At 51.0% G+C, this 70,899-nt stretch overlaps 1 protein-coding gene across 1 annotated transcript; it reads left to right on the top strand.

The window, feature by feature from the left end:
- Positions 1-12,685: 12,685 nt before the first annotated feature.
- On the top strand, positions 12,686-13,740 carry C16H11orf96 (chromosome 16 C11orf96 homolog). Its single transcript, XM_002929228.3, has one exon. The coding sequence runs from the start codon at positions 12,788-12,790 to the stop codon at positions 13,157-13,159; it is 372 nt and encodes a 123-aa protein (XP_002929274.2). The 5' UTR covers positions 12,686-12,787; the 3' UTR covers positions 13,160-13,740.
- Positions 13,741-70,899: the final 57,159 nt, after the last annotated feature.

Here is a 70,899-nt window from a genome sequence, read left to right on the forward strand (position 1 = left end):
TCAAATAAAAAGAACAGGGAATGTTTTTTATAGAGCCTGGATACGGTGCCAGGCATTGTGTTAAGTGCTTTACATATATTAACTCATGATTTATTAACCCTCACAGCAGCCCAGAGACCAGGAACTTTTTTTTTTTTTTTTTNGATTTTATTTATTTATTTGACAGAGATAGAGACAGCCAGCGAGAGAGGGAACACAAGCAGGGGGAGTGGGAGAGGAAGAAGCAGGCTCATAGCAGAGGAGCCTGATGCGGGGCTCGATCCCATAACGCCGGGATCACGCCCTGAGCCGAAGGCAGACACCTAACCTCTGTGCCACCCAGGCGCCCCAGGAACTATTTTTATCCCCATTTTACAGTTCAAGAATAAGAAGCACCACCCCTCCACTTACACGGCTAAAGTCCTGTGGCTAAACCTTTGTGCACGTAGAATTCACTCCTAAAAGTGGGGTCCTTGCCTGGGCCTGGATTTGGAAGGCTGTGCCTATTTCTAAGGCCTTGAATCAGTCGTGTAAATGGCTTCCCAAAAAGGTGGCTCCAACTTCTCCTCTGACCAGTGGTGTCTGAGTGTATCCGAGAAACTCATGCTGTGCATTGAGCACCAGTAACGTGCCAGGCCCTGCACTCAGTACTCTCCAGAGCTTCTCTCCGTGAAGGAGAAGCTGTCCGTGCCCTGCACAGAGCAGGCGGACACTCGTGACGTCTTGGGCAGCATTAGCATTGAGGTCAGATGTTGTGTCATTTGTTGAGAAAACAAGACACACACTTGAAACGTCTCCGTGACAAGGTGACTGTGAAGCAAGGGGCCCTGACAGTGAGGGCTGCAGGGCTGGGAGGAACAGGAGATGTAATTTGGGGTGGTGGTCAGGAAAGGCTGCCTGGTGGAGGAGGCCCTGGGAAAATGGGGAGGATTGGGAAATGACCGTGGGGGTCCTAGGTGGCTTGTGTCCAGGGCTTGGTGGGGGAGGGGAGCTAGAGGAGGGACAGTGAGGGAGGGAGAGGAGCCTGAATCGGGTCTGGGAGCCACACAGGGCTGGGAAACAGTTTTCAGGAGGGAGTGAGGCATGGGGCTGCACGTGGGAGGACCCACGGGGCAGAAGCCCAAGCAGAGAGATTTGTGGGGACCCCCAGGAGAGCAGAGGAGAAAAGATGTTGGGCTCTTTGGTGCTGATAACACCCTTTCTCGCCGTGAGTGCTGAAGCAAAAGAAAAACAGACACAGGACTCAGCGATGAGGTCAAAACACCAGTGTTCTTACTGATAAAGCCGGATGGGAGACCTTGGCTTATAGCCATGATCACATTCAGACTTCTCGTTACTCCTTCACCAAGTCTAGGGGCACCCTGGGGCACATGGGGCACCCTGTTCAGGAAGCAGCACAGCAAGCCCTGTCCCTACCAGCTGCCAACCCCCCTGAGCCTGCGAGGAAAGAGGTTCCTTCTTCCAAGCTTCCCTCTCGGAGAAGTCAGTGCCACTCTTCTGGGGGAAGAAAGGGGCTCAGGAGGTGGGTGCTGCCTTTCCAGTGTTCTGCCTTCCTGAGAGTGGAGCAGTCATTTCCTCCTTGCAGTGTGAAGTGGGAGATACATGCTCCCATCCCCTTGCTGTCATCTTCCCGCCCAACCCAGGATGCTTTGGGGGAAAGTCTGCCAGCAATCAGCCAGGCAGGGTAGCGCCGAGCCATACATGTTGGGGCTGTGTAGACCTGCTTCTAGAGCGCGCTGCTCTGCTGGCAGCTGCGTGGTCTTTGGAAAATTCCTCAGCCTGAGTGTTTCCGCCTATAAAACAGGGTTGTTGTAAGAAGTGAGTGTGGTGTGAGGTGTGTATGTAGGGCAGCTCTTATCAGATAGTGTGTAGATGGGAAGGAAAGTCCTGGGACCTGGGGGCAGGCTAGGGTGAGGCTCGCCCTGGGCCATGGGCAGATCTCCTGGCCAGTGGAGCTGGAGTGACCTGTGTGTAGACGGGTCTAGGACAGGGTCTTCTGGGAAGAGAGGGCCCAGCACGGCCAGGAGAGACCGGGGAGGTGGCTGCACAGGGGCGTTTGTGGAGGCAGGTGGGAGGGAGTGCGAAGGGCCCTGGTTCAGGGTGTTTCCATCTAGAGGGAGGCGGGGTAGGAAAGGAAGCAGAGAAACAGCCAGAGTAGGACCAGCCTAGAGGAAGAAGGGCCTGAGGGTGTTCTGTCACTGCACTGCCACGTGAAGCCCTGAATTCTTCCTGCTCTAGCCTGGGAACAACATAGGGTAAGAGTGGCCAAGGCTGAGAGTGTCTAAGGTTGAAAGATAGTGAGAAGTCAGGCCTCTGAAAGGCAGCCTGTGACTGCAGGGAAGTAGTGTCCAAGCATCAGGAGCTGGTTCTTGTTCTGTGTCTGGACTCTGGGCCAAGCCTTTTCCTGCCCTTGGCCCCAGTTCTCCATCTACAGAATACAGGGGTTGAACCAACTTAATGTTTTTTGGAGCTTTTTGACCAGAACCCATGGTAAAAAAAAAAAAAAAAAAAAAAAAAAAAAAAAAAAAAGTTTACACACACACACACACACCACACACACACCCTGTTTAAAACTAAAGCTTCATGAAACAATTTTATTACATGTGTTTACTGTTTACTCTCCCATTTTCTGTACTATTGTGTATCATTACAAAATGCTGGCCATGGCCCCCTAACTGTTGGTATGGCCCACTAATGAGTCACACCTCTTGGTTTAAAAAACACTGCCCCAGCTCATCTGGAAGATTCCTTTCTCTTCTGGCAGCCTGCAGTTCTGTTCCATTTACCCTGGCCTCATGACCCCCATCAGCCAAGCCTTTGTGGTTTCCTTCTCTGTATCTGTGAGCAGTGGTTTCCAGTCTTAGGTGCCGGACACTCTTGACGGAGGTGTTGGAGTGCGCTGCTCTGAGGTCACGGTGCGAGGCTCTGGCTCATCCGCCGTCTGGCCGCATGCCGCCTGCTCTGTCTTGCATCCTGGGGCATCATTGTGCGTGTGGAGGGGCACTCAGGCCTTCTCCTGCATCTTCACATGACACGAGTGGGTTTAGATGTCATCCATACTCCCCTCCCTGCCCCACCCAGCTCTACTGCTTGGCCCACAGGACGCTTTCTGGAAGAGCTGTGGGGAGTGGAGCCTGGCTCCCAGTGAGAGTTCCAGACTCTTCCCCAGGCCCAGCCCTTTTCATCCTGTCCTTCCTCCCACTGAACCCCTCCCTGGTCAGGTTCAAGGGCCACTGTCATGGGAATGACTGATGGATGAGAAGAGCTTTGGCGCCTGGTGAACCTGGGAGCAAATCCCAGCCCTATCTCTGTCTCTGCTGGGCTGTGTGGCCTTGGGAAAGTTCTGGAACATCTCTGAGCCTGTTGCCTAACTGAAGCTTGGAGATAATAACACCTATCTCAGAGGGTAAGCTGAAGGGTGCAATGTTAGGTTCAGGGTGCTTCTTGTTTGTGACTGGCATGAGGTAGGTACTCAGGAAAAACTCATTCCTTTACATCCCAGCCCTTGTGTGTCCTGTGAGAGAACAGCTGTAGAAATGGCAGCTGGTGCCTTGAAGAAAGACAGAGGAGATGCCTTCCATGGCCGGTGACAGGTGGGGCAACATCAGAGAGAGGCTGCCTGAAGTTGGGTACCCTGGAGTAACTGCCGCCCCCACACCCTACCATGTCCACAACATGCAGATAGACTGGGGCACAGCAAGCATCTCTTGTCCACTAGGCAGCCCAAGGCGGTGTCTGAGGAGGAAGATAGGCAGGGCTTGAGGAGAATAGAATCTCTGGGCCCCCAAAGTAGGCCAGTAGCTTTTTGCAAGGGTGGCAGTGTGCCCTGTCTCAAGGCCAGGCTCAGAACACATTACGTGAAAGGGCATCTTTTTGACACTAATTTCTTGGAATCTATTTAAAAATTCACCCTCCTACAGGGCTGGATTTACCTCGGTATGTTTTAATAAATCATCTAGTTTGGTCCAGGAGAAGGATGGGGCAGGCATGAGGCTTCCACAATCACAGAGTGGTGAGAAGAACTTTCTAGCAAACACCAGAACCAGGATATCTAAGCAGGCAGTCTTGAGATGCTGTTTGCTTATTCTCGTGCTGTTGCCTATTACTGAGGCTGCAGGAAAGTCGTCTGTGCAGGTTGTCTTCAGAGCCCACAGCACTTTCCTGTTGGTGCCCCCCCCCCGCCGCCATGCTGGTAAATAATTGAAAGGTAGATGTAAGCCAAGCTGGAGACAGGCGTGAGGATATCTCTGATCTCCGAGACTGCAGTTCCAGGCAGCTGCTTCCCAGAGCTTAGAAAGCAGTTTCTCTGAGGGCTCCTGGGCTCTCGACAGCTGCAGAAACTGGGGCTCCCACAGCTCCCATAGCAGAGGCCAGGAGGCCCTTTGCGAGAGACTTCCTTATGCAGCTGGAACTCAGCAGTGCCCGGGCAAACCACTGACCTCCTTGCCTCTGTGTTCCAGCTCCAGCTGCCCTCTGCTCTGTTTTGGCAATAATCCGAAGACTCTTCTTCCAAGGCAGAGGCTGGCACTTTAACCCAGGAACATAAATAAGTCCCCGAGGCTTGCTTTAGGGAGCCCATGGGGCTGGCTGGTGGTTCTGTAAAGGCAGTGAAAATTTCTCCGGATCTGAGGCTGCAAGCTCTGGCTTTATGCTGATTAGCTGGGGGATGTCTGTGGGCCTCAGTTTCCCTGTCCATATGTGAAGGGGGTAATGCCAGATGGGCCCATTCCAGAGAACCTGTCTTCCCTGAGGACAGTGAGGCTAGGGTATGGTCCAGTGCTGGGTTCCATCCTGACTCTGCCTCCGCATTGCTTCTTGGTGTGGGATCTTGTTCTAGCTCCCGCCCCTTTCTGGGCCTCTATGACCTCATCTCAAAAGATAGTGGAGATATCTCTGCTTTAGCCAGAGGGGGAAAGACCTGCTCTGCAAAGCTTAAGAGCCACAGATGATGTGGGATTTCATCCTTATCCATGTAGTTTCTCAGGCCAGTGGTCCCTGGAGAGGGACACTCAGACCTGCAAGAAAGTGTATAAGAAAAACAGAAGCACGGCCTCTGGACAGCCCAAGCTGTGCCAGGAAGCAGGCTCCTGGCAGGGAAATGTGCTGCCATTAGCCACATCAGCAGAGCCAGACCTATAGGCTGGGCATGATTCTTGGGAGGCTTCCCTGGGCTCTGGCTCCCTCTGAGTCCCTAAACATCTCCCTGCCTCCACTCCAGCCTGGTATTCCCTGGGGCTCATCCTGAGAGTGGAGGGTGCCCGCGTGCCTCCCCTGGTGGGATGAGCTCTGCCCTGCCAGCTCTGGCAGCCTGCCTGCGAGCAGCTGGTATCCCACTGCACCGTCTACAGTGAGGCCCAGATTAGATAGTGAGCTCATTGCGGCATGAATGGGGCCACTGGGATGCAGGCGCTGAATTCGGCCTGAAGCTCTGACTTGGGGATATCACTGGGGGTCTCCCTGGCTCCTCTCCCTGCCTCTCTCTGTCTCTCAGGCTCTCTTCCTCTCTTCCTGTCTCTCTCTCCCTCCCGTGCGCACCAGACACCCCCTCTTGGAGCTTGCGGGGGATTGTCATGGCAACTCTCCAGCAAAATTATCAAAACACTTTTATGCTCACACTCGTACCAGACGAAGTGCTAATTCTGAGTGAGGCAGAAGCAGTTGGTAAGATCCTGAAGTCACAGGTTTTGTATGGAAGGCTCGCTGGGGGGCAGAGTGGTATCAGCAGGAGGTGAGGGTGGGCTCAGGAGGCAAGTAAGGCCCCTGCCACAGAGGCTGTGTTTGTTGCTGACCCCTCCCCACCCCTTATGTCACATTCACATTTGCGTCCCACCTACACACACCCAGATGCATGCACACACGTGTGCGTACACACACACACACACACACACACACACACAGTGGCTGGGCCAAATACACCCATAGTGCAGACTGACCCAAACAGCAACATCTGGAATAACCATCACCTCATTCAGCCCTTGGAGGCATGAGATCGACTCTGGGGAGACTTCTGGGTGAGTGTAGGGGGAAAGCCAGCTGACCAAGACTTCTAGCTGGCAATCAGTCCATGCCAGGGTGGCAAAGCAGTCACAGGAAGGGGCCTGACCCTCTGGCCCCCACCCCCACCCCCAGGAAGCAGAGGAGCATCTGGGAGCAGAACTGCCCCAACCCGGTTCTTTCTGCTTCGCTCTGTGGCCTCCCTGGCTCATGGCCTGTCTGCACCCCAGGACAGACTCGGCATCCCTGCTCCCATCCGACCTGGGCTAGGGTCCTGCAGGCTCCCTTGGAAACAAAGCCCTGTTACTAGCTGAAGAACTCGCAGTTGCTGTTTTTAAACCCGGGCTCTGCCCAAAAGCCAAAGTGTGGGTGGGGACGGTGGAGGAGGTGGTGGCACAAGCCCGCCCCACCCCGGTCTGCTGCCATCTTCCTGCCCCATCTGCTCCCCCAGCAACCTCCTCCGTGGAAGCGAGCCTTCCTCCGCAGTCTTGGCCTGGGCTGTTTGCCACTCTCTGGCTCAAGAGGAAGCGTCTCCTTCTTGAGAACGGGTCACCTCATCCCTGATCCTCCTGAGGATTCTAAAATGTCTGAGCCTGGTGGGCCCCCAGTAATGGAGTCTGGCCTTCTCACATCACAGATAGGGAAATCAAGGCTCAGAGGTAGGAAGCAGCTGGTTCGAGGCGACAGAGTACCGGGGTGATGGAGTGGCTACGCATCCTGTGCGTCTGACTTGGCCGGTGCCGTTCCCATCCCATCAGAGGGACAGGGAGATGGGGTGGTACAGGCGAGGAGTGCTGCTTTCTGGGTCAGGCACACCTACCTGGTTTCCAGTGCTGCACGTAGTGCTGAGAGTGACCCTGGTAAGCTACAAAGCACCTGAGACCTCATCTGCAAAATGGGGTGATAGGCTCCCCCTCAAAGGACGCCGTGAGGATGATTTTAGGTGAGGTACATGCACGGCACCATTGGCAGAACGCCAGGCATGTAGTAAATATTCAACAGATGACATTTGTATGTCCTTCCTCTGTAATCCCAGGGCTACAAGCCTACTAAGAAAAGGGACCATCCTTCTTCCCCTTTAATGGCTATCCTCTGCCCCATTGGGCCCGGGGGGGGCAACTTAGCCTGGCAAAGCCCACCCTGACCTAGCAAACTCAGCAAGGTTCAGAGGGCAACAGAGCCCAGGCCCTGATGCCTAGGCAGACCCCACAGGGCCCCCAGGTCTGCCCACCGCTCCTCAACACATGCAGCTCTCATTGGCTGTCACCCCATACCCCCCATGCACCTTGGAAGAAGGTAGTAGATATGTGCTGGGGGTTCTATTGAAAGAGGCTGATATCCCCTGCTGCCCCCCAGGACCACCTGTGGTCACTGGCAGTAACACTGTACGATGGAGATGTTACTTAGTTGTGTAGAGCTTGACACTGCTGTGTCTGGCTTCCTCCTTTACCTTGTGAGTCAGGCAAAGAGGATAAGTCACTCAAACCCTCAAACACCCTATGGAGCAGGAGCTTCTTGGTCCCTGTCCATCTTCTCAGCCATCTTGGGGGGCTGGGTAGGTTTGAGCATGAGATAATGAACAGGAAAAGAACTTGATTCTCATGCTTCATACATGCTGGGCACTCTGCTGGGTGCTTTCCATACACTCATCTTGGTCTCCCAGCAGCATTACTTATGCGTTGAGGTGCGAAAAGGGAGTCTCAGAGAGTAGGAGCTGCTCAAGGTCACAGAATGAGCTCAGGGCAGAGGGGTTGGGATCTAGCTCTGTGTTTACCTGACCCCACAGTGGCCCTTGGCTGACTCCTGCGGATCTGGAGGGCACAGCATGTTTGAAAAGGCCATCTAGGGCTGGGGTTGGTCCTGGAGGCAGCCTAAGAGGCAGAGAGCCGTAGGTGGGGATGGGGGAGGTCAGTGGTCCACAGAGGACGCTAGGTGATATGGAGCTCAGATGCCGTCCTTGAGGGGAGGACCATCTCTCTGCCCTCCCCTCTCCTCTTCCTAGAAGCCCCCTGTGAGCAGGGCCAGACTTGCAGTGGAGGGGAAGTGAAGAGGGCCAAGCTGGTTGCTAAACTAGGACCGTTGCTGTGAGCCAAGGGCCTCTTTCCTACTTTCAACCCTCTGGGGTTGGAATTGGGGATGGGGAGTCTTCTATCCAGGGAAGCTAAGAGGGGTGACCTAGGGTGCCCCAGTCCCTGGCTTGGGGATTTGGGGTCTGGAGAAGCTGTGCATATTGGGAAGGAAGCCCTGGTGGAGATGGTGTTGCCAGGAGCCGTGGGAGCAGAGGTCACGGGGAGATGAGGCACAGGGTGGCGTCCACTCGCAGGACCTGCTGTGTGCCAGCGCTGGCCTGGCTGCTGGGGAGAGGCGGAGGCTGGCAGGCTGGTGGGGAAGGCAGACAACACTGTTGAGGGGAACAAACAGGTGAGAAGGCCTTTTAGTTAGTGCTATATGACCGAGGGACAAACTGGAATAGAGTGGCCAGGGAAGGCAGCTCTGATGGGGCAGCATTTGAGCTGAGACCTCTACAGTACAGAGAGATTAGTGGCTTGTCCCAGGCCACACAGGAAGTTCAGGTAGAGCTGGCAAGGACCTGTGTCTGGACTGCCGTTCTAATCATCTTCCTCCTTCTAGAAGCATCCTTCTCATACATTCTGACATGTTCTCCTGGTTTCTCTCTTAACCCTGTTGGACATTGCTTCTCTGAGTCCTTGATTGGCTCATCTGCCCCCCAGTGTTGGCTGGTCCCAGCCTTCTTTCTCTGGAAGGTGGGCTTTCACCCACTCTCCCATCTGTACCCTGAAGACTCCCAAACTGCTACTCCATCCCTCACCTCTCCCCTGAGTTCTTCCAGTGTCACACGTGACCTTGGATGTCTAATGGCTCTCTTGGTTAGGACAATGCTGAGTCGATATAATAGAGACCTGAAATTCGAGCAGTTTAAAAATATTCAGTTGATTGCTTTCTCAAGTAATAGCTCCAAGGGAAGTATTTCAGGTTGGTAGATAGCTCTGCCCCACAGGGTCATGTAGGGATCCAGACTAACACGAAGGATCCAGGGTCTCTCTGGTAATCACTCTTCCAGTCGGTAAGAGGAAAAACATGGAAGCTCAGGGTGGGAATTGCCTCTTACACAAGTGGGGCAGAAGTCAAACCACTGACTTCTGCTGACATTGCAGAGATGATTCTTTTAACATATGGCCCCGCCTTAGCTGCAAGGGAAGCTGGGAAATGTGACCCAGCTGATGGACAGCTAGCAGTCTCTGCCACAGTTCCCTTTCTAGAACCCTGAGGCCTTCCCTGCCCTGGTGGTGGAGGAGGTCCTGGCCCTGTGTTTCCCTGGCCCTTGACGGACTTTGCCCTTGGCAAATTCCTCCTTGTTTATTACTCTCCACGACCACCCTGCAGGGGTACTGAAAGTCTGTCTTCTTTGAGCACATATTTGGGCTGGAAGAATCATGGGCTTTTGAAGTCCAGCCTTGCAATTTTGTTGATAATAATAATTCCTTCAAAAACTTGGTCTGCCTTTAGTCAGTTCCACGTGCCAGCAACCACACCCAGAGCTCCTTTCTTGTTGGAGTTATTAAGTTTTTCTGCCTTGCCCAACTACTCTATCTCTCTCATTTTAAATGAAAGTTATCCTAAAGGCATCTAAAATAATAGACTTGAATGACAAGGCAACAGTGCTAGTATAATATTTTGCTACAGGGGTGATCCCGCTGCATGGCCTCATGGACAAGCTTGGAGAGAGGCTGCAAGCCACGACAGCCTAATATTCTGCTCTTTGGACAAAACCAGCTGGGTGTTCCAGCCCTGACAATAGCACTTCTCTGTATTATCTCCCCTTCTGCTCATCTCTTCTTGTAAACTATCCAGTCTCGTTCCTGGGGTAGCTGGTTAAAAACATCACTGAGCAGCTAACATGTGCAAATATTTTTAGCTCTTTCCAGCCATTTTTCTAGAATTACAGGTTCAGTAGGCATGTGGTCCGTCTTCCGAATTAACACAGGTAATGTTTTTCATAAATGTTTTGTCACAGCGTAACAAAGGTCACCAGCTTTCCATCCTCCATTCCTGGTTTCCGTACTGCTCACCACCTGTTGGCCAAGCCAGTGCCACAGATGTTAGGATTTTTACAAATGGCAGCTTTGCATTCCTGGTACCAATTTTTATATTAGAGTATTGCTAAGCCACTGTTAAAAGAAAATCCCAAATACGATTGCCTTAAGGTTATATAGATTACCTTTTCTCTCGCGTGATATACTTCTGCTAGGAGCATTCCAGGCCTTGCCCCCATAGGTGGAGGATTTTGATGGCTAGCCAGCAGACTCAAAGTGGCCCTACCCCTTTCCAACCTTCTCGTCCCCATCTAACACTTGCTCAGCCCAAATCCATAAAAGTCAAACTCGATGCCTCCCACTGCCCCATCTAATCCATCAACAAGTCCTCTCATTCTATCTTCAGACACATCCCAAATCTGACCTTTTCTTTCCTTCTCCACTGTCTTCACCCAGTCTGTGCCTTCAGTGTCTTGTATCTGGGGGTGATGTCACGATCTTGTAAGTGGGTTCCCTGCTTCTTCCCCACCCATCTCCAGTCCACACTTCACATGGTAGCTGGAGCGAGCTCTTAAAATCATGAATTGGAGCATGTCGCTCCCCTGTTCCAAACTCTCCAGTGCGCTACTGTTGCCCTTAGAATAAAATGCTGTCTCCTTAACGTGGCTGTCAAGGCCTTCCGTGACTCTCCCTACTTCTCATCCCCCCTTCTCACTCTGCTTTAGCCACATGGCTTTTCTCACTAGCTCTTCCCCGCCTTGGTGCCTTTGCCCTAGGGTTCCCTTCGCCTGGAACACACTTCTCTCACTTGGTCACACTCTGGTTCCTTCTTTGTACTCCAAGGGCAAAGGGCTTCAGGGTAAGTTAAGAGTGAGGGCTTAGGAGCTAAGTCACCTAGGTTTGAATCTCAGCTCTGCTGCTTACTAGCTGTGTGACCTTGAGTAAGTTGCTTAGCTTTTCTGTGCATAAAGGACAGTAATGAAAGTATTTGTTTCTGAGGGCTGTGGAGAGGAGTAAGGCATAAAATGTACTCAGAGCACGGCCCATATTAAGCCCATATTAAGCACGGCCCACATTAACCATGCACATTCCTTGGTGCGGTTGACCTCTCAGTGATCTTATTGTCCCTCAGGGTCACCTTAAGTATCACCTACACTGAGAAGCCGTTCCTGGCCACCCCTTCTGCACCTTTCTCCATCTACATCCCTCTCACACCACCCAAGAACACGGTCTTGTTTGGGTATTTATTGTCTGCCCCACCCACTGGAATGTGACTCCTGAGCTGGGACACAGGAGGTCCTTAATGAATGTGTTGAATGGCTGTGGAAGGAATGGAGGGCAAATCCCATTGATTCCCTCCTTTCCCCATGGCCCTGTGAGCCTAGCTGGGTGCCTGTGGGGAAGATGGAGGCAGGGTGAGCTGGGCCCTCTGCCTGCCACTCTTGAGGCCCATGTGGTCTGGGGCAGGGCTCACAGTTCCTTCTTGGGAGTCAGGGAAACCAGGGGACCTGCTCTTAGAAGCCCCAGGGGCACTGGCGGGTACCAGCCCTCAGCTTGGGACCAGAATAGTGCCCGCTGTGCACTCTACTCCACCTGCTTCCATCCGTCACTGGAGGACTAGCTACTTAACCTCTGTGTCTCCACTATCTCATATGTAAATTTGGGAGAATACCAATTACCTCACAGGGCTGTTACGAAGATTAAGTAGGGTAATATATGTAAAACGAAGCTCACTGGCTGGCTTGGAGTAAAGCTCTCCAGATTGTAGTTATTATCATTGTTATTAGTGCCTATCCAAGTGTCATTCTTCTGAGCAGGACTAGGGGGGCCTAGTGCCCGAGGAACTTGGGGGTGGGGTTGTGAGGAGACAGAAGACAGCTAGGGAAGGGAAGAACCGGGATGGAATAATAGGGGTGTGTTTTTATTCGTGCGCGGCTTTGTGCGTGTTTGTGTGTGTATATGGATTTCCGTTTGTCAGGGGAGGGGTGACAAAGATCCAGAGAAGAAACGCAACCCTTTCTCTGAACTCAGTTCTGGGGAGACAGGTGCCCCGGGTCTCCCCACGCCCGGCTCTCCCCGATGCGAGGAGGGCTGCGAGCTGTGTCCAGCACGGGCCCGACGCAGAACCCGCGGCGGAATCACCAGCGAGCGACTTGAGGGTGTGCGTTTGGGATTGGGGAGGGGGAAGGGGACCTGCGCCGCCGCGGCCACCACGGTCGGTACGAACTTGGGGATCCCCAGACGGGCAGTGGCAGCACAGTGCGGCCGATCCGAGCCCCCCACTCCCCTCTACCCCCGCCGGCTCTCTGGCCACCGCGCCCCGTGGCGTGCTCCTGGGGCCTCGGATGCTCCCGGAACCCCGCGGGCGGGGCCTGCCTTCCGGAGCCGGGTTGGCTGGGGGCGGGCGGGCGGCGCTGGGGAAAGGGCCGTTACTTTCCCAGAGCGGCGGGGCGACGTCAGGCGGAAGGGCGCGGGGCGCGCACGCTTTAAATGGCATTCGCTGTCATCCGAGCTCGCGGCCGTGTGGGCAGGAGCGGGCTATATAAGCGGCGGGCCGGGCCGCCGCGGGGCAGACGGTGACAGCCACGGCGGCGAGCGCCCGGGAGCGCAGCCCAGCAGCGCGCGCCGAGCCCCGCGCCCCCCGACGGGCNCCGCCCGGCGAGCCCCAGGCTGCTGCCTCCCGGGGGGCCCCGGCGCAGCGGCCGCCCCTCGAGAGCCCCGGCGCCCAGCCGCCCGGCCCCGAAGACGCCGGCAGCGCCATGGCGGCCGCCAAGCCCGGCGAGCTGATGGGCATCTGCTCCAGCTACCAGGCGGTGATGCCGCACTTCGTGTGCCTGGCCGACGAGTTCCCGCAGCCCGTGCGGCCCGCCAAGCTGTCCAAGGGCAAGGGCCGGCTGCGGCGGCCGCGCCAGTCCCGCTTCAAGACGCAGCCGGTGACCTTCGACGAGATCCAAGAAGTGGAGGAGGAAGGGGTGTCCCCCATGGAGGAGGAAAAGGCCAAGAAGTCGTTCCTGCAGAGCCTGGAGTGCCTTCGCCGCAGCACACAGAGCCTGTCGCTGCAGAGGGAGCAGCTCAGCAGCTGCAAACTGAGGAACAGCCTGGACTCCAGCGACTCCGACTCGGCCCTGTGAGGGGCGCCGCCCGTTCGGGGACCCGCGAACCAAGCCCCAGAGGGCCCGCGCCCCGGGGACCCGCGAGGACCGGGACCTCTCGCAGGGCTACGGACTGCACGGCGCGCCCGGCGCCGCGCGGGTCCCGGGCTGGAGCGCGCGGGGGTGCCGGGGAGGGGGGCCGCTTTCGTTGCCCTTGTAAATGTTTATTTTTTAACTCTTTCCCAGTACGGACTCTGCCGTGAGTGTGTGCGGGAGGCTCCCCGCGCTGAGTCGGCCCTGGGTCGCCGGGGCTTCCCCGCGAGCCGCTCCACGCCCTTGTCTGATGGTTTGCAACTCCGATTTTGCACACCGCTCCACCGTGCCCCCCAGCGCACACCCGTTCACACTCACTCCAACACACTCTCGCTGAACACTTTTATAATTGTTAGGCGCGGCTGATGGGACTTGGGGCGCAGCGCAGCTGCTGCTGCGGCCGGAGGATTGATATTTATTTTTGCATTGCGATGGCTGACGGCGTTTATTTAACGATCTTTTTACTTGGATATGTCTGTGAGGCTCCCGAACGGAGACAAATAAAGTCGATATATTTGCACAGTGCATTTCTCCAGGCTGTTGACTTCTTGAACCTTCGGGGCCCAGACTCCCGAGACTGGGGGAGGTGGGAGAAGAATGTGGCTGGAGTGGGGGCCAGGGATCCCCGGGTGGAGATAACTCCACAAGCTTCAGTCACCGGAACGAGGTCGCGCCCGCGGTGCCCGGGGCCATTACCCGCCTCCCCCAGTGAATCCACACCCTGCGCAGAGCGCTCCTGCCTCCTTGCTCTGTGTCCCGTCGCCGGCGTCCGGGATGGAGCGAGGCCGCCCGCGAGGCGAAGGTCAGCGCCGGGAGGACGGAGAGAACATTCCTTGGTGCGGTTGACCTCTCAGGGAGGCCGGGTCAGGGTCATCGTCCCTCATTAACCGCAGAAGACCCCACTCCCTCGGCGCCCCTTCAAGGCGGCGGGTGGGCAGCGGGCGACCTAGGCGGGGATATTTGGGTGGTGGGACCCGACAGAGTGCCGCGTGTCCCCCGCGCTGATTCAGCGCGGTGCCGGGTGCCCCTGCACTGCCCCAAGCAGAAGTCGGCCATTTCGGTTCTTCCGTGCCTTTCTCCAGCCTCCTTGGCCCTCTTCAGGGCTCTTCAAGGAGGGTGGGGCATGTCTTTGGTCGGAGCCTGAAGGGCGCTTGGGTACCACGGAGTCTTCCCACCCCCTCTGTTTACAGATGAGAAAACAAACTTAGGGGAGAGGGAGAGGTCACACGGAAAGTAGTGGCGGCCCAGTTAGCTGTCTGACTCGGCGTCCAGTGCTCTTTCCATCACACGAGTCCCTTTCCAGTGCTCTCCAGCAGCTGCCCCGCTACTCCTGCCTACACCCTAAACTCTCTGCATTGGCAGTGTAACACTATCACCTGGCAGTAGGTGGCGATCTATGTAATAAGCAACATTCGGTCGAGGAGGGCAGGTCCCCACACTTGGGGCCCCCACCCAGCCAAGCCCCGCCAGGATTACTCCGGACTTGACCCACCGTGGCCAGGCCCTAAGCTGAGTAGTTCAGAGATCCGCGGAGAGCTTGGGTGTTTTCCCTACCCCCCGCCCCAAGAGCGCCAGTTCCTGTAGTCGGGTGCCCTCTGGTGGTGGGGGCTGGTGCTGGTGCTCAGCTCGGCCCCGCAGGGCATCGGAATCTTCCTCTGCGCACCGCACCTCGCCTAGCGCTGGATTCTGCAGAAAAGGAGAGAGCCCAGGAAGTGAAACAAAGAAACAAAAATAGAACCCACAGGGCCTGAAAGAATGTCCTCGCATTAGGCTCCCACCGAGGAGGCCGGGTCCAGGGCCTTGGGGGCTGGGGTCTTCGGGGCTGCCTAGCCCGTGGGAACACCCTGGCCACTGCAGCCCCCTGCCGCAGTTTCATTGTGGTGAGGGTTCCTGACAGAAGGCCCTTAACTTCAAAGGCCACAGCCTGGCCAGGCAGCCATGAGTCCAGGCTTTGATTCCAGTCTTTGCAGCTGCCTTGGCTAGGCTGGTTTGAGCTCCTTGGGGTGAGAGGAGGGTGGCTGAAGCTCAGACCCCTCCCCCAACCCTGTTCTGTCCCGCATCCTCCTCCCCTGTCTTATCTTACAATCCTTTAGCAGTAGGCCCTGCTTCTGCCGTTTGAGTGGTGGGTGCCCCAAGCCTTCCGGGGTGGGGGGGGGTGTCACACTATACCGTTTGAGATCCTAGCTAGAGGACTCCCCTCTGGGCACCACTCCCCTGCCAGTACCCTTTGCCCTGGAGAGCCTCTTCTATTCACCTTCAGCACCAACCCCAGCTGAAGACCCACCTCAAGGGTCTCCTTGGGTCACCATGGCCAATCTCCAGGGGTTGTGGTAGGATCTGTTCCCTATCTGATCACTTCAGTTCCTGCTTAGCTGCTGGGAGGACGCAGCACCCAGTGGGTGCTTCAGAAATGTTTGTTGGGTTAAAATCAATCAAGGGGCAGTGAGGAAGATTGATGCCTATCTTGCCTATGTCCTGGTTGGCTTTATTTGTTCATCACAATAAAAAACAAGTTACTCATACTCCCACCAACCTGAAATAAATATATTATTTTGAACGTTACGCATATTTCTTTTCTTTTACAAAACGGGTTTAGGCTCTAAATACTATTTTTAATCTGCTTTTGGCTTACCTGGATTTGTATTAACACCCATATGTATGGGTCTACATCATGGCTTTTATAAAATTGTGTTGAATAGACACTGCACATTTAATTAAGCTAATTTTCCTCTCTTTGGCATAAAAATGATGTCCTATTTGTCCCAGTTTCTTAGTATTGCCCGTAACTAGCAGTGAGCTCTAAGGGTTGGATACAGAAAGAAGTTTAGAAGAGGCAGTCTACCCTGAGAGGAGTTGGGAGAGGGGAGAGGAAGTTGGGATGCTACATTATTAGAGGGAGCAGGCTGGGTCTGGGGTGCTGTGGCCCTGTGTTTCTGAACACGATGGGGGATCAGTGTGCTCCTCCAAGGTCCCTGTGGAACTTTCGGGGCTCGGCTGTTCCTTGTGGCTTGAAGGAGGTCCAAGGCAGCACGCAGCTCCGAGGAGGCAGCTGGGCAGAAAGGTCAAATGGTGGAAGAGGAGGAACCAGAGGGAGAGAGATGGGTCGAGGGAGCAAGAGAGCATGAGAACCAGCAAGGCAGGGAGGAATGAGGCCCCTCGGGGAGACAGGGAGACTCGGAGACCTTCAGAGATGGGGAAGTATGGAGAGCTACACACTCAGACTCAGGAGCTGTGGAAGGTGTCAAGAGGTGGGGAAGAATCAGGGGCCCCATTGGAGAGAGAGAAGAAAGGCAGGTGGCGGGAGGGGCCCACAGAGAGTAGGAGGGAGGGAAGGCAGCAGAGAAAGCGCTCCGGAGCTGGGGGAGAGAGAAACGAGAGACAGCGCCTCTCAGGAGCTGTAGAGCCAGCGTGTGCCTGGGGTGGGTGGAAGCCTGCCCAGCCGTCTGCCGTCTGCCGCTGGGATTTACAGGCTTGTCCAAGGAGACGCCTCCTTCCTTCCCTTCCCCACCTGGGCCTCAGCCCACAGTCCTAGCCTGGGTGATGAGTTTTCAAACAAGCTGGAGCCCAGAGGAGGTAACAAGTGGTCGTCCCAGGCCTGGCCGTCAGTCTCTTCTAAATATTTCTCTTTGGTGCTGGGGGAGATATTTATCAGGGTGCTTCTCAGACTGGTTTACAAGCCAGCTTGGCCTCTGCAGCCTGCTCGGTACTGATTCTGGGCCCACTCGCTGTGGGGTGGAGAGGGAAGGGCTATCTGCTGTCCCAGGGAATTGGGGTCAGCTGTGGACTTGGGATTCCTTCCTCAGGGAGCGTGTGTGGAGTAGCCCCTAGACCCACTAAGCTCTGGCAAATGGGGAGAGGATAAAGGGCACCGTTTATTGAGCACCTCCTCTGGAAACTCGACTTTCATCCTGATAACATTTCCCAGGCATTTTGCAGATGAGGAAACTAGTAAGGATCAGAGGGGTTAAGTTTCTTGCCCAATGCCACACAGCTTGTCGGTGGTGAGCAGCGTTGCAACCCAGTGTAACTTTTTTTTTTAACTTCAGAATTTTTAATTCCTGTGGTCTGTCTAGAGTTTGAACCCCATAACCTCCCATGGCAGCCGTGAGAATGGGCCCTGCAGGCCTCTTTTGACAGGGGAGAGATTTATCAGAGCAGCCCTGGCTTTGACATCCATCCCATGTCCCCACGACCTGCTCCCCACCAATGACCATGTACATAGCTGGGGACACTAGGGCAGAACTGGTCCCCGGAGACGCCAGTTTCTTTCTTAGTCGACTTTGGCTCGAGGATTTCCCAGTCTCTGCTGAAGCTTTCTTAGACTGCCGCAGTCACCTCTCTCTATCTCTGTCCCTCGGGGCCACTCCTGCATTGAGGCCTGCCCTGCTGACTCCCCAGGCCTTCACTGGCTCCTTCTAGTTCATTTCCCACATGCATGTCTCCTAATGGCATCCTTGTACACTTAGTCCTATCTTGGCGTCTGCTTCTTGGAGACTCCACGCCAGCACACTCTTCCATCCCCCAGCAGGTTCCTGGGGCTGCCATGCATCTCTCTCAGGCACCCACTGGCACAGGGGAGGAAGCTGGGCATCATTTTAGAGAGTACTGTAGAGTACATTCTAGATACGGCTAAGTTGGCCAAGCAAACGTGTGTCATCGTGGTTTGCTGGCCCAGTGTTCTGGATGGGCAATTAGCACGTGTGTGGGGTGAGAGGGCCAGGGCCTCCCACAGAGACAAACGTCCTCTCGGCTTATGCTCAAGGCCATACGACTCATGAGGACCACCTGCCCATCCAGCTCCCAGGCGCAGGGCAGAGACTGCTAATTGTCCACCAACACTGATTTTCCCCTTCCTCCAGGGCACACAGCCAGACTCTAGGTCCCAAATGTTCCTGCACGAAGGTCTCTCAGTGTGATTACGTTCCTGCCAATGGCATATATTGGCAAGGAAGGCATGTTTCTCCCAGGCCTCAGCCTTAAGGTGTACCCTCCCACCACCCCCATGCTGTCCTTCCCCTTCCCACAAGTGGGAACAAGGATGCACCGGCAACCCAGCGGTGATCAAGCCCCCCAGGCCAATGCCTAGAGGATGGCAGGGCAACAGGACGGAAGGCCCCAGGCTCCTGGATGACCTTGTGGAACCCAGCAGACTGCCAATCTGGAATGGTCATCATAGACTATTACTTGTAAAAGAAACATATTTCCATCCTCGTTGAGCCACTAAATCATTATTGGCTTTCATTCGTATAGCAGCCTTCCCTGACCCTAAATAAACAAAGAACAATACTGGCAGTTTATTGTTGCTGTTTTAGCAAAACCCCTATAATATGAGGCACTGACTTAGTGGTTTTGCTGCAGGTGGGAAGTGTGCAGACATTGCAGGCTGGAAAGTTGGAGATTTGTTGTACCTTGGAAAAGCAGCTGATAAAACCATTTTTATGATGCTTTGGAAGGACGGTCATGTACTGGCTGAGCTCACAGCTTTAGGAGAAGTGGTTGAAAAGAGCTGGAATGTGAGTGTATACTGGTTGCTGTTCTTTGTGGCTTTTAGCAGATTATTAAAGAAAGACCCAAAAGATGGAAAGGAATAGAGAATATCTAGCAACATGGCGCCTGAGAGGTGAAGCCTCCCACACCCCTTTGTCATCCACATGGAAGGAAATCAGCTGTTGTGGCTCAGAGCCTTTCTGGAAAGACCACCCAGGAGGCCCAGCACAGGCTCCAGCCCTGGAGTGAGGTTAGGTTAAGGGTATTGTCTTCCCACTCAGACTTATTGTTTTAGAATTCCCCCGAGTAGCCAGAATGAAAGTTAGCTGGGCCGGAGCAGGAAGCAAAGTAATAAAACAGGCTTCAGAACTCTGCTGAGAAAACATCTTTGGGAGTGGTTATTGGCACCTGGAACTAGCTAGAAGCACCTAGACCAGAAGCCTTTTGAGGGAATTGCCAAGAAAAGTAGGAATTGACCGGTGATTATAATTGTTTGAGCCCCAAGGAGGTCAGACCTTTTAACACCTACTTCAGAAGTGGCCTCAGAGGATGATGGGGAAGGGAGAATTTTCCAGAACTGTGTTGGCCAGATTAGCCTCATCTGCCAGAGCAGGTCCTCACCAGTTGCCAGCACAATTCATTATGCGTCAATGACTTATTTTTTTAAGTTTAATTCCACTATACTTCATGTGCAGCGTTATATTGGCTTTAGGCATACAGTGTTGTCATTTAGCAATTCTGTACATTACCCAGTGCTCATCACAGTGAGAGCACTCCTTAACCCCATCACCTATCTCCCCCGTCCCCCCACACCCCTCCACTCTGGTAACCATCAGTTTGTTCTCTATAGTTCAGAGTCTGTTTCTTGTATTTTTTTTCTCCCTGTCTCTTTTTTTCCCCTTTGCTCATTTGTTTTGTTTCTTAAATTCCACATATGAATGAAATCAAATCGTATTTGTCTTTCTCTGACTAACTTCACTTAGCATGATATCCTGTAGCTCCATTCACGTCATTGCAAATGGCAAGATTTCTTTTTGATGGCTGAGTAATATTCCACTGTATGTATCTACCACTTCTTTATCCACTCAGCAGTCGATGGACACTTGGGCTGCTTCTGTATCTTGACTATTGTAAATAATGCTGCTATAAACACAGGGGTGTGTGTATCCCTCTGAATTAGTGTTTTTGTGGTTTTTGAGTAAATACCTGGTAGCACAGTTACTGGATCATAGGCTAGTTCTATTTTTTAACTTTTTGAGGAAGCTCCATACTGGTTTCCACAGTGGCTGCACCAGTTTGTATTCCCACCAACAGTGCACGATGGTTCCTTTTTCTCTGCATCCTCATCAACACTTGTTTCTTGTGGTTTTTTCTTTTCTTTCTTTCTTTTTTTTTAATTTAGCCATTCTGACAGGTGTGAGGTGGGCTCTCGGGGTTTTGACTTGCATCTCCCTGGTGATGAGTGATGTCGAGCATCTCTGCATGTGTGCGCCAGTGACTTGTGAGTGTTCCTCTTCTTCCCTTTTCCGCATGGGAGTTTGACTGTGGTTTCCCCATTCCTGTCCACCACTGTATTTGGGTGTGTGGGGAGTGGGCCACTGTGGGGGGTGGTGGTGGTGGGGACAGAGGAGCTGTCTTGAAGTTTACATGTCGCTGGGCCATGAGGAACCGTAAGTGGCTCTAGAGAGGACTTCCTTTCTCCCAGATAAACTGTACTTTGGCCTTGAGTGTAGCCAGATGGAATTTGGGATTGATGTGCTTGGAGAGGGGGTGAGTGTATTCTGTTGTGAGAAGGGAGATCTCACTGATATCCAGTAGCCAGTCGGACAGACCAGAGTTGAGACTGCTCATGGTTCACTGAAATCCATTTTCTGCATCTTTCTCCGCACGGGGCTAGACCAAATCTCTCGGGACTCCTTTGCAGTGAGCATGGCCATGTGCCAGAGTTTCCTGGAAAAAGCAAGCGAGCAGTGCATGCCATGCTGGGCCTAGGCTTTAAGACGGTGAGCACGGCCCTCTTGTCCTTCCCAGAAGAATGTAGGCCTGCCTGCAGTCTGCCTTTGACCCAGCATGATGGCAAGGCCTGGGGACCTCATGACATTGAGCTGCCTATGGAGGTGGAATGTGGACTCAAGTTGGGCCATTATCTGAGAGAGAAATGAGCTCCTATCTTCCTCATACCATTGTCTTCCTGCTGGGTCTCTTTGTTTGAGCTAGGCCTTTCCCTCCATTAGCAGCAGAGCGAGAGGTGTTTACAACCAGTCTGACCCAGTGCAGATTTTCCCACATCAGGAAGATGTCCCATTCTCTTGACTGGGGTAGCGACATCAGTTTCCCACCCCAAATGTGCTCCAGCAGTGGGGGTGGGAGAGGATGGCAGTGGCTCAGGACCAGGACAGGAAGCAAACAAACTTTGATCCCTAATAAATCATCCAGGCGATTGTTTTTCCAAAGAAACCACAAAAGCCCATAAGTGTTTAGGCCCCAAAACAGCCCTAAAGGAAGACATATTTTCTGACATCCACTTCAGATGAGGACAGAAGACAAGGGGGAATCTTCCAGAGGACTGAACATTCACTCCCAGGGCGGGGGTCCTCCCAGTTCCTGCCCAGGACTGGTGTGCATTGCCCATGCTCTGTCTTCTATGGTTGGGTAACTAATACAGTCTTGTTCTCTGTGCCTACCCATTGCCTGTTGGTCAGGTGGGTGGGACAAATGAATTGTCATGTAGCCTACAGGTCATCAGACCACAGGGAAGCACATCTGAACCTGGTAGAGAGGTCTGTGCATCACTCAGAGATCTGGAGTACAATAACTTTGGTGTCTCCCTCAGGGAGGAGTGTTGAATGTGTCCTACTCAGGGGGGAAGGAGCACACTCGGGTGTTTAGTGGCTATGGGTTGATAGTGATCCCCTAAAATCTGTTCTGTCCTTTGTCCTGGGCATGAGGCTTGGCCACTCCCAGCCCACCTCACTCCTTGGATTTAGTTTTTATCCAGTGACAAGTGACAAGTTGTCTCTAATGGAATGTGAGTGTGAGTTATATTGCCACTTGTGAACCTGGGCCTGAGATGGGCATGTTAGCTCTATAATGGCGCCTCTCTCCTGCGAGGATCAAAGTGGGCTTCCACCAAGCAAAGGATGGCATGTTCTTAGCAGATGACAGAGCCCCAACTGGGAAGGAACTTAGGCTTTGGAACCCCTGAACGATCAGAGCCATCTGCCATCCTGGATTGTTACAGGAGAAAAAAATAAAGTTCGTTCTTCTCTCCGGTACGGTGCTGTAAGCCTCTCATATTACAGCAGAGCTGTCTTACTGACCACACTACCTTTGCTTTTCTGTCCGTGTATCCTCCGTGAGAGATGAACTCAAGTCTCCTACTACCCACATGCTCTGAGTTTCCTTGTGCTGCTGTGATTAATTCTGGCAAGGAAGCTACTGGGGCTATTTGCTGCATAGATGTTCATAGTTGTGTCTGCATTTGAGTGGCACCTGATACGTGATCCTTTTCATTGTGCTTAATTCTCTTTAGACTGAATTGCACCTTGTTACTTAAATCATAACTTCTGCTAATCATTATTATTATTTTTTATTTGCCTGGTATGCCTTTGCTTGTCTTTTAGTTTCAACCTCTTAAGTTTGTATTGGGTATGTCTCTTGCATACAGTGGAGAGTTGGATTTTATTTTGATATTTAATCTGAAAATATATATATATATTTAAAAAATTAGTTAAGCACAGACCCATAACAAGTAAAGGGGTTGAATAACTAATCAAAAACCTTCCCACAAAGAAAAGTCTCGGGCCAGATGGCTTCAGTGATGAATCCTACCAAACATTTAAGGAGTTAACACCAGCTCAAAATCTTCCAAAAATCAGAAGACAAGGGAACACTTCCTAACTCATTTGATGAGGCCAGTATTACTTTGCTATCAAAGCCAGACAAAGAAACCACAAGAAGGGGCGCCTGGGTGGCACAGTCAGTTAAGCATCTGACTCTTGGTTTCGGCTCAGGTCATGATCTCATAGCTGTGAGATTGAGTCCTATGGGCTTCTCACTCAACTTGGAGTCTGCTTAAGATTCTCTCTCCCTCTCCATCTGCCCCTCCGACTGGTGCGCTCTCTTTTCCTCTCTCTCTAAAATAAAGAAATCTTAAAAGAAAAGAAAAGAAACTACAAGAAAACTACATGCCAATATCCCTTATGAATATAGATGCAAAAACCCTCAACAAAATGCTAACAGACAGAATCCAGCAGTGTATTAAAAACAATTGCACACCAGGACCAAATGAGATTTACCTCAGGAACACAAGGGTGGTTCAACAAATCCAACACCTTTCCATGATAAAAACATTTAGCAACTAGGAAGAAAAGGGAACTTCCTCAACACGATATGAGACATTTATGAAAAACCGACAGCTGACATTGTGCCCAAAGGTGAAGGACCGAAAGCTTTCCCTGAGATCAGAAACAAGACAAGTGTGCCTGCTTCTGTCACCGCCATTCAACATTGCACTGAAAGTCCTAGCCAGAGCAATGAAAATTCTTGTTGAGGAAGGCTTCTTTGTATTTTTCCTACTGTTGACCTTCATAATTATAACATTGTATAGCAACCTTGGTTCCCTGATATATCAGGCAGTATCTATTAATGTTCTAGAATGAGCAATGAAAAATTGGCACATTTCCCCATCCCCCCATCACTTTCCTCAATGCAATGCAAAATGATCTCTATATATGTTTAACTTTGTATTATTAAATATGCTGTATTAAATATACTTCTGTTATTTGATTTGTCAACTCTTGGTGGTGCTGTCCTTTAACTCCTAGCTATTACAGACCGGGCCATGAGGAAACGTTCTCTATTCTCATCTTCTTTCCACTTTCCCCTCTCACTCCCTGTTAGATATGTCATTCCTACATCATTGCAGCCTATACACATTTACACTCAGATGTCCACGTTTCCTTTTATCTTCGCTTTACTTTGAAATATATTCAGTGCTTGCTCCTGGTCCTTCTTTTGCTATGGGTTCCCTGGTCACCTCCTGGTGGTCTGAATTTGTTCTCTGGTAGTTCCCTCAAGAAGGGTCCATGCACACAATACTCCCTGAGTTCTTGTATGTCTAAGAATGTTTGTTTGTAGCTTTTATGCTGGAGGAACAACTTGATGGCACATAAAATCCTTGGCTTACACTTTTTTCCTTACATACCCTATGAGTATTGTACACTGTTTGGCATTGAATAGTGCTGGGCCTGGCTCGATTTTAACCCTGTACGAGTGACCAGATTTGCTTTTTGGTTTTTGTTTGTTTGTTTGGCCTGGCTGCTCAAACGATATTTTCTGTATCTCTAAGGTCTGATAATTTTATTAGGAGAGTCTTGGAAATGACTGTTCTAGGCCCCCTTTCTCTGGCGTACACGGTATCCTTCATATAGATTCACATATTTTATTTCAAGAACGTTTCCCTCAATTCTCTTCTCAAGTATTCATCATATTTCATCGTTTTGTGTTTCACGGCTAGAGACTCCAATTATGTATATATTGGCTCTCTTTTGTCTTTTTAAAATACCTATCATTTAAAATATCTATCTAATTTAAAATTAAAATATCTATTTAATTTAATTTTATTTTTTTAATTTTATTTTTTTTTAAGATTTTATTTATTTATTCGACAGAGATAGAGACAGCCAGTGAGAGAGGGAACACAAACGGGGAGTGGGAGAGGAAGAAGCAGGCTCATAGCGGAGGAGCCTGATGTGGGGCTCGATCCCATAATGGCGGGATCACGCCCTGAGCCCAAGGCAGACGCTTAGCCGCTGTGCCACCCAGGCGCCCCCTATTTAATTTTTAAAAAACCTATTGTTTTTCATTTTGTCTCATTTTGTCACTTTCCTATGTCTGTCTTCCATTTTTTTTTTAAAGATTTTATTTATTTATTTGACAGAGAGCTAGAGAGAGAGCACAAGTAGGCAGAGCAGGCGAAGTAGGCTCTCCGCCGAGCAGGGAGCCCGACATGGGCTCAATCCCAGGACGCTGGGATCATGACCTGAGCTGAAAGCAGCCGCTTAACTGACTGAGCCACCCAGGCGCCCCTGTCCTTCATCTTTATTGTGTTGTTGCGTAAGCCCTCCTTCCAAGCGCATCCTCATTTCTGAAATTTTGTTTTTTCTTATCCCTCTGTTCTTCCAGTTTTCCTTTCATCTCCTCCCATTGCCTTGCTCTCTCTCCCCAGAGTCGGTATATTTCTTCTTTGTGGTCTTTCCTCACAGAGGCAATTGTTTTAGTAAGATTTGTTCATTCGTAGAACGATGTTTAGTCAGATTTTTCCATTCTGTGAGAATTTTTTTTTTCCTGGCCATTGCTTTTTATCTGGCAGACTTTGCAGATCTTTCCCAGCTGCGCCCCCCCTTTTTAGCATCTTTGTATTGATTCTGTGCTAACTCAATTAAAAAAATTATGTGCCATGAAGGGAGTTGGATTTTCATGACCCAGATATTTGTAGAAGGTTCTTTCAGGGAGTGTAATTTTGCTGGCTCTTTCTGAGATTTGCTGCCACTGGGTTATTGTACTATTTTCTCTGCACATGAGCTGCTTCACCCCCCCTCCCGCCACCTACAATGAGGCTTTTCCAGCTCTACTCTTGCTTCTCAGATCAGTAGCCTGTGTTCATTATTATCATGATCTAGGTTCATTAGTTTAGGTTGGTGCTTCTCAACCGGGGGCAGTTTACCCCTTAGGGGATATTTAGCAATGTCTGGAGACATTTTTGGTTGCCACAGTCTAGACCGGGGATTGATGCTACTGGCGTCTGCTGGATAGGACCCGGGGACGCTGCTAAACATCCCCCAGTCTATCCGCCCCTCCGACAAAGAACTGTGTGCCTGGGCTTGAGAAACTCATCTCTAGCCGGGGCCTTTGGTTAAGGGTGAAGTATTTTGGCCCGAGTTTTTGAAGTTGGCCACTCCTGGGCTGGTTTGCTCTTCACCTCTCCACCTTCACGGCTTTTGTGTGCAATCTTTGTTTTCGCCAGTCTTTATGTATTTTTGAATCTGTGGTTTATGTAATGGAGTCTGCATTGTTTTTTCCATTTACCTTTTCATTTTCCAAACGTCCAGGAAAGAAGAGGGAATTTGCTTCTTCCTGCTTTGACGTTCGTACCAAAATCTCTGGGGGGTTACTTCAATCTCAAACTTCAGCTTAGATGTTTTAGTTTAACCAAGGAATGTGAATTCAGGCTTCAAAACCACTGACAGCACATTTGAGGTTATGAATTCTCAGGGAAAATGCTCGCCTCCTCAACTCAGTGTTAAGATCTCTTTGTAGTGGGGATGATGAGTGGGGTGGGCGGTGGGGGGGTTATGTTCCTAGTTTCCCCCTAATTTGACGGAGATCAGCTTTGTGTGGGGCTGGTGTCTTCCATTAGTTTCCCACCATGGGCTGACCCTTGTTTCTCCTCTTTATTGGCTAATGAGAACCAAAGCCAAGGTCGCTTGATCTGACAGATGCCCTCAAGGTGAAAGGCAACCTTCTGCCCTGCACACCTCTCTGAGTTCCTAATTTCACCTAGATTTTGACTTCTGAATGTTTTATACTTTCTTGCCAGATCCTTGATTAGTATTTTTAAGTTCTTATTTTAACCAGCTTTTTGGTGGTTGTGGCTTTCAGCATAAAAATCAGTGAACATCTCTATTCCACCGTCCTGCCCCTACACAGAATCTCTGTCCTTACCTCTCTGAGCCTGTACTTCCTCATCTCTAAAATGGGAATAATAGCATTGGTTATCTCAAAACTTTCCCTGAGGCTTAGTGAGGTAATAAATGTAAACCACCCAGAATAGTGCTTGGCAGACAGTGGGTGCCTCCTGAACGTTTATAGTTACCTTTCTCTTTTTTCCAGTCCCTCCTTGCCCTTCCCCTGTGGTGGCAGAGAGCCCCAGGGCAGCAAATCCCGGGTCCCCAGCGAGCCCTGCTGGCTACGGGTCCTGCCAGGACACCACCTCCTGCCCACACCTCTGCTTCTGGCCCTGGCTCCTCAGCCCTACAGAACTTTCACTGTTTCCTCTCACTGTTTCCTCCCGCACTGGAAAAGGGCCAGGAATGATGTGTCTCGCTGTCAGCACCCTTCCCCAGCCAGCCGGCTAAAGCTCTTGTCTACAGAGAGGCCCAGCCACCTGGGCAGGTTTGCCTGTTGTGCAGACCTGGGGTCACGTCTCCCTCCCCTCCCCTCTGCCCTGCACCCTTCCCCAAACAGGCTAGGGGGCAGGGGTGAAGTTTCTTTGATTTTTTGACAGCTTTTCATTTTTAAATAATCTCATATTTAGGGAAAAAAGGTGCAAAAATAGTAGAGAGAACTTGTGTATATCCTTAACGCAGATCCCCAAGCATTCACATTTTATATCATTTTTTTAAATTTTATGTATTGGTTTATCTATATCTATATATACACATACATTTATTATTATTATTATTATTATTATTATTATTATTTTGGACCATGAGTGAGATGCAAATATGAAGTTCCTTTACCCTTTAGTACCTCTTAGTGTGTGTTCCTAAATGTAAGGATGTTGTCTTTTATACCTATAGTGCTGTCCTCAAATTTAGGAAATTAATGTAAATGTAGTACTATGATATAATCTATAGACATTCATGTTTTTCCAATTGTCCCAATAGTGTCCTTTATAGCAACCCCCCCACCCCAAAAAACCTGTTTTCCTTGTCCTGGATCCAGGATCACACATGACACTTAGTTGCCAAGTTTCTTATCTGGAATAGTCCCCCAGTATGCCTTTATCTTTCATGATCTTAACATCTTTGAAGAGTATAAACAAATTCTTTTGTAGAACGTCCCGAAATCTGAGTTTGTCTGCAGTTTCTTCATGATTAAATTCACGGTTACACGTGAATTCCACAGAGCGATGTCACGGCCTTCTCAGCCCATCATATCAGGAGGCACATGGTGTCAGTTTGTCCCTCACTGGTGATGTTCACTTTCGTCACTTGGTTAAGGTTGTATCTGCCAGGATTTTCTACTATAGAGACAGGATTTTTTTTTTAAAACCAGAGAAGCTAAATTTTATTTTATTTTTTGATGTAAAGGTTGATAATTCATTAGTTGCATATAACACCCAGTGCACCATGCAATACGTGCCCTCCTTACTACCCATCACCGGTCTATCCCAATCCCCCACCCCCCCTCCCCTCTGAAGCCCTCAGTTTGTTTCTCAGAGTCCATAGAGAGACAGGATTTTAAAATAACCAAGGATAAGTAGGAAAAAAGAGAGAGAGAGGCAAACCAAGAAACAGACTCTTAACTACAGAGAACACACTGATGGTTACCAGAGAGGAGGTGGGGGGGTGAGGGAAGGGACGGGTGAAATAGGTGATGGGGGTTAAGGAGTGCACCTGTCGTAATGAGCACTGGGTGATGTATGGAAGTGTTGAATCACCTGCATTGTACACCTGAAACTAACATTACACTGCAGGTACTAACTGGAACTTAAATTAAAACTCTAAAAAAAAAAATAGAGTTTTGGTTAACTTAGAAAAAAAAAAGATAGGATTTTCTATGTTGTAATTAAGAAGTTTTTTTTTTAAAGATTTTATTTATTTATTTGACAAAGAGAGACAGCCAGCGAGAGAGGGAACACAAGCAGGGGGAGAGGGAGAGGAAGAAACAGGCTCCCAGCTGAGGAGCCTGATGTGGGGCTCGATCCCATAACGCCGGGATCACGCCCTGAGCCAAAGGCAGATGCTTAACGACTGAGCCACCCAGGCGCCCCAAGAAGTATTTTGAGAGTGGGTAAATATCCCATTCCTCATCAAACTTCACCCTGTGGTTTTAGCATCCATTAATAATTCCTTTTTTTTTTATTTTAAAGATGTACTTACTTATTTAGAAGAGAGAGCACGGTAGGGAGGAACAGAGGGAGAGAGAGAGAGACACTCAAGCAGATTCCACTCTTGAGAGAGGAGCCTGATGCGAGGCTTGATCTCAGCACCCAGGAGATCACAACCTGAGCGGAAATCATGAGTTGGCCGCTTAACCGACTGCACCACCCAGGTGTCCCTGTTAACAACTCTTGCCTGAATCAGTTTCTACGATGATGTTTGTTAATTGGCAATTTTTCAAAAACTCCACCATTTCCTCTGCATTCATTAGTTGCCATTCTAACATAACAAAGAATCCTCCCCCACACCTTTATCTGTGAGTTCAGTTATTTATATCAGGATGTACTCACAAATTTCTGTTTTATTCAACACCTTATCATTTTTACTATCGTTGTTTATGTGGAGGCTCAACTTGTCCCAGGCTTGGTCAGTAGGGGCCCAGGAGCATTTTAACTGTTCTTCCCACATCTAAGAGCAGGGCCTGTGTTTCTTCTGCTCATTGCCAATCCTAGCTCGTAGCACAGCACCTAACATATTTTTGCTTTTGCTTGTCTCTTAATTCCAGTACGGTTAACATACAGTGTTATCTTCGTTTCAGGTGTACAATATAGTGATCCCACACTTTCGCAGATCACTCAGCGCTCATTGTGATAAGTGAACTCTCCATCCCCTTCACCTATTTCACCCATCCCCCCTCCCTGTAACCATCTATTTGTTCTCAAACCTAACATAATTTTTTAATGAATGATAGAACCCTTATCTATAAAGTGTCAATAATAATAGTAAGTATCACAGGGTTTCCGCAAGAAGTAAGTTGAGCTATTACTACAGAGTGCTTAGAGCACCATTCACCCAGATAGCTCGTATTTGTTCCCCACTTACTATGTGTCAGGTCCTGTTCGACAAGCTTCGACCCGTAGTAATTCATTATACTGATCTTGTGAGGTAAGCGATACTGTTTCCTTGTTCCACAGCAGAGGAAACCAAAGCTGGGTGAGATGAAGCGTCTTGCCCAGGGTCACACAGGCAGTATGCAGCCGCTCCGAGGGTAATTAACACCAAGTCTGTTTGCTGCAGAGCCTGTGTTCCGACCACCGTGCCGAATTGCCCCCTTACACCTGTCCGGAGAGTGAGGCAGACACACTGATGAGTACACAACGGGAGGGGTTCAGGGACGACAAGACATGCAGAGGGCACAGCATGAGGGCTGTCACACCCATGGCAGAGTGCAAGGTGTGAAGGTCCTGACCTCGAGGAGTCCTTCCCACCTGGCTCCCTGGGCGTCGTCTTGTTGACCCGAGCTGTCCTCCTCTGGCCTCGTCCTTCTGGCCTCTGTGCTGCCTCCCACCAGTGCTGCTGCTGCCGCCTTCCCTCAACCAGGCAGTGCTTCAGCGGGAGCAGCTCTGGGTCACAGCCCTCGCCAGTGCTCCTGGACAGGGACGGGTCCGTGGCGTTGACCACTGACCCTCTGCTTCTTAGCGCCGACCCCTGTCACAGCTTCACAGCTTTATGTGATTAGTCAGCTCCTGTCTGCCTACCCTGATGAACTCTAAGCTGAAAACGGACATCACGTCTGCTTTGGCTGTCACTGTATCTCCTGTGCCAACATGACAGAGAGTAGGCACCCAGTAAATACTTGTTGAAGGTGTCAATGACCACAGCCCTTTACTCTCGCATCTACTCTTTCCCTGACTTTTCCCCAGAGTCCTGCAAGAGAGTATTCTCAGCTATAAAAAATGAAGGTACTCTTGATGGTTCAGAGAAAGAAAGGCCCTATTTCCCAAAGCCCACACAAAGCAAGGAGCAGAGCTAGAACCCAGCCCATTCCACCTTTGTGAACTGTGTCTCCCAATCCCCTTTACCTCAGTGTCCAGATTCCCAGCCCCATGGAAGTAGCTCTGCCCTTCTGGAAACTCAGGCAGAGGAACTCTGGGTAGTAATTAGTTCTCAGGAAAATGGGGTTATTTATGTTCCTAATACTTAGTTTTGAAATTTATATAATTGGGTTGTTTCTGGTGAGTCATGCCGATACCAGGAGTGGCCTTAGATCCTATCTAAAATTGACAGCTGTGCTTGGCGGTGCAGGTGGCCCAACGAGACCTCTCTGGGAAGATGGTCTTATGCCTCCCGTGAAGGACCCACCCAGTAGTCATAGGTGTCAGGACTAAACCAAGCAGATTAGGAGACACGTGCTAAGGCACAGCTGATTTGCTGTCACTGACAGGCACAAGAAAGGAGTTTCTGTCTCTGGTTTACCAACAGGGCCAAGTAAAGGGTGAATATCAATTCAAAGAAAAAGGTCACTTAAAGCCCAAGCCATGAGCCAGGACCAGGAGGAGAATACCCATGAGTGGGGTTTCTCTGTAGCAGAATCACTGAGCGAGCTGGTTCATGCAGACACTTGGGCTCTACCCCAACAATGCTAAATGATGATCTCTAAGAAGAATTTTTCTCTTTCCTAAGCATCCAGTGTCATCGAGAAAAGACTACATGATGTGACCTGGCATGAGAACCCTCCGATACCAAACATGTGGGTGGGGATGCAAACTTTGTCAGATAATCTGACACTGTTTATCCCAGACAGCTAAGTAATTCTTGCATAATACGTTCTGCACACTAAATGATTCTATGCGGTAGTTCTAATGTGTGACTGTTTCATTTTATACATTCTATATGCATCTGCATCATGGAGTGTTTTGGGTTTTAAATGTAGATGCCCTGTTCTTTGCTTGGTTTCGATATCTATGGGGGAAAAGAAACCTCAGTGTATGTAATAATAGTTTGCAAGGTCATAATGCTTAATCAAATACCATCCCCATGTTCTTAATCATCTGAAAAAATTGCTTTGGTCTGCCTTCAGCCCCTGTAGTGGGCAAGGGTAGGGCAATTTGATTGCAATTGATAGACAAGGGAGCTCCTAGATCAGGAAAGAAAAGAGAAACGTCTAAGGAAGGAGGAAAGTGGAGGAGCACTGCAGTGGCGCAGTAAGTGTGGAGGGAGTTGCTCTTGAATCCTCAGGTAAAAAAGAAGGGCTTGAGGACAGTTTGTTCCCCATATGTCCCTTGAGTTAGGCAATGTCACAGCATTCTGTATTTCTTCATTTATTAAATGCAACCTCCCAACCCAGAATTTTGTATCTCAGTTTTCCTCCAGTGGGTCTGTGGGATCCAGCATGGGTGAGGGGGCACTCATGCACCTGCCCCAGCTGCGAGTGTGGCCTCCTGAGCTTTCGCGCAATACGGGCCTCACTTGCCTCGCCCTGGCCCTGCAGGATAAAGCAAATGAATAATTATGCCGGGGTCATTGAGAACCATGATTCTTGGTGTGCGAGTGATGAATGAGAGTAAGTAAAAATCCTGTACTCCTAAATCTGAATGGGAAGTATCAGTATCAATTCATAATGTTTTTCTTCTTGCAATATATTTTATTTTAAAAATAAGAATACATTTCCTAGTTCTGTCCATTGAAAAGTCCAGGAACAATGACTAACCCAGTGGTAAAAAACACCCCTGGTGCCCAGATTATGGTCTTTAAATACCACTTGCCACCAAAAGTTACCGTGGATCTTTGGGAAAATATACAGGGTGAGCCTGGAATATTTTATCTTGCCAAAAAGCAAAGAATCTGTTAAAGGCTACTAGAGTCAGTCAAAAGGACTCAGGAGGCAACTTGAATAAGCTCCCACTGACCATTGATGAAACAATTGGTGCATCAATAAGGATAATAACTGTAATGGATTGAAACACATCAAATATGTTTAATTGCATCATTTCTATAGTGATAAAGATCTCATTAACCACCTTTGGGAGATACCGATGAACAACTCATTTTGGAAATGCTAACGATAGGGAAAGACTCAGTTATTCTGCCTTTCCTATGTAAACTGTACTTCAGAATTACCATGTGATTGATGAAGAGTTTCTCTTCACCTGAGTGTTTCAGCTGATGAATGGAGCAGGGCTGCTAGAATTAGAGTATCACCATATCCCCACCTCTGATGAATTCATGGAACTAGGCAGTCATCGTCCCTCCTATTTATATTCCCCAAAGGGGAACAACCAGACACTATGTACTTCTTGGTGGAAGAGCACAACCCCACCTACGAAGTAATCTTGCCAAATAATGGAGCCTGAATTTGATTGCATCTCCAGATCCAATTCTGAATGCACAGGAAAAACAGGGAACGGAGGGATGTGTTAAATGACAGTAAAGGGATACAGTTTGCAAAATCCAGACTCTTTCTGCAAAAACAACAGCAACAAAAAATGCAAGAAAAAGAAGAGATGGAGGGGAACATCTATAGAGCCGAAGACACGGAAGTGGCAAGTTAACCAATAACAATATAAGTAACTCATTTGCATTCCAGCTTAAACAATAAGCAGTAGGAACAGAAACTAGTGGGACAATTGAGGAAATGTGAACATCAAGATCCATGATGATATAAAGGAATTATTGCTGATAGTTTCTCCCCCAACTGGTATTTTTTTGGTCTTATCGTGATATAATTGACATATAACATCATATTAGTTTAAGGTATACCACATAATGATTTGATATATGTACATACTACAAAATGATTGCCTCCATAAGTTTAGTTAAAACATCCATCACTGATATTTTTTTTTTGGTGGACAGTATGGGTTTTTTTAAGGGAGTCCCCCTTCTGAAGCTATACATATTTATAGGTAAACCAGTATGATGTTTGCCACTAAGTAATTCAGGGTAGATGGACATGGGTGAGAGGCCAAGGAAACAGGATTGTCCATGAATTGGGAGTTGCTGAAACTTCCAATGGGCCAGTGGGGTTCATTGTACCAGTTTTCTTTTCTTTTGCTTTTGCTAGTTTATGCCTAAAGTTTTCACAATAAAGAGTTTATAAAGAATAAAGTCAAAATAAAAATTTCGAACAAGAACCCCTGCAGTGGAGGAAATTCTGAAGGAGTTTCAGGAGAAGGGGGATCATCATAGCTGCAAGGTTAGAAATGCAGGCATCCTGGGTGGTTCCGTCGGTTAAGCATCTGCCTTTGGCTCAGGTCATGGTCTCCGGGTCCTGGGATTGAGCCCCTCACCCAGCTCCCTGCTCAGCGGGGAGTCTGCTTCTCCCTCTCCCTCTGCCTGCCTCTCCCCCTGCTTGTGCTCTCTCTCTCTCTCTCTCTGACAATAAATAAATAAAATCTTTAAAAAAAAAGAAAAGAAATGCAGGCATGAAGGAGAAAGAAAATGGTAAAGAAGAGATAAATCAAAATGTGCATCAGTTGTAGAAGACAATACTAACAGTGCCCGACGTGCTCGTAAAATTATGGAGTGAAAACACATGCCACAGAAATAGCATGTCATTTAGGAGTTGAACAAATGGAGTCGAAGAGGCCTAAGGATTTTGCACGGTTTAGAAAGAGAATTAGGTATTGAGTTGCACCAGGCTCTGGCAAGTTTGGGATGACATTACAACTTCTAGGAGAACAACGTAAGGAATGTGAGACTTGCATATTGTCTGACGCTAACTGTGGGGAAGGAAAATGGAATGAAAGCAGTTGCTCGATCCATCCAAAGGCAAAAAAGAAGAAAGATGAAAAAGAAACACAGCAGGTTGGGCTAAATAGAAAGAACAAAATAAGGTAGTAGATTTTAAACTTAAATACGTCCAAATAAATAAATCCAAATAACCCAAATAAATTTACATACTTGTAAATTTACTACAAGTTAATAGACTAATTACTTCGGTTAGAAAATAAGGATATTGGGCGTTGAAACATTGAACTATATGCCGTTTCCAAGAGATGAATCAAAAGCATAAATACACATTGAAAACAAAAGAAGAAAGAAATAATCCCGTGTAAAAACTAAACAATTAAGGGATGCCTGGGTGGCTCAGTCTGCCTTCGGCTCAGGTCATGATCTCAGGGTGCTGGGATTGAGTCCCAGGCTCTCTGCTCAGTGGGGAGCCTACTTCTCCTTCTCCCTCTGCCTGCCTCTCCCCCTGCTTGTGCTCTCTCTTTCTCACTGACAATAAATAAATAAAATCTTTTAAAAAAAACTAAACAATTAAAAAATAATGGGTATAGTTATATGAATATTAGACAAAGTAGGTTTAAAAAAAAAAATAAGAGACCAATAGAGATAAAGATGGTTGTTAAAGAAGGATCAACAGCTTGATTACAGTTAAGAGTCTGCATGGAGCTCATCTCTGGGTTGGGGGGGAGTGAGGGGCTGCAGTAAGGACCAGTCCCGTGGATTGAACTGTTGCCATCCACGGTCAGTTTCTTTGCTGGACAGTGATCATACGGGTGTTTGCTTTATCATTGTAGTACATAGGATAAAATGTACCTTTGCTTTATGTCCCCTGCATTGTATTTCACAAAAGACCTTGTTTTGGTTTTGTTGATGAATGGATGATGAGGGCGATTCTATTCCAGGCAGCCTGACATCAAAGTGTAAGCCTTTAGTCGCATTAATTCTGTGCTTTCTAATTACCTAATAATAAGTAAAGTTCTTTATACATGTTAACTTATTTAACCCTCATAATGACCCTATGAGGTAGATTCTGTTTTTTTAATCCTCATTTGAAGACGTGGAAACAGGGCATCAACACGTGAAGTTCAAAGTCAGAGCACTAGAAAAGGACAGAGCTGGGAAGTGAAACGTGTAGTCTGGTTTCTTTTTTTTTTTTTTTTAAGATTTATTTATTTATTTATTCGACAGAGATTGAGACAGCCAGCGAGAGAGGGAACACAAGCAGGGGAGTGGGAGAGGAAGAAGCAGGCTCAGTGCGGAAGAGCCTGATGTGGGGCTCGATCCCATAACACTGGGATCACGCCCTGAGCCAAAGGCAGACGCTTAACCGCTGTGCCACCCAGGCACCCCTGTAGTCTGGTTTCTGAGCCTCTGTGCCAGGCCATGTGTACTAAGACCACTTAGTGGTCATCACAACACTCTGGAAACAAAAGAAAGAGGCTTTGTGGATGTACTGATAGTACATTTATATCTATAAATAAATCTATCAGATTGGGGGAAATTCATGTTGAAGACCATTTCGTTTAAAAGAGCAAAGATAATTTTGGAGAAAACTGGAAAAATCATCCTGTAAGATACTAGTATTTACTAAAGCAATAATACTTAGGGCACCTGGGTGGCTCAGGTGGTGAAGTATCTGGCTTTTGGTTTTGGCTTAGGTCGTGATCTCATGGGCTGTGGAATCGAGCCCCATGACGGGCTCCTCACTGAGCGGTGGAATTTGCTTGAAGGACTCTCTCCTTCTGCCCCTCTCGTATGCACACATGCACTTGCCCTCTCTCTCTCTCAAATAAATAAATAAATTAATTAATTAATTAAAAAAATAATTATAAAGCACTGTTATTTAAGGGGAAGGTTAGTCAAAGACAGTGGAATGGAACCAAAAACCTAGGAACAGACCCCCATAAGTAGGGGAGTATAGACTCAGTAGAAAGACATTGCAGATCAGTGAGGCGAGTATGGACAATTTAATATATTCTGTTGGGGAAAATGGCTATCCATATGGAAAAACATAAAGCTAAGTTACTAACTCACACCACATGTAGTTATAAATTTCAGACAGATTTAAGACTTTTTTTTTTAGCAGAAACGTCTTTACATCTTTATGACTATACTGAAATTTTTAAAAACCCAGTCCTGTATATGACGAAAGATACATCATATATCAAATTAAAAGATGCACCACGTATGTCCTGGGCTTCCTGTGTTTTATCTGGCAACTTTACTGAAAAGATGCTTGATCTCACTAGAAATCAAAACATACAAATTAAAATAACAATGGAATTTCACATCCATCCAATTTAGTAGTAATGATCTAATCTAATAATATTTGCGGGTGGGTGTATAAATGTCTACAACCACCTTAGAGAGAATTTTGTGATACCTAGCGAAGTTGAGATGTTCACAGCACTGTGGCCTAAGGATTCTTCTTCTAGGGGTCTGTGGAGAAACTTTCTCATCGGTGCATAAAGAAACAGGGGCAAGGGCGTTAACTGCATGCATGGAAGCAACACAATGAAAGAAAACAAAACAAGATGAAGACAACCCTATTATCCCTCCGTGGATCAGACCTTTGTGATCATAGAACATAACTGTATCGTAATCATAGAACAAAAACTACAAGAAGTAGTTAAAAATGAACTAGAGTTGTGTGTTTCTTCATGGAGAAACGATAAATGCATTATATTGAGAACCTAAGGCAAACTACAAATGGATGCTTTTTTAAAAAAATATTTATTTATTTATTTATTTATTTATTTGAGAGAGAGAGAGCCCATGAGTGGGAGGGGCAGAGGGAGAGAGGGAGAGAGAATCTCAAGCAGACTCCGTGCTAAGCACAGAGCCCAACACAGGGCTCGATCTCATGACCCTGAGATCATGACCTGAGCTTAAACCAAGAGTCGGACATTTAAGTGACTGCGCCACCCAGGCACCCCTACAAGTGGATGCTTACAGCAAACTCAGATGCTCTGACTCACAGAAGATGCTATGTATCCATACGTATACGTACACTGGAAGCGACAGACTAGCTTACGTGTGAGTGTGTGGTGTGGTGGTTACGTCAGACGAAGGGGGAGAGGTAAAGGTCTAGGTGAGTTCCTCACTGTGTTTATACTGCTGTCTTCCTATGAGAAAATGTTAAATCTGTTTAATCCGGGTGATGGGGTATAAAGGGTGCTGTTTTTCACATTTTCTATGTCTTTGAAATGATTCAAAATGAGGAGTAAGGAGTCATTTTTTAAAGGGGGAAGTGATCCGGTTGGCCCCACGATGGCCACATGCACTCCCAGCTCATGGGTAGTGTTTGCTGTCACCTCCAGCTCAGGTTATACTAATCTTGTGGCTCTCCTTGGGTCACCTCCAAAGGGAAGGGTGTGCTATCTCCGGTGAGTCATTCTCAAGCCAGTGGCTTCTGTCAAGTAAGGCAGGTGTGTGTCTGGGTGGGAAGGCAGCGTGCATCACAAGGACAGCACCGAGGTGCCTTTTGCTTGTGTCAGTCCCGCCTGAGCGCAAGCTGATGGGTGGTATTGAGAAGTCCCTTACTCGCGCCTAACTTGTCTCAGCAGGCTTTGGGGGAGGGCAGGGGCTGTCGGCTCAAAAGGTTGTTCTGACCTGTCCTAACCCAGGCCAGGCGTCAGTGCATTAGTGAAGCTGGATCCTGTACCTTCTGTCAGCCTCCTCCTCCCTTTTAGCATCAGCCTGCAGTTTGAGGGCCTCTGAGGCCAAGCCTTACCTGGGCCACGGACTGATGCTTCATTGGACTTGCTTTGCTGCCAAGAGAAACAGGGAGTGCTGGGCGGGGGCACAAAAGTGGTATTGGAGAGCAAGGGAATCAAAGCTGCAGATAAAACGTAAAGCAGCCACTGGCTAAGCCCCTCAAGGAGTCTTCTAGATACATGCATCTTTAGCAGCAGGTCGGTGGGTGTCCGTTCTTAAAAAGCTTAGCTTTTCAGCCAGCACCTGCATTTAATAGGGGAGACCAGCACTTAAAGACATAAGTCCTAATTAATTCAGTGCAACTTTCCAGATCCAAACCTTCAGTCGTTCCTAAGTTGTCTACTGAATTCAGTACAGACGCCTAGCCTGGCATTTAAGACGCCTAACCTGCCTGTCCAGCCTTCTGTTCCCTATTTCCTACCTCAGCTCTGCGCTCTCACCAGGCCGGACCACTGGCTCCCCAGAGCCAGGTGTGGAGGCATGCTTTCTGCCTCTGGAATTCCAATGCCAAGTCCACTGTCGGTTCACAGGGGGATCTTGGGAAAGCCACGTCAAGTCTCTGAGCCTCTGTGTCCTCATCTGTGAAATGGGAATAAAATAGATCCAAAATGTCTTGGTGAGGAATGCAGGAGCTAACAGCTGGGGTGTGAAAACAGCCCAGAGCCTGGTGTGTAGTTGAACATGAGTTCACCTCCCCCACATCTGTTGACCCCTCACTTGACTTCTGTCAAAATACGCACTTATTGACCATTCTTCCCTTTTCCTTGTTGGCATTTTTCTCGCTGGAAACTTCCCTTTCTTCTGTCATCATTCAAGTGGTAGCCATCGGTGCTAGACTTAACCCACTCTATTGGCCTTAGAAATAATGTGTATTTTGGTAAAATATGCATAACATGCAAGTTACCCTTCTGACCATCTTAAGTATAGCATCCAGTGGCATTAAGTACATCCACACTGTGCGTTCACCGCAGCCCATCATCTCCCCGGATTGGGACCCTGTCCCTATTACACACGGGCTCCCAGCCCTCATCTCTGTTCCACCTTTGGAAGTTTGACTGCTCTAGGAACCTGCTGTAAGAGGATTCACATAGTATCTGTCCTCCTGTGACAGGCTTGTCTCACTTGGCATAATGGCTTCAGGATTTACCCGAGCCGGGCAGGCGTCGGAGCGTCCTCCTGTCCCACTGTCTGTGTGTACAACATTCTTTGTATCCCCTCATCTGTCGGTGGGCCCTGGGGTTGCACCTGTGGGTCTCTGAGTGTCTGGAGGAGCGGAGCTGGGTCTCCTGGCAGAGCCTAGCACATGGGAGGTCACAGCAGTCTTTCTGAGTTGGGAGAGACATTCTCCAGCAACGTGAGCACAGAAGGTGAGAGAGGCCCCCCACGTCGAGAAGGAAGCCGGGGGGATCCAAGGCAAAGTGGGTGGGAGCAGCTTTCCAGCTGGTCCCTCTGCCTCCACCCTTAGCCCTCCCAGCTGTAGCTGATGCAAAGGTGACCATGTCAGTCCATTCTCAGGACCTTCGACGGCTCCCTAGTATCCTTAGGAGGAAGTTCAAGCTCCTTATGATGGCTCACACAACCCTTCGTGCCAGCCCCCTCCTACCTCCACTGTCGTCTCTTAGCGGTCCTCTTGCCAGCTGGCTTCGGCCTCTTCTAAGCCGGGAACATGGCTTGTGCAGGTGCCTGCAACTCTGTCTGCCTGGAACGCTCTTCTCGGGACTGACTCCTGTTCGTCCTTTGGAGTCCAAGTCTGCCATTTGAATCCTTGCCTCCCTGCGTGAGGGTTAACTGATAAACAGCATGTTTTCAGTTGCAAGTGACAGAAGACTCAAATCACAGTGGCTAATTAGGAAGGATTGTTTATTGTCTCATCACAAGAAGTTTAGGATTGGTGGTGTCTAAGGTCCAAAAAACCCCCATCTTCCCCTCCATCATCCTCATGGAATCAGCTCTTCCTTTTGGCCTCACTTCCCACATGGTGCCAAGATGCTTGCAGGAGCTCCAGGCAAGACCAAGCCTTGGTCAAGACCAAGCATGTGTGTCTTTTTAGGCACAAAGAGAACCTCCTCGGAAGCCCCCATCAGAGAGCCCCAAACGTGTCATTGGCCAGAATTATGTCACATGTGCCTACCCCAGCTAGTCACATGGCCCAGGGAATGGGATCCTGCTGAATACTCAGACTGGTCCCTAATCCTAACCCTAACGACCCGCCCTCTGTGGGACAGGGAGGGACCCAGCACGGTGCTGCAGGAAGGGTGCACAAACTCACTGTCTTTTGGAAAGGAAGGAATGAAGGAATGGCTGTCTCTTCATCTCCTCTGTATTCCCAGCGCAGAGCCAGTGCTTGGTACATAGTAGGCATTTAATAATTATTTCTTCCATGATGTCACAAGCCCAAAGGGAGGATGTGGCATTCTTTACCCTGCTGTAAGCATCCATGAACGTGTCGCCACCAGGTGTGGGCTCCGTCCTGTGGTAGGGATCATCCTTTGGGTGTTTCAATGGCAAGGATGGCCCTACGCTGTGATACTGTGCTCACCAAAGACTTCAGGATGGAAGCAGAAACACAAACCACCAATACATCTTATTAAAAGCGAGGCATATTAAGGCATGCCAAGAGAAATAAGCTGCCATTTCTTATCTAACAAGTTGGCAGAGCTGAAACAGCTCGATGGCACACAGTATTGGCAAGGGTTTGGGAAAACAGTCACTTCCATTCACTATTCATTAGAGTTGACATTGGTACAAACTTAGGGGAAGGCAAATTGATGACAGCCCTTCACAACGGGTAGACGAGTCAGTCTTTGATCCCAGCAGTTCTCCTTGTAGGAACTTGGCCTCCAGAAAGCACCACGAGGCTGTGCAGAGCTGTACGTACAGGGAAGCCCCGAGTGCGTTATTCATACTATCAAAAACCTGTAATCATTTGGAACATCCATGGGGGGGGTTGGCAAGGTAAATTACAGGGCAGCCTGTACCAAGAAATGTGATGCTACTAAAAAAACTAAGTAGATACACTTACTCTTAGCCCAAAGTCTGAGAAGCAGTAGTGTCTAGAGTTAACTGCATAGCTTTGTCCAGTTCACAGTCTGTTAACAGGGCAGATCTCATGTCAGGTACACACACACACGCACACACACACACACACACACAAACCAGAGGAAACTCTGGGAGATGCTGGCTATGTCTATCACCTTGATTGTTCCACGGGTGTTTACAGATCTCCAAACTCATCAAATTGTGCACATTAAATATATGAGGTGCTTTGTAGATCGATTTTACTTTAATAAAGCTGTTCCCAGAACAGCCAAGTCGATCTACAAGTGCTGAAAGATGCCCTTGGTCTGCTGCTAAGTGAAAAGAACAAGTTGCAAAATAGCATTTATATCAAGGTACAATTTCTGTATTTGTCCTATAGGTATATGCTATATATTTGCCTGGTGTAAGTCATTCTGGAAGATTTAACAAAACCTACATGTCTAAGTATTTATTAAGGTAATGAGAGCTGGTGTGACCAACTGCCAAAGCCGCCTGGTGTACGCAGTAGAACTTCTTCTCTGGCTCATGAAGTCGAGAGCCGGTGTCTTGACCAGTGCACCTGTCTCCCTCAAGCAGTGACGCAGAGTTCCAGATCCATTCTGAGCTGCCATTTTCCTTACAGGGTATCCTGGGAGGACGGCATCGAGGAGGCTTCCTGGGGCCAGGCCTGCAAATGGTGCCCTTCACTTCTGCTTGTCCCCCTGGGCCAGAACATGTCACGTGGCCACACAGGACTAGAGGGGAAGCTGGGAAGGGAGGGCCAGCTGCGTGGTGCACTGAGAACAGGAGGCAGGTTCCCATGAACACATTATGGTGCCTCCCAGACACACACTTCTGTGATGTTTGAATATTTTGCCTGAGCAGATATTACTTTTGTGAAGTCACCGTGACTGGTTTGGCTACATAACCTCATGCTGGGTCTTCCTGACCCTATCAGGACCCGCCAGGTGTGCTTCCAGCTGTGACGGATCACTGATGCTCCTGGCCTTGGAATCAGTCTCTAGGGCATTTTGGTCAGATGAGTCAGTTTCTCGAACGGCGTACATGGGTGAAAACCAGACCCTGAGTTTGGTGGCTCCTTGAAGTCGATGTAGGCAGAAAAATGCAGCCCCCTCAACCACATGTCCGGGGCCTAATCCCCAGAGCCTGTGAATAGTAAGCTCTGTTTCATGGCAGGGGGGAATTCGGGCTGCTAATCAGATGACTTTGAAGAGATTCTCCTGGATTTACCTAAATAGCCCAGTGTAATGAGAGGGGAATGGAGGGGCGGAAGAGGGAGAACCAAGGAGCTGGTAATGTGAGAAAGACGCTATGGCCTTTGCTGCCTTTGAAGATGCAGGGGGGAGGCCACCAGCCAAGGAATGCTGGCAGCTTCTGGAAGGTGGAAAGGATAAGGAAATGGATTTTCCCCTAAGCCTCCAGAGAGGAAGACTGCTCTGCCAGCACCTTGAGTTTAGCCCAGTGAAACCTATTGTAGACTTCTGACTTCCTTCCCAATTCTAAAATAACACATTTGTGTTGGTTTAAGCCACTTAAGTTTGTGTGATTTGTTGCAGCAACAATTGGGAACGAATATACTGGGTATCCTGCCTAAAGAACCCACCAGGATTCTTTGGAGACATCTGTCTCTCAGTCTAACAGTGGTCCCTGGTTGTGTAGCCAAATCGACTGGGTTTGAATCTTGACCTCCCCACTCACCAGCTGTGTGATCTTGAGCAAGTCACTTCATGTCTCTGAGCCTCATTTTCCTCATCTGTAAGATGGGGAGATAAATGCTTTTAGGGTTGTTGTGGGTAATAAATGACATGATATTTGTATAATATGGAGGATATGCTCCATCATCATGGGCAATAATAATGGATACACATGTCACTGGATGGGAAGAATCTCTCCTTTCCTTGCCTCTGGGAAGCTCCAGCCCAGGGCAATCGAGGTCCATCCTTGGCCTGCCATTTTGTCAAATGTTTTTGTAAGGCACTCATGAAATATGGTTACAAGAAAAATCTCAAATTAGTACTACAAGTTCATACAGATCACTGCATGAGTAATAGAGGCTCTTCTGAGGTCCTGGCAGGGTGGTGGGGACAAGGGGCCCAGAAGCTCCCTCCTCAGCCTCCCCACTGCCAAGGTACCTTTGACCACGCCTAGAGGTGGATTTTGTTCCTGCCCGGGCAGGGAGGCACCGTATCTCTCACCATCCCATCATTTTGAGGTGGGGAGACTTGTTTTTCTCTTTCTTCTTGAGAAAGCACTTGCTGGGGTTGATAAAACACCTCACCTACCTGATGCCCAAAATAATAATAATAATAATAATAATAATAAATAAAATAAATAAATAAAAGTAAAACGGATGCAACTTCCTGGTGGATAAGGTGGGGTTTTCACCAGTAAAAGGAAGGACTGCTCTTCTCCCAGCTCTGAGTCTGTCCTGTTCTCGAAGGTCAGCTGGTCTGGTAAGGAGTTTTCATTTTTTAACTAGCTGGCCCCACTTTAACCCTAAATGGGAGAGATTTTGACTTGGGGTTTCATTTAAAAAACCTTTTGGTTCTAATGATTGCTGTTGTTACGATTTCCAGGTAGGTAATATCTCCAAGTGCTTTCCCTCAAATCTGGGTAAAGAACCAAGGACAAGCCCTCACGCACTGGTTCTGGGTGGTTGATAGCTGGCCAAAAAAAAACGCTCATGGTTTCTATGGCAATTCAAGCCTAATCCAGAGTAAAGCTTGATGAGACACAGTGACATCTCATGGGGGCTGGGGAAGACGTCCTGGTTGTGGAGGTCCTGGCCCTTTATCACAGGGGAAAAAAGCTGCAGCCACTGAGAGAAGCTTTTGACCCACCTCATGTGTCCCGTGTTTGATCTATATTCTACGTATTGGTTGGTATAAAGAGGCCATTTTTCAGAATGTTCCCCCATTACCCCCTGAGAAGGAAGCCTCTGGCATGACACATTGAGACCACCCCCCTTGCTGCCATCTCTTTTAAGTTCACATGCTTTGTTTCTAATTATAGAAGAAATATTTGCTCATTGTAGAAAATAGGGGAAATACGAAATGCAAAAAAAAAAATAGAAAGAACACAAAAAGAAAAGTCACCAGTGTTCTACCCCTGTTAATCTTTTGTACTTTTTGTTCTTCCTTCATATTAATAGTTTTATACCCTCACCTTATGGTGCATGTACTATTTTATAAGCTTTCATCACTTAAAATAATCCTGTTTATAGGGGCGTTTCTGATTAATGCTTATACGTTACAGGAAAACCCCTTTCTCCCAATGCAGCACTATATATGCCCCTCCCAACTTTAGCCAACTGCTTCTTCCTACCACCCACCATCCATGCGTGTTTCATAGGAAGGAATTCATCTTTCTTGCTCTTAATTCTGAGTAGTTTGCCTTCTTTTTTTTTTTAAAGATTTTATTTATTTATTCGACAGAGATAGAGACAGCCAGCGAGAGAAGGAACACAAGCAGGGGGAGTGGGACAGGAAGAAGCAGGCTCACAGCAGAGGAGCCTGATGTGGGGCTCAATCCCATAACGCCAGGATCACGCCCTGAGCCGAAGGCAGACGCTTAATGACTGTGCCACCCAGGCGCCCCTGAGTAGTTTGACTTCTGAGCTCTAGGAAGCCAGCCCAGAAGCTAAACTCTAGGGACCCTTTGCTCACCAGCCTCCTCCTGAGACATCTTGCAGAGTGCCTGCACGGGGAAGGGTGTAGCCTGGTGCCTCTGCTCGCGATCACTTTGGGGTGGGATCCTGAGGAGGCCAGCCTGACTTCCTTCTGCCCCAGCCCCTTCTTCTGCACCCCTCTCCCTGGGGGAGGCATCTTCACAGTCTTCTTTTCTCTCTCCAACGTCATTCAAAACATTCTCTGGGAGGACCCAAATGGAGAGTGACAAGTGTTGGGGTTCGGTCTGTTTGTGACTTTAAGAGTGTGGAGTAGCCAGAATCCATTTGCTGGGAAGGCTTTAGTGACATAGTCAGCTCACTGGAGCCTGGGGGGCCTGCGGGGGGCCTGCGGGGTATGCCAGCAGCCCCCTTCCTAGCTCACAGGGTGGCAGAACCTGAGTTGCACCCAGCAGGACCCTCTGCTGACCCCATCCTTCCCCTTCGTCTCCCTCCCAGAGGCCTTCCTATGGCCCCCAGTCTAACCTGCCTCCCCACCCCAAGACCCTCTTGACCACTTTCAGCCGTTTCGAAATTTTTCTTTATACAACTTATCACCACTTTAAACTGTCAGCTTTCTGTACGTGTGTGTGTATGTGTGTGTGACTGTCACATAGGGGAGGAAGAGAGATGCACACTCTGAGCACACAGTCCCTAGCACTCAGACTGGGACCTGGGCACCCAGTTATCCCATTCCTCTAGTGGGGGCCTGGGAGCCAGGGGTCCTCGAAGCCCTTCCTCCTGTCATGGGGTAGGTGCCCAGGAGCCAACTCTGAGAAGGAGATATGTGTGCGGGGCCGAAATTAAAGAGCACTTCTGTGATCCGTGCTGCAGGAGGGAAGGGAAGGGAGCAGTGGCCTACGGCCCGGCTGACCTCTCACCCAGGTCAGTCCGAGGATGGGGTGGCCTTGCAGTGCTGTTCCAAATGGGTGCCACGGGGCAGGCCTTTATCTCCTTCATCAGTCAGCCCTCAGGTCAGCCGCCCAGGAAGGGGCAGGATGCTGGGAGGGGGCTCTCTCCAGCTGAGGCGCTCCCCAAAGGAGGCTGACCGCTGAGGGTAGGGATCAGGCCCTCAGCATTGAGGGGCTCTGAGCAGGCTCTTGCGCTCCATCCCTCAATGAAGGTGATTGTATTTCCTCTCCCCCAAGCTCTCAAGGGACTTGAGAAGGCAAATAGGAGAAGAGATTTGGTTAAAGGGTTTTAAAGGTACTCCAGGCAAAACTCAATTGCTTCGAATTAATTAAAGAGAAATAGGAGGCCAAGTCTGAGTTAAGAATATTCTTAAGAAAAAACGAATTTCCTTGCTTTCATTTGTTCATTCTTCCATAAATACCCATGGAGTACTTACCATGTGCCCGGTATGAGGGACTTAGTCTTTGCCTTCATTCATGTACCATTTAATGGGGAGACAGATGACCAGCAAATATAGAGAATCCCTTTAGGTATTGATAGCCGCTGTGAGGAAGGGAACAGGGAAGCACAGAGGAGCAGATTGGGCTGGGGAGCTCCTTCAGATGATGGGGCAGGGAGGTCTCTATGAGGAGGCCCGAGTGCAGGACGGGAAGAGCATGTGCTGGGGGTAGCCAGGGGGGAGGGAAGCCACAGAATGCTGTTGACTGAGGTCACAAAGGGACATGAGTAACTTTTGAGAGAACAGACTGAGAGATCGAGGTATTATGTCAGGGTCACTTCCAGGAGTCACGCCTTAAATGTTGTTGTTCTTAAAAATAATCTTGGGGGTTGGTGGGGGGTCAGGGAGAATCAGACAGACCTGGGGGGACTGCAGCCTCTGCGCCATGGACGGTGGGTTTATTGTTTCTGTAATCCTGCGGGACCTCTGTTTCCTCCTTTGTGGCACTGATGAGAAGAGAACATGAATCATCAACATCAGGACTGAAAGAGTGGACATAACTAGAGACCCTACAGATGTGAAATGAGGGAGGGGATATTATAAACAGCTTTATGCCAGTACAACTGGAATTTTAGATACAAAAAATTCTGTGAAAGACATAATTGCCTTTCAAAAAGTTTCAAGAAGAGATGGAACAGTCTTAAAACAATTGAAGACATTTTTAAAAACTCTGCCTTGCCGAGATGCCATGAGAAAGAGACAGAACATGCGTTAAAGTCCCAGCCCTGTTTCTGGCACGTGATAGGTATCTAACACACGTGACCGTTACCCGTGCACTATTCCAAACAACAATGCAAACTTCATCACCTTCAGAATCACGTAACAGGAGAAGAAAAAAATGCTCTGTAGAGCGTTGCCATTAAAATTTCTTCTCCACCTCTGCAGCTCGTAGCCCCAAATGACATTACCTGCTTTATGTATTAGACTCGATACAAAATGACTTTTTCTTTGTGACTGAAATTGTTACTTGCTTGCCTTGGGAGGGGAGACCCAGATGAATGTACTGCAGGCTTAGACCTCCTTTAAGTACAAACAAGAGGTCCGGGAGTGCAGAAGCCACAGGGAGGCCACTGCCCCTGCAACTGCATGCATCCTTGACAATGACCCAGCAAGGCTCTGTATTTAGGGATGCTGCCGGGACACAGCCACTGAAGCCAGCCTCTGAATTAATTAGCAGTGACCCAGAGTTAGTGGTGTCCAAAAGGACATTTCTCAGTGGATCTTGCCAAGATATTCATTTCAAAGAAGGCCCTGGCTCCTTCAGGCGGCCTTTCCCGTCGGCCGCGTGCCTCTCCTTCGCAGGACTGTGTTGCACAATTGGTTTTCCAAGCAGAGGTCAGGTCTTGTCCCTTTCCTGTCACAGCCTTGCCCAACAGAGGGAAAGTTCTCCAAGCCTGGGGCCACAGGACTGGGATGTGAAGAGCAGGTGGTGTGTGTCTGCCAGACTGTGCAGTGGCTACTGGGAAATGACCAAGGTCTCCTGTAGCCACCAGAGGGCTGGGCCTTCAGGTCCATAGCCTTTAGAACCTCCTGGGGGGAGGCTTAGAGCTGGGGTCCAGGGACCTTCAAGTTAGAGAGTCTCAGAGAACTGTAAGGCAGGAGGGGACTTGTGCAACTACTTCCTACTCCCCATTTGTCAGGGGGAAACTGAGGCCCAGGGAGAGAAAGGGAGTTGGCCAAGGCAGCATAGCAAGTTCTTTCACAGAGCCCTCTGGCAGAGCTAGTGGGAGTTGTCAGGTGGACAGTGAGCCTGGATCATGGAACATTGTGGAACGTAAAACAATGTAGAGGGAGGCTGGCTTTCCCACGGAATCCTATTCAAAGGCACAGAGCGGCTGTGAGTAGAGAGGTCCCGTGTGCCCGAGCCTTTCCCCAGGCCTGCAGTCTCCTTGGCCGGATGTCACAAGACCTGTAGGGCCACCATTAACACTTCCTCTTTTTAGGGGCTTCTCTGCTATTCTAAGGGCAATGTCCTTGGGGAACACAACACTCCCAGACTCTCAGAGAATTCTTGTGAAGGGAGGGAGACAGAGGTCCTGATTCTGCCAGCACCATGCTGAAGGCTTCTTCCCTCACCTCCTGTCTTGGCAGAGGCGGGTGGGCTGGCGAGGCCTGGGCCCCCCTCCCAGGCTGCTTTCAAGGATCATTCAAGATAATGGAAGGCAAAGTGTTTTGAGGACTGCAGTGCAGCTCCCCTGTAAGAGGTGATTGTAGTTAATGATTTATGCCTGGGGGCTGCGTTTCCTGGCAGGAAGCTGGCAGGAGGGGAGGAGACCAGAGGGAGGGGATGGGAAAATGGGAGGACTGGGGCTGAGTTTCCCAGGGGGCCAGCCAGGACCGTGGGCTTAGGCAGGGTCTGTCCCTGGTGCCTTGGTTTCCAGCTCCGTCCACACACCCAGTGGCCTCTGGCCATTCAGTTGTTTGACAGATGGTAACTGAGCGCCCACCTCCCCGCTGGCCAGGTCCTAGTGCAGCAGCAGAGTCAAGGCTGAGAAACTGGGTTAGGAGCGAAAGCAGCCTCAGCCCCCTCCCCGAGGGGCCCAGTCTGGGGCGGGAGGCCCATGGCACACAGGACATAGAAACACGACTCCGGTTTGACCACCAGGATTCTTGTTATTGCTCTGAATATCCAGATGCCTCCTTAGCGTGTCCCCTTTGCTCGTCTACCGGCTTCTCTACCTTATCTCATCTGAGGCTGAGCTTTTCCTTTGCCCCGCCCTGGTCTTTCTAGCTCCCCCTGGGAGCCATCAATATTCCTCCCTGTCCCCACAGTCATCGGCCTCTTTAGCAGGCCCTGTTGTCTCTACCACCCAAAGCTCTCTTCAAGCAGTGTGCGTCTTTCCCTGGGATGCTGCCCCCAGGCGAGAGGTATCACCTCCCATCCCCACCGCTGCCCCGACAGCCCCCTAACCAGTCTCCCTGCTACCTCTCTCTCCCATCCTGCCCCGTCCCCCCTTATTCAGAGCAACATAAGGTCTTAAAACGTAAACTGGATCCCATCCACCCTCTGGTATATAGCCTTTCCCTGGCATCCTAGGGCCTTCAGAATAAGCCCCAAGCTCCACACCCTGGTCACAAGACCCTGTGTGACCTGGCCCTGGCCAGCCTCACAGGCCTTCTGTGGGGCCACGGCCTGCCCCTCACGGAACTGCAGGAACCGCAGCCGCCACCCCCCCCCACCGCCCCCGTTGCGGCCTTCTGTTGCTGAGATGCTGAGATCTTGCTCACCTGAGGGCCTTTGACCTGCTACTTCCCCTGCCTGCAAAGCCCTTTCTGTAGACTTTTACGGGGCTGGCTCCTTCTCATTCTGTGGGCTCAGCCGAAATGCCGCCTCTTCGGAGAAGCCCTCTCAGCCCTTTTCTCTAGCAAGCGCACCCCAACACCGCTCACGTTCGTCACGTGGGTGTTGTACTTGGTCATCTCTCGTTCATTTCTGTGCCTGTTGGTTAGCTGTCTCCCTTACAAGTGCGGGGACCTTGTCTGGGTGGTTTGCAGTGCAAATTCCATGGTCAGCATGATGTGCCCCCAGTGAAGGTCTCTTAGCTAGGTGAGGGAATGTGCTCCCTCACCGCCCCCATCCCGGAAGAGGCAAGAACAGCAGCTTCTTGGAGCCAGAGGAAAGTGTGGATCCAGGACTCAGGAGAGGGCCAGCGATGCCCCCCACTCCAACTACTGGCATAGTGTGGGTACTGCGGGAACCACAGCCTTACTCCCTCTCTCGGGTGTCCTGGTCTCCTGAATCTGGCTTCAAGAAGAGCTGTTTAAGGAACCCTTTAAACCCCTGTCACGGCAGTAGGGGCACAAGCATCAGGATCTTCCTTCGTGCATTTATTCCGAACGCCCTGAGAACCTGCATTCGCAAGTCCCAGGCTGAGATGCCGCCTCTGCCACCACCGCACTGTGTAGCCTTGGTCAGGTCTCTTCCTGGTGCTGGGGCTTAGTTTGTTCCTCTTCAAAAGGAAGGTAAGTGTTGGACCTCACGAGCCGTCCCTGACTCGGTTTGAAAGGGCTGGGGACATGGCCCAGGGTGACCATGTGAGCTGTGGGCTGCCTGACCCCAGCTGGAGTGAGCCAGAGTCTCAGCCTCACTCACAACATGGAGACAGTCTGTTTCATGCGGGCCTGTGCTCCAAGTGTCCAGCCTTAGCTAGTGTCTGGGAATGAAGGGAAGTGGGACAGGAAGTAAGATCTGGGCCACCAGCCCACGAGCGAGACTCCCCCGCCCACGTTCCCAGGCCTGCGCTGCCTCCCTCTGCGCCGAGCTCCCTCCCGGGCCCGGCCATGGAGACCGCCTGCCCAGGTCTCCTCTCATGCAGTAACCATCCCAATCTATGGGAGGAGGGGGGGAAGCACAGAACAGGAAGCCTAGCCAACTTTCCAAAATAGGCTCACATCTCTTCCCAAGTGAACAGAATCAAGATAATCCAGCATTCTGAAGTTCAAGGCCAAGGCAGGGCAGAAGTCCCAGTAGAAGTTGGTTAGAGGCTGGGGCTGGAGCCGGAACAATCATGTGCATTTGGCAGGCAGAGGACACTTTTCCTTTCAGACGAGCTTCAAGCGGATGCTTCTTCCTGCACCTCCTGCAGGGAATTTCCTTGGGCCAAAGACCAGCAGACCCTGGAAGACTCTGCATGGAAACTGGTTTCCCTGGTTTCTGTCCCAGAGGTCAGATCTGCAGCCCCATTCCAATCCCAACAAAGCAAAACAGGATGGATGAATTCCCCTGATTTTCTAGCCCCGGGCCAGAGCTTTCCTTGGTGTGAAACCCTTCCTCCTACTGACACATGGTCATCTGACTCCAAAGCCCCCCTCCCCCTTTCAAGGACAGTAGTTTCTTAAACTCATTCATCCCTGCTGGCTTTCATCTGTTCTGTGCCTTTGACTTTGAAGTCCGGCAGCACGGCACGGGCTGTCTTTTACTCGTCTTTGTAGCTGCAATCCTGGAACAAAGTTAGTGTTGTGTCGATAATACAGAGATGACAGCAATAGTGGATAATAAATACTAATGACGTAGAAATGTTGGGGTTCGGAGCTGATGGCCAAGAAAGAATTCTTGAGACGTCTTTGGTGCAAAAAGGTGGTTTTATGAAAGCGCGGGGACAGGACCCTTGGGCAGAAAGAGCTGCCCTGGGTTTGTGACGAGTGACTGATTATTATATACTTTCAAGCTGGGAGGGGTTTAGGAATAACAGAAGTCTCTAAGGAATTTTAGAAGCAAGGTTTTCAGGACCTTGAGGGGCTAGCTGGTGTTAGGAAAAGGTCATTTATTTACTGTTTAGTACGGACTCAGTCGTGAGACCCTTCAAATGTATATCAGCAGGCCTATATGCTTGGAGGGTGGTCGCCAACATGTATCCTGTGGGGGCGGAGGTAGAGATAAAGGAGGTTTCCAAAGGAATTTTTATAGGTTAAAGTAGACTCAAAGGCTCCTGGGGGGTTGGGATCATGTTAAGCTAGGATTGCCTTTTGCCCTTACTTGCAAAGTATCAATACCGAGGCAGCGGAGCTCCCAGAGGAAGGTCACTGTACCTCTTTCAAGGACTTATCAATGGGCTGTAGGCAGTAAGGAAATTTAATTTTTCCTTTTGCCTTTGTCCCACGTCAATAACAGATAACAATCACTGAATGTTTTCTAAAGGCCATACAATCTGGTATGGGCTCTAGGTATGTTACCTTATCTCACCTCATGGTAGGTACTATTATCCCATTTGACAGAGGGGGAAAACCAAGGCTCAAGAAGGGTAAATAACTTACGCAGAATCGAACAGTGTTGGAGTTCGGTTCAAGTCAAGAAATCTGACTCAGAATGCATACTCTTACTCATCAGCCTAGAGAATTTGGAACCAAGGTTAAATAGGCTCTCTCTCTCTAAAGTTCTTTTATAAGATAACACATAACCCCCAACCTGTGTCTGTCATGGTGGCATTTTAGGCATGTTCCAAGGCCACCGTGAATGGGTGGGAGTGGTGGTTTCTTCCAGCAAGCCCCCAAACCACAATCAGTGACTTGGAGGAGGACCGAAGAGAGATGAACTGATGCGCTTCTCCTTCCTACCCTCCCTCCAGCTCCCGCCTGCCTGGTGAGAAGCACAGCCGCCCCTGGGATGCCCAGCTTCCTGGCGGGCTGGGAGAGCCTCAGGGAAGCCCAGCTTCTGCTGCAGAGCAGGGGACCTCATTCCGGGTTGGCTCTAAGCCCCCACATTCAGGAGGTCCCCTTTTTGCCCTTCTCATGATGGCATCCTTCAGGTCACTCAACCCATAGTGTTCAGTCTTGCCTTTGCTGGCCCGTCTCCCCCACCAGACGGTGCTCCGCCAGACCAGGATCTGCCTGGCTCACCAGAGGACCCCCCCAGGCTCAAGCACAAGCCCGGCATGCAGTAGATCTTCAGAAAATGGTGGCTGTTACTTTGGGAGCTGGCCCTGAGCGCCGAGGGTGCTCCCAATTCCACGCCCTCTGGGACCCCGGAAGCCAGGAAGGTGGGCATGACTTTGTGTTGAAAGGGAAACCCCGCAGAGAGGCAGTAGAGTTGTAGTCACAGCGGGTGTGTGCCTGCAGAGGCTGTCAGGGGCCAGAGCCACAGCCTCCCGGCCCATCTCCATCCTCCAGGTCCAGTCCTCCTCCTCCAGGAAGCCCATCCTGGTGAGCTGCACCTACAGGTACTACTTCTGCTGCTCAGGCTCCAGGAGGCTCTAGGTGGCCACACACCCTGTGTTCTGCCCCAGGGAGAAGACGAGATAAAGACCAGGACCGCCAGTTGGAGCTCCCAGTTCCACTTTGTCTCCCCGCTCCCCACTTTCTCTCGGACAGAGGCTCGCCCATTTATCTTACCTGCTCCCTCTGTTTCTTCCTTCTTTTTCTTTCATGCCTCTTCCCTTCTTCTTTCCGTCTCCCCCTTTATCTCCTTCCCCCTATTCCTACCCTGTCTGTGAAGGCCTTGAGGCCACTGCTGCCCTCAGCTCACCTCCTTCTAGGTGTCCAGAATGGCCCAAGGTCCGCTCACAGGGATGCCTGGGGCAACCCCGGCCTGCTGCTGCTGCTGTTCCTCTGGGAGGAGTGTCCCTGCAGGGAGGGTTGGGGGTGCCACGCAGCTCCAGCATGCCCCGACCCCTGTCTGGCCCGGCACTGGAGCCAAGAGTCCCGGGTGGGGGTGAAGCCACCCCTCCTAGAAGGGTGCATGAAGGGAGCCGGGGGAAGAGGAAGGAGCACTGGAGTAGGAGTCTGGACCTGAATTGCACACATACATGGCCCCCATCTAGGTCCCCAGGCACAGCAGGCACCCCCCGCCAGTAGTTGTCGAGTGACTGAATGACAGCCACAGACTGCAGTCCTGGCTGGCTGCCTCCCCTTGGGTGCAACCCTCCACCTCTCTGAGCCTCTGGACCCTCTTGGGTAAAATAGGGAGGGGCCATTCTGCCCTTACCCGCCCCCTCAAGGCAGCTGAGAGGACCAGGTGCCGCAGTGTCTGGAGCTGGAATGTTCTTGCCAGCAGGGGTGCAGGTGGTGGTGGCGGCAGGTGGGACAGGGCCAGGCCAGGTCCCCGCTCTGGAGGTAGAAGACGGGCCTGGGGCCACTGCCGGGTTTGTGCGGAGTCCCCTCCTTCCTTCCAGGCAGAACCCAGGCAGGGCCTGCCCAGAGTGCCCAAACCACCCTTCTCTACCAAGCTTCCCATTGCTGGGGCCCTGACTGGCAGCCGCAGGGCAGCCATGCCATAGACTCGACCTTTCTGGGCCATCGTGGGTGAGTCACAAACTTGGCTTTCAAGGGGAGCTGGTCTAACATTAATTAGGTTTAGCCCAAAGATCGGAGACTAACAGCAAGTTACAGGCAGATGGGAGCCTTGCTGTCCAGCCTCATGGCTGTGAGGACAGCTCCACACTGGACGCAGGCCTCCTCAGCTATGCCACTTGTCTGCTGTGTGGCCTTGGACAAGTCACTTTACCTCTCTGAGCCTCAACTTCCTGATAGTTCTAATGACAACATTCCTCGCCTTGCCACTGTGCCATGAGTCCTCAGAAGATGAACAGAAAACCTGGCAGGGAGAGGTGCTGGGTGAATGGTGGGCGCCCGCTTGGCTCAGGGCTGCCAGCCCATCCACACTCTGGTTCTCCCCTCCCCCGCCTCGCTTCCGGCCCAGGCTTGGCCAGATGGTGGGACCTGGGAAATGCAGCCGAGCTGCATGCTCCCGGTCTATTTTGAGAATCCTCCTGTTTCCTTTCCTGCCTGGGGCCATGTGGTGGCTGCAGGTCTCTGCTCACAGGATAGGATCAAAGCTGGCCCTTATCCTTCCTCTGCCCCTTACTCCTAGCCCTTCCCTTCCTCATGGCCTGGGCCCTGTGACCCCCGCCCCCCACATCCTGGCTCCCAGCAAAGATCCCACAGCCCCTACCTGGAGGGGCAGAGGTCAGGTGCCCAAAGCAGCTTGGGGGCGGGGCTGGTTACTTGCGTACGATATCAAGAACACGGGGAGCTAGAGCTGGCCCCTGGTTGCCCTGGCCCAGCCCCTGCCAGCCCAGGCCCCCCTTCAGCAGAGCCTGGTCCTCCAGGCTGCCAGCACGCTGTTATCACTGCCAGGGTGGAGGGTTGGGTGGGGTCATCTGTATTCCACACACTGCTTCCCTCACAGCCACCTTGGGGTCCTACAGAGAGACGCGGCCACCCGGAATGCTGGCGCAGTCAGGAAGGGAGGCAGCTCCCTGGCCTGTGGCCTGGCTGCTCTAGGTTCCAGGCCAGTAGGGGAAGCAGAGGACGCACATCCCTCAGTCACCACGCTGGAAACAGTGGGAGTCACGCTTGCCTCCTCTCCCTCCGTTCCTTCTCTCGGCGCAGAGCTCTGACCCCCTCTGCCTGGCTTTGAGTCCCCCCCGCTCACTTATTAGATCTGTCACCTTTCACCTCTCTGTGCCTCAGTTTGGTCATCTGTGAAATGGAGCTAAGGAGGGTAGCTACTTCGTGGGCCTGTGGGGAAGTGATACCGGGTTGATACTGGTAGAGAGCCTAGGACAGTGCCTGGCACATAGTCATTGCTCAAGGGGTAGCTCTTCTTCTCTATTGGTCCACAGGGTCTGCCCCGTCCAATTCCTCCACAAGGATTTTATCTCATCTACCGCTGTCCTCATTCAACCTCTCCTTCTGCTCACTGGCTTCACTCCCTCTGTTCTCCACCCTGCTACAGCCGGGGCATTTTCTAAGTAACAAGTTTGATTTGTGTTGCAGGGTTTTGGAATCTGGTGGATTCATTCATTCCCTCAACAGTACTTGGGCGCCTACTATGCGCTCAGCCTGTTCTGAGAGCTGGGTGCCCTGAGTGCCTTAAACAAAGGAGAAAGTGGATTTTCTAGTGGGTTCCAGGCCCAGCCCTACTACTGGGTGGCTGTGGGCAAGTTCCCAGCCTCGGGGAGCCTCGACTGTGTCAGCTACGGAATGGGATCCTGGAGAACCTGGGCCGTCCCTGAGCATTAAGTAGATGTTTTGCATGTCGAGCACAGGATCACACACAGAGCGTGTGAAATGTTGTCCCAGGGCTAGCTCCGGGGTAAGAACGGGTAGCGTGATGTCATGCCACTCCTCATAACCTTCCAGGTTTCATGCTGGCCTCATGCATGGCATTCAAGGCTCTGGTGATCTGGTTCCAGGAGCTTCCTCCCCAACCCCACCAGCCCCGTCTCTAAGTCTCGGAGCTCCTCGGCCAGCCCCAGCACTCCCCAAGCAACTGGGGCCATTCACACCCCTTCCCTTTGCCCACACTGTTCTCCTTTCTTGGAATTTCTTGCCCCCTCCCCTTTTCTTTACAAACCTTCCCCATCTTTTCAAGGCAACCCTGGTTACATATCACTGCTAAGGAAATACAGTCTTTCCAGCCTCCCATCCCGGGGTTGGGCTCTTTGTCCCAGGTGTTCCTGCCTCCAGTTCATTCCTTCCCAGGGTGTATCATTACCATGCAAGGCCACAGGCTGTCCCATTGGCCCCAGGGCAGGAATGCGGCCCATTTGCCTTTGTGCTCCCCAGAGCCTCAAACCGGCTTGGCACAACCCGGTATTTGGTGCATGCACGTGTGAGGATGCTGAGCCATCTCTGGGGGGGATTCACGCTCCCCTGAAAGGGAAAGGCCTGGGCCGATGCCATCGCCACTGCCAGCTCCAGCAGATAGGACCCAAGGGGCCCCACGGGCGTGTGGAGTGGGACATGTTAGCGGGTGTAGGCTGTAGCAACAAACAGACCCCGCAGTGGGCAATGGGGCAAACGTAGTAGGTGTTTATTTCTCGCTCATTTAAGTCTGAGACGAATGGTGCTGATCGGCACGTGGCTTTCCTCCACACAGCGATTCGGGGGTGCTGGCTCCCTCCGTCTTGTGGCTCCGCAAAGTCCTTGTTGTCATCAGCATCCGACTGGCAGACAGAGAAAGAATGTGAAGGAGGTACAGCTGCTCTGAAAAGCCTTGGCTCCAAATTAGTACATGTTGCTTCTGCTCACGTCCCATTGCCCAGAACTCCTGGGAGCAGGGCAGGTGAGAGATGGGGTGCGGCCATGTGCCCCGGAGGAAGGGGAGAACATGGATTTCGGTGATCACTGATCATCTCTACCAATACAGCCACCAGTCTGACTCAGTTTTCCTGGCTCCTGTGTGTGTGCGCGTAGATGGTCGGGCAGACCCCCAGGCCACAGTGAAGGGGACTGGGCTGCTGGCCTGGCTGCCCCCACATGCCGCACCATGCGGGACTGACACGGCATGGGCAATGCATAGGTGACAGCCTCCTGGTCTGTTGGGCAGACAGAGATAGAAGCTGACGGCTGGCCAAGATGCGGGGTTGGGGGGAACTTAGGGAAGCCCACGTGGGGTTGGAGGGTGGCTCTAGGTCAGGCACCCTTCTTGGGGGCCTGAGGGCTCCATCAGGGTTCTGGGACAGGGTTTTACAGCTGAAGGAGTCCAGACCCGGGCAGGCCGCGCTCTTCCTTTGTCAAGAGCAGGCTGGGCTGCGTCCTGAGTCATGTCCTACTAGTCTTTCAGATGGTCCCAGCTGCTTATCTGCAGCCCCAGCACCATCCAGTAGTAGAGACCAGGGCTCTTTCTACAGCCAAATGCGCTTGGCTGCAGTTTGAAAGGCTCTTTGAAAGCCAAGCCTCCTTTCCCCTTGAAACTTCCAGCCATCGGAAGCAGAAACCAGCCCTCTGGCCCACCCTTCGCCGGGGTGAGCAGCATCGCTCAGCTAGGACACCTGGCAGCTCGGCCGCTCCTGGGCTTCCTGCCCTGCCTCCCGTCCACTGTGACGCCGGCCCCCTTTCTCAGCCAGTCCCGCTCCCAGGCCAAGACTCTCAGGAACCCTGAGCAGGGAGGATTCTTAGTGACTGCAGAGCCCGGTGGCCCTCAGTGGGAACATCTGGAACTTCGTGGGGGTATTTTGTCTTGCTGCTGTGACGGGGCGTGGGCAAACTGGCCAAGGATGCTACGGGTTCTGGGGCCATGCAAGAACCGTCCTACATCCCGCACAGACCTCCACAGCCCAGCTGTGTGCTCCTGGAGGGCAGAGCTTCCCAAACTTGAACGCGCAGGGCCTGAAAGCTCAGATCGCTGTTCTCCACCTCGTAGTCTCTGATTCATCAGGTCTGCAGCGGCGCAAAGCATGTGTGTTTCTAACGGTTCCCAGGTGATACCCAGGGACCACACTTCGAGAATAACTGTCGTAGGGGGAGATCTGTTTTGAAGCATTGGAGCCTAGGATGTAATTCTGTTTTACGCCTCAACACACACTATGTTTTGCATTTTTTTAATATATTTTTTATTTTATTTATGTGACAGAGAGACAGTCAGTGAGAGAGGGAACACAAGCAGGGGGAGTGGGAGAGGAAGAAGCAGGCTCCCAGCAGAGGAGCCCGATGTGGGACTCGATCCTGGAACGCCGGGATCACGCCCTGAGCCGAAGGCAGACGCTTAACGACTGCGCTACTCAGGCGCCCCTATGTTTTGCATTTTTATATTCACGAAAATTCTCTGGATTGCAACTGCTGTAGAGGTTAGTCTCATGTTCTTTTGGGAACTTTACCAGGAGTTTTTCACCATCTCAGAAAATAGTGTCCCCTGGAGATGCCACCAGAGGTGTCCAAGTGGCCAATTTAACACTGTCGCGGTCGCGGTCGCGGTCTACATTCACAGCAGCGACACGACGAGCGGAGTTTGTGGTGCTCTCTCCATGCCTGCCAGTCTCCGACGGCTTCTTCAGGCCTTCGGTGTACTCAGATCGTTATTCAGATAGTTTTAAAAGGCCATGATTTAGCGCAAAATACTTCCCTTTTATTTCTGCCTTACATTGGAGTTAGAGCAGCGTGTGTGTGTGTGTGTGTGTATTTCAATTTAGTGAGCGGGTAATATTTTGTTTCTAAGAGTTTTGTCTTGGGAGGTAAAGGGGGTATTACTGAATATTTATTATAATAAGGGGGCGTTGCATTGTTAGAGTTGAGACCACTGATTTGGTCCAGCTCCCACACTGGACAGAGTAAAACAGACCCTGGATGGGGGAGTAACATGGGCTTGGAGGCCCAGGGAGCCCCTGCCCTGACTCCTGGTTCCACACTCTTTCTCAGCAAAGGAGAGCGCACCTCCCTGAGAGCCTGCCGTGTGCCGGCTATTAGAGGAGATGCGAGAGGGTGTCATTAGGCCCATTTTGCAGCTCAGGAAGGTTGGGTGACCTGCCCGATAGACACGCACCTGTTAAGTGGTGGCACTGGGATGCCAGCCCCAGACTTGGGTTCCACAGAAGGCCACTTGCCTCTACGTTGAAAGAGGATATTTTCAGTGACTGCTGTTCTCACCAAGTAGTTGATAATCCGCATGTGTTGAGGACATGCACGAGACCCTGGTGTGCGACAGCTGTCTACAGACTTAGTGTCTCTCTTCAGGGATCTTACGTTGTGGTGGAGAAGACAGCATAAGGAGCCCATTGTGACATCGATGTTCTAACAAGGTGCAGAGGACAAGGAGCGTGTGTGCTGGGAGACAGGACCCAACCTGGGAGTGAGTGCAGCAGGGCCAGGCTGGGGAGAGGGAGGGCCAGTGGAGTTGGTAAAGAAGCAGGAAGGAGAGAGCTCTGTGCCCAAGGAGACGGTGATAGGAACTGTCCAATATGACTTGTGTCCAGCTGTGAGGAAGTCAGGGCATTTAAGAGGAAGGAGGCTGGTGCGTTTGGAGCCCAGAGAGCAAGAGAGAGAGTAAAGCAGGAGTGGTGGCCAGGCCAGAGCCCCCAGGACCAGGATGGACATGGGGAGAGTTTGGTTTTTATCTTCAAAGCAACAGGAAGCCTGGTGATGGTTGAATGTGCCCCGCACCCGTTCCCCAAAAGATGTTGAAGTCCTCACCCCAGTACCTGCAAACGTGACGTTATTTGGAAATCAGGTCTTTGCAGATGGTCAAGTTAAGATGAGATCATGAGGGTGACCCCTAACGCAATAGGACTAATATCCATATGAAAAGGGAAAACGCAGACTCAGAGACACACACAGAAGGGAGAGCACATGAAGACACAGGGAGAGCTGTCGACAGGCCCAGGAATGCCTGAGGCTACCAGAAGCCAGAGGAGAGGCATGGAGTAGGCTCTCTCCCAGCCCTCAGGAGACACCCACCCTGCCCTCACCCCAATCTCAGGCTCTGGCCTCTGTGAGACGATCTGTCTCTGTCGTCTGCGCACCCAGTCTATGGTGCTTTGTCACAACTGTCGTAGGGAACTGGAGAACCACGGAGAGCTTTCAGCCAGGAATGACCTGACTAGATTGGGTGTTTTGAGATGGTTTGGTTGGCGTGGTGTAGAGAATGAACGGAGGAACAGAAGCGGCTATGGGGAGAAGACCGTGACGTTCTGGAGGGGTTGCTGGTCGCTTGGTGTGGCTGGGGCAGATGGAGATGGACCCAAGTGGACAGGTGTGGGAGATGAGCAGAACATAGCGCTGATGGGGCCTGTCCAGGACGGACTCCTAGGATGCTGGCTTCTGCTAAGGAGAGCATGGCAGGGCCAGTCCCTGGGAGGAAGACCCCTGGTCAAGTTTGAGGGTAAAGATCATGAGTTTGTGTCTGACTTTGAGATGCTTTTGGAGCTAAGGATTCTGTCCCTCAGGAAATTTGTACTGGAGATAAAGTGTGGACCCTCATTCCAGATGTTTCCAGGAGCCTTTGCCTTGGGGACTCGGGGCACCGTTGATGGGACTCTGGGGGTAACTCATGGTCCCCAGTAGAGGTTCTCAGCCTTGGCTTCCCATTATGCCCAAGTGGGGAGATTTTAAGGTCCCAGTGCCCGGGCCACATCCCAGACCAAGTAAACTGGGATCTCTTGGGGAGGGACCCAGGCATCAGTGTTTATTTTTTCTTTCTTTTGTTTCTTTTGTGAACAGAGAGCGCCATGTTGCCACTCCACTGTGGGGTAGTCTGGCTGAACCATTTTTGGAATCCCCTGGTGTCACTGTCTTTTGGGCTCTTAAAGTTCCTGGGAAGATTCTTCCAGTTTCCTCCTCTCCTCTGCTAGGGTGGGGTTGGGCAGGAGGGCCAGGATGGGAGGGGTTATCCCACCACAAGGAATGGAAAAGGGGGTCTGGGACTCTAACTGCTGTTCTAAAATCTTTCAACCAGTCCCCTTATCTTAGTTCGCCTCTAGCCTTACCCCCCAGCTCCCAAGTCCACGTATCCCGATCCTCTGGGGGATTCTGCAGTGCAAATCAGGTGAATTCCCTGCATTTGACCCTGTGAAATAAGTACTGTCAGCCCATTTCATAGATGGGGAGGCTGAGGCACAGAGAGGTTAAGAAAATTGAGCCTAGATTCAAACGCAGGCAGTGTGGTTCCGGAAGCTCATCCTTCTAACCTTCACACTGAGCCCTTTCCTTGAGGTATGGGAGCTGTGATTGTTAGTACTCAGACTTGAGGCTCCCGTCTACCCTCAAGGAGCTCCCATTCTTGTAGGCGAGACAGAAATATAAACAGACACATAATACCAGATGATGTGGAAACCAAGGAGAATTTACCAGCAGAAAAATTGGTGAATAATACTCATTATTTGTATGCAAAATGAAATCACAACGGAGAATTGTGCTTGCATTCAGGAGCAAAGCAAGCTGCCCAGCTTTGAGTGGTGGCTTGCTTCCAAGTTTCCCCCACGGGTCTTTTCTGGCTGTTTGTGTTCAGGCTTTCGCTGGCAGAGAGCAGCAACAGGCATCCGAGGTTTTTTGTTTTGTTTTTTTTTTTTAAAGAAATTTCAGAATTATGAAAATTGGGAAATGTTATAAGATTTGGGGGTAAGACTGTGTCGAATGGAAGTCGGTGCCTCTTCTGCTGGTGACTTGCCTGTGGCAGAGTCTAGCCTCAGTTTGCCCATCTGTTCAATGGAGAGCCATTCATTCATTCAGGAAACTCTGAGAGAGATCCGCGCACCGCCTTCGGAGCTGAGTTATAAATACACACTTTCAGTGGACAGGAGGAACTACAGAAAAGGAGGCTGGGCCTCTGCCTTAGAAGGCTGGCAGGGAGGGGTGCGGAGTGGGGTGGATGGGGTCTGCCCCCGTGTAGATGGAGGCTCAGCCCTACTTCCCCACAGGCCCCTTCTCCTGACTGCCTGGGGAAGCTCAGAGTGAGTCCCTTTTTCCCTGGCACCCCTCACCCCCCTGCACCCTGAGTAACAGGTCCTCTCAGAGCCAGAACGGCTTGTTCCCAGTATTAATGGCTCAGGGAGGGGGCCCTGGTGGCAGGCCATCAGGGAGAAGGAAATGGGTTTGCAATTATAGCCTTTGTTTTGTCTTTTTTTTTTTTTCCCGTCAGCAGGCAAGGAGGTAGGGAAAACATTTGTCCCTGCTCCTTTGTCCCTGCTGCTTTGTCCCTGCTTCTGGGCCAGGTGACACAGGCTCTCCTCCCTCCCATGCTCTGTGACCACAGACCACCTGGGGGGTGCATTCTGGTGGGGGTCAGAAGAGAGGGCAGGATTTGGGACTGAGCCTCCCCATGTTGCTCTGGGCTTTGTTGGAGCCTCATCTTTCCTGACTCCTTCCAACCCTCCCTGCCCCCGAGCTGGTCAAGGGGCTTCCAGGTGGGGTACAAAGGACCCCCAGGAATAACACACTCTTTGGAAGAGGTTGCACCCCAGGTGGTTTTCGGGGCAAGCTTATTTTTTTTTTAAAGATTTTATTTATTTATTTGACAGAGATAGAGATAGCCAGCGAGAGAGGGAACACAAGCAGGGGGAGTGGGAGAGGAAGAAGCAGGCTCATAGCGGAAGAGCCTGATGTGGGGCTCGATCCCATAACGCTGGGATCACGCCCTGAGCCGAAGGCAGACTTAACCGCTGTGCCACCCAGGCGAGCCCCCAGGGCAAGCTTATGACACGAGGGTCTCTGGCAGTTAGCAAATATGTCCCCTCTGGCTTCTGTTTATAACTAGTCCTGACAAAGGAGGGCCAAACTTGTCCCTGTGGCCAACTCAGGGTTTTCTAGCCCCCTTCCCCAAGACTGTGCCTTGGGAACTGCCCATGACTCTGAAGATTGTAGTCAGGCCATCATTTCCCAAGGGCCACCACTCCTTTACTCGGGGGTGGGGAGGGCCACTCCCAAGCCCCAGTTGACATCTGGAAAACGGCAGTTTGGAAATCTGCCTTCTATGGGTCTGAATGCTGTGTGGTGTCAGGCAAGATAGTTAACCTCTCTGTCCCTCAGAATCCTCACTGTGGGGATAGTCACCTTGCCTGGCAGTGATTTCCGTGGTGGGGATTCAGTGATGTCATCTGCAAAAGCCCGGCTATTTCACAAGAGGGAGTGGCTGCTATGGGCTTGCTCAGGGTTCCAGAGTCTGGATGGGGCACAGGGAGGGCAGCCCTTCTGGGAATGGGGAAGGAGAAAAATGTGACCCCGCAGAGGTGCAGGGAGGCCGCCGCTGCACTGCTGGGGTCTTACTGCTGAACGTGGGTGGGTGTGCATGGGTAAGACCTTTTGGTTCATCTGAATTATTTCATGATAAACATTCCCAAATGTAAAATGTTATTACGTTTCGCAGAAAGTACCTCAGTTACTAGAAACCTGGTTTTTTTTAAATTTTTTATTTTTTAAAGTAATCTCTATGCCCAACATGGGGCTTGAACTCATGACCCCGAGATAAAGGGCCACACGCTCTATGGACTGAGCCAGCCAGGCACCCCAAGAAACCTGTTTTTAAAAGGAGTGAGAAAGACAGAGAAAAATTGCAACAACAGCCAGGCTTAAGTGGCCCCTTCAGTCCTTGCCAGTTTTCCCCTCCAACTTTTCGCCTGCCCTTTTGGTTCCTGGCATGAGGAGCCAGGCCGGGAGGTTTCCAGAATCTCAGAACCCAGCTGCTGGCTGTGGGCTGTGGGTCGGGGTTCTGCCAGGTTGAGGTTCTGCTAGTTGCCTCACCTAGAAGACCCTCACCCAGGTCTTCCTGCTCTGGGCAGCAGCCCCAGCAGGGAGGCACTCCCTGAGGGTAGCAGGCTGGAGAGAAGGCAGCAAGGGTTCTTGGAGGGGCTGCTGCAGGCCGAGCAAGGCCAGGCCTCTGTCCTGGGAAGGGCTGGGGCCAGGGTCACCAGAACCAGGCATCTCTGGCCCCTGAGCAAAGACTGCCTAGCTACCTGCAACCTAGTTCCGAGGATCAGGGGTGGGGTAAGGCTGGAGTTGGGAAAGGGAAACTGAGGCCAACGTGCTCCCAGGAGGGAGTCAGGCAAAGGGCAGGAGAATGTCCCAGTCAGCTAGAGGCACTGCACGGATGCTTGGAGCTGGAAGAACTTGGAGCAGGTCAGGCAGGAGTGCAAGTCAGAGGAAGGGCACAGATCGGGTTGTCCCACACCAAGCTCTTGGTGTCTGCCTACCCACGTGCCCCCCTCGGGGACTCCCAAACCACCCACAGACCCCAAGACAAGAGGTGAGAGGACCAGTTTCACCAACCCCTTCAGAAATTTGAACTCAGCCGGATCCCTACGCCCATGTAGGGCTTTCTGGGTGAGCTGAGCCAAGCTGAGGTCCGGCTGCCTCCCACAAATGCCGTTTGGCAGCTCACGAGGGTGTGTGCCAGCTATTTGTCTTGTTCTTAGCGCAGCCCTGTGAGGCAGGCACGGTGTCCCCTCTTTTCTGTGTGAGGATAACGAGGCTCTAAGCATTTAGGGGGCCGGCCCAATGCCACAGAGCAGGAAAATGACCCCGGGGTCTTCCTCTCCCTTCTGCCCGCCGTCCCCAGAGTTGTACTGCAGCCTTGCTCCTGAGTGTGGTCCAACACCAGGACGTCGGCAGCATCTGGGAGCTGGGTAGAAATGCAGGATTTTAGGACCCTCCCTGGACCCCCGAACCCGAATCCACATTTCAGCAAGAGCCCTGGTAATTTGCAAGCACTTTCCAGTTGGAGAAGCACAGCTTTAGAGAAGTTCTTTCCTGTTTAGATGAGGCAGCTTGCCGACAGGGAGGGGCTACGGACTTCGAAAGGGTGGACCCCTAATGAAGGACATTCAGACACTTCCAGAAGGACTCTTTTATGGGGGCACGCTGCGGTGATGAGGGTGGTCTTGCCTTCAGAGACCCCGCCCTGCCCGCCCTCCCCTTCTCCCCCATGCCAGCCTGCCTGGTGCTTTTGGATTCCAGCAAGCGCACCCTCACCCCTTCATTTTATGAGACAGCTGTAGGGGGGTGGGGTAGCTGTTTCAACGGCTGCCTCCCCGAGACTCCCAATCTTTCCCTGCCCCCAGCAACCCCGCTTGGTGAGGCTGATTGTCCCATTCAGCACCCCCTCACCGCATTGGCTGATGGGCTTTCAAACCCTCTTAGATGCCTAATTACCGCTGATGGGGGCTGCCCGTGCAGGCTTCTGTGAATAAGTGATTCTGTAATTACTGCTGGCATGCAGCCTGCCGGGGTGGGGGGTGGGGACGGAAGGGTTTTGAGGACAAAGGGGTTCCTCTGCAAGGAGGGGGGCCCTGAGGGCAGCACAGGGCTTTGTTCTGCTCCTAGGCTCAGGGGCTCTGGTAGCCAATTCCTGCATCGAGGCAGGGCTGATGGAGGGAGCCGAGGCCTTGTTAATGCAAAAGCAGTTTCTGTGCACTGAGTGTGTTCTGGGCCGGGTTCTGTGCTCCGTGCTTTGCATACCGGATCTCACAGGGTGACAACTCATCTCCGTTTCCCTGGGACATTCCCAGTGTTAACACGTCCCCAGAACCGTCCCCCTCCACATTCCCAGGCAAAGATGGACAGGTGGTCATGCAGCATCTAATTCTCTTAACAGCTGGAAGAGCCCGGAGACCCATTAACCCCATTTTACAGATGGAGAAACCAGAGCTCAAAGGGCTTGAGGATTTTGCCCAGGGCCAAACAGCTGCTAAGTGGCAGAGGCTGGATTTGGACCTGGGTCTATCTGATCCTCAAGACCTATGGTGCAGGGAATTACCCAAATGCCACAGTGCAGGGGAGGGCTGGCGTGTGGGCCCAGGTTTGCAGGGTGTGCCCCCGAGCCCCATCTTTTCTCTGAACCCTGGCAGAGGCCCAAGGTCACCACCCAACCCTCCTGCAGCTGCCCACAGGGCTTCCAGCCTTTCTCTGTACGGACTGTTTTCTCCTGGATCCCAGAACTGAGCCTGGCTCGGGACGGGTGGGCTGTGTGCAGCCAGGACCTGGCTAGACTCTCGGGGGCAGGGTGCCCAAGGCAGGGTGCCCGGATGAGGTAGGCCTGGACCTGCCACCGAAGAGCAGCACGGGAGGCCCAGGCTCCCCTGGGGGGGGGGGGTGGAGGGGTTGGCTTGGATGCGGGCCGAGGCCCCTTCCAGCTCTGGAAATTGCGTGTTCGAGTGGCTGAGAGCCAGTGTGCCTGGCTTCGCAGCCCTCGGTGACTGTGTGACCTTGGGCAAATACCTAACTTCTAGAAGGCGCTCGGTAAAGAGAGGATAATGATGTTGCACACTTCTTTGAGGTCTTAGAGAGACAACGCACAAAAAGCTCTTTTGATGATGACTGGTGGAAGTAACGGCTAGTTGTCGCTGTTCTTTTTGCTATTATTTTTAGTGATCTCCTCCTCCCCGAGGTTGGGGACTCAAGCTAATCCCCCCATCGCCTGGCTGCCTCAAGGGTCCTGGCAGGCCTGGCTGATGTTCTAGCCAAGGAGAGCTGAGGGGAGAGACTGACACTACCCTCGGGGCCTAAAATAGAGATAAAGCTGACTCCAAAGCAAGCTCTGCAGGATGATTTTGCCCGTACAAGGCCATGGTCGGTGCCACCTGGCAGCCCCTTGGGGCAGGGAGCTCAAGGGCCGACTGCCTCAGGCTGCTCTGGCTTCTGCCAGATCCGCCTGCGGCTGCCCCAACAGTGTCACAGGCTCTTTCTCCCTCAGATGGATGACTCTCTGGGGGCTGAGTTTTATTTGAAGTCAGTTTAAGAGAAGAGGCCCCCGGCTCCAGGCCCCAGTCCCTGCCAGACATGCCAGAGCCGGGATAGGAAAGAGGCTCCGAGCTCCGAGATTTCCCAGATGCCCCTCTTGGGCGTGGAATTTGGAGCTGCCACTTCTGGGGAGTGTCTGGGCAAAAGCTAGGGGCTTCACGATCCTTCCTAGGGGCGCCTGGGCGCCTCAGTTCGTTAACCGTCTGGCTCTTGATTTCGGCTCAGGTCATGGTCTCAGGGTTGTGGGATTGAGCCCCGCATCTCTGTGCTCGGTCGGGAGTCTGCTTGTCCCTTCCCCCCGCTCCTCCTCCAGCCCCCCCCCAAATAAATAAAATCTTAAAAAAAAAAAAAGATCCCTCGAGAAATAGACTTCCAGGCAGTTGTTCGGTCACAGGTCACTGAGGTCGTCTTTGTCCTAGAAGGAAGCTGGTCCTTCAGACCACATCCCTATTGCCTCACAGAGATAAGACCTTGGAGTCCGACCAAGAAAAGGCACCTAAGTTTAAGGGGGAAGGGCAGCTCTCTTGAACTTGCCTCTGACATGCAGGAGCTGTGTGACCTTGGGCTAGATACTTAACCTCTCTGTGCCTCAGGCTTATCGTCTGGTAAATGGGGATGATAATGCGCATCTTACAGTTTGTGTAGGGATTAAATGATACAATAAAGGATGGAATGAACAAGCCCCGGTCTGGCACACAGTAGGAGTCCCGCACATGCTCACCTGTATGCCTCTGCTCACAAGAGGACGTTTTGGGTGGTGCCTTGACATCTGTTTCAGCTCCTGGAAACAGCACACAGTGTTCAGCTTTCCCTGAAGGTGGGTCAGGCCCTTGAGGGTAGGAAGAAGGTTCTCGCACGAGACAGCGTCCACCCAGCACTTGTGCAGATGGAGCCTTGGTCTGGCCGGGAGCTCCCGCCAATTTCCAGGCTTCTGTCTCATCATTCCCACCAACCATGCCAACACTTCAGTGCTCGGAGGATATCTCCCAAATGCTTTCCAAACCTGTGTGGCTGCCCCTCTCTCTAGGCCATAAACGGATGCTCGGTGACTGCTTCTGGGGGTCGTGGGAACCCCAACCACTGTGAATTTAGACACTTCCTCTCGGGGATGCAGCCAGATTGCAGAAAGCTAAGAGAGGTGACCCAGCAGCCCACGGCCCAGGGCTGGCTACTTGGACCGTGGGGTCTGTTTGCACTCTGGTCACCTCTCAGGGCCTTCCCGGAGCTGTCAGGACAGAGACCAGTGTTGGGGGAACTGATCAGCCCCCCCGGAGCCATCCTATTCTGTTGCTGTGGTGAGCAGGACTTGTCCCAGCCTCGTTTTCTTTATCTGTAAAAGGAGGGTTTGTTGTGACCATCGGCTCAGCGGTTTAGAAGCTGGGCTTGGGGCCAGCTGCCTGAGTTTGTAGAGTCGGCCTCCCACATGAGACCTGGTTCCCCCTAGGCAGGTTATTTAGCCTTTGGGGGCCTCTTTTTCCCCATTGTAGAATGCCAGTGGTGATAGAACCTGTCTCCTAGGTTTGCGGCTTTAAATGGCCCGATGCACCTGGTAAGCCAGGCTGGATGCCTACTGGATGCCAGCCACTGCATCGGCGAGTCCCATCTTCCTCACACCCCTCGGAAGCAGGTGCCCATGCTGGTCCTGTTTTCAGATGAGGAAATTGAGGTCCAAGTTCACAGAGCTAGTCAGTGTCAGGGCCAAAGGGTTTGGCTCCAGAGCCCACAGTCTTAATAAATACATGTTAGCTTCTGCTGTTATCGTGGTTGCGTGATCAAAATTGATCACAAGGCCTGGTGTGCCATAAATGCCCCCTGCTGTTGCTATTGAACAGGACAAGGGTGAGGTGGTCTCAGTGTGCCCAGGCCTGTGCTTCCCCAGCTGCTAGAAAGGATGCCAATGCTTCTCCCGTCCCTCACCCAGCCAGGAGGGACTCCAAGCACAGCGCGGCCCATGGCCACAGCCAGGACTTGGAGAAGAAGGACCAGGAGAGCTGGAGGCAAGCACCCGAGAACAGAGGGCAGGAAACAAAATTGGGAGAAGGAAAAAACTGAACATAAAAAAAACATGGCTCAGAGCTTATGAACCGGTGTCTTAAGCACCCTTTAAGATAGGTGAGTGAAAAACGAATCTATTTAATTGTGAACTGTCGTTTGTGCTATTTGAATCCAACACCACTTAGAGACTGAGACACGTGGGTCCCGCCGTCAGCAGGGTTACATTTGATGCTATGTCTGGGCCTCAGGGAAGCTCTGGATGCCTAGGGGGAAGGTAAGGGAGCCGCTGCCTTTTGGGGCCTCAGAACCGCGCGTGAGTCTTGACACTATCACATGTGCCTTCCCTCTCAGTGAGGTGAAACCCTCCACCTTCCCTTGTCCTCAGGCCTTCTGAGGTCTAAGGGGACTCGGACCCCGCCCAGTGATGGTACACATGGGGGTCTCAGCTGCATCCCAGTGAGGTCTGAACCAAAGCCCCTCTCCAGGCAGCCCCCACTGGGCAACAAGGTCTGAAGGCCAGGCTACTGGGAGGAGTGGGGACCCATCAATGTCTGGCTCAAAGGCTCAAAGAGCCCTTGTTCTAACACTTGGGTGCAGCCAGGTGGTATTGTGAAGGATATAGGGCCACTGGGCAAGTGTGGGGGGAATGTATGGTCAGGGGAGCAGACAATGGGCTGAGCATGAAGGCCAGTGCACCTGCATCCCCCATGGAGTGCCAAGAGGTCTTATGGGGGTGATGCGATGAAGTGGGCTGAGGGCCGGGATAGTGTTTTAAAAATCAATCTACTGGGGCGCCTGGGTGGCGCAGCGGTTGGGCGTCTGCCTTCGGCTCAGGGCATGATCCCGGCGTTGCGGGATCGAGCCCCACATCAGGCTCTTCCGCTGTGAGCCTGCTTCTTCCTCTCCCACTCCCCCTGCTTGTGTTCCCTCTCTCGCTGGCTGTCTCTATCTCTGTCAAATAAATAAATAAATAAAATCTTTAAAAAAAAAAATCAATCTACTACATATTTCCATCAATTGTAAGAGAAACCACGGACATTATCCTGGTTCTTTGGGGGACAGAAAAGAAAAAAGGCTGACTTTTAAGTGTACCTATCGATTGGAAGATCCATTCAGATACCCAGACGATTAAAATGTGAACAGTTGTGTATCTTGGAATCGAGGCACTCTGCTGCTCACAGAAAGGGCATCCTTGTGGGGCTCCTGGGTGGCACAGTTGGTTTCGGCTCAGGTCATGATCTCAGGGTTGTGAGATCGGCCCTGCATCAAACCCCGCATTGGGCTCCATGCACTGTAGAGACTGCTTAAGATTCTCTCTCCCTCTCCCTCTGCCCCTCCCCCAGTCCCTCACTTTAAAAAAAAAAAAATTGGTGTCTTTGTTACTCTGACCGGAACAGTCACCCTCAGCAGCCCTCAGTTCTCTTCTCCATCTGTCCTCCCTGGTCATAACTATCTTCTCTCTTATCAAGTGCTGCTAAGTGTGAGTCAGAGCTGCCTGCTCCGAACGACTCTTTGGTGATGAAAAAACTAGAGTAAGGGGACTGATATATACATGAGAGATAACACAACATCTTCTCATTCAGTCATTCATTCATTCAACAAATACTGAGCACCTCATATGTACAGACACTGCTCTGGGAGCTGGAGAGCAAGTGGAGAAATGATCCAGGTTGATTCGGGTCTTCAGCGTGCACTTGTGAATCAATGCCTCTTATGTCCAAGAGGATAACCTAAGAGGCAAAGTCTCCCCTCCTCTCTGGAGCTCCCCTGCGGAGTGGTTCTGCTGTGTCCCGGGGTAGGACTCATGGGGAGGTCGCAGAGCAACACACAGATGGTGCCCTTAGGCTGCCGATCCCAAGGAGTCAAAACCGAGTCCGAGCCCCACGTGGTAGGGCGCAGGTAGCAAGCAGCAAACAGTGCACTTGGCTATCTGCACGCAGAACCCTCTCCTCGGTCTCCTGAGCAGTCGTCTGGGCTGGAAAACAGCAAGAGAAAATGGGGAAAATGAAAGCAGGCACAAGAAGTCCAGACAACTCAGCGAGGTTTCGCTCCCGCGGAAGCAGGATTGAGGAAGAGCTGGCACGAAATTCTTAACAAGAATTTGTAAACATATCCATGTAGGTTACATCCCTCCTTTAGTCGGTGGGGGTGACTCAACTTAGGCAAATGGCGTGATGGAAAAGCTGGGAATGAAAAGTCCAAATAAGGGGGCACCTGGGTAGCTCAGTCAGTTAAACGTCCAACTCTTGATCCCAGCTCAGGTCTTGGTCTCAGGGTCATGAGTTCAAGCCCCGCCTTGGGCTCCATGCTGGGTGTGAAACCTACTTAAGAAAAAAAAAAAAAAGTCCAGATAAGTTAAAATATTGTGTTTCACGCAGGGCCTGCAGTCTGGGGCTTTTCCAATATTCCCACCCTTTGAGAAGACTCCACCATGAGCCAGAAGCCCAGCAGTCCCCTCCATGTCCCTCTCCTTGTCCCACTGTTCTTACTTCCTAAGTATCTCAGATCTGTTCACATCTCCCCACCTCCGCTGCTCCCTATTCGGTCCATGCTGCCGTTGCCTCCTGCCTGGACATCTTCTCAATTGGCACAG

Source organism: Ailuropoda melanoleuca, chromosome 16, assembly GCF_002007445.2.
Source record: "Ailuropoda melanoleuca isolate Jingjing chromosome 16, ASM200744v2, whole genome shotgun sequence".
Classification (NCBI taxonomy): domain Eukaryota; kingdom Metazoa; phylum Chordata; class Mammalia; order Carnivora; family Ursidae; genus Ailuropoda; species Ailuropoda melanoleuca.

Coding starts and splice junctions, on each gene's coding strand:
- C16H11orf96 (XM_002929228.3), top strand. CDS start 12,788: ATGGCGGCCGCCAAGCCCGGCGAGCTGATGGGCATCTGCTCCAGCTAC.